This window comes from Magnolia sinica, chromosome 6 (assembly GCF_029962835.1).
Source record: "Magnolia sinica isolate HGM2019 chromosome 6, MsV1, whole genome shotgun sequence".
NCBI lineage: Eukaryota > Viridiplantae > Streptophyta > Magnoliopsida > Magnoliales > Magnoliaceae > Magnolia > Magnolia sinica.
In genome coordinates this window covers 57,973,271-58,045,359 of record NC_080578.1, presented here as the reverse complement: position 1 = coordinate 58,045,359, position 72,089 = coordinate 57,973,271, and the positions used below count along the sequence as shown (strand labels likewise).

General features: G+C 39.3%; 1 long non-coding RNA gene across 1 annotated transcript; it reads right to left on the bottom strand.

Annotated features, from left to right (window-relative positions):
• Window positions 1-33,483: 33,483 nt before the first annotated feature.
• Window positions 33,484-35,575, bottom strand: LOC131250050 (uncharacterized). Its single transcript, XR_009173016.1, has 4 exons — window positions 35,333-35,575; window positions 35,093-35,150; window positions 34,061-34,091; window positions 33,484-33,970 (listed from the first exon to the last, which is right to left on the bottom strand). It is a non-coding gene; the product is annotated as an uncharacterized LOC131250050 (long non-coding RNA).
• Window positions 35,576-72,089: the final 36,514 nt, after the last annotated feature.

Genomic DNA, 72,089 nt, shown 5'->3' with positions numbered 1-72,089 from the left:
AATTTCATGAAAGAAACTATACATATGTACAAGGCAAGAAAGAATCCTATCTTAAAACTCGTAATACTTACAAATCATCAATAATTTCTCATTCAGACAATTCATCAAACACTTTGACTACACTTCACCAAATACTTAGACTAGGTTAGTTGCAACATGTATTTTAGCCAATCCTTACACATAGAGGTCAGCATGCATATGACAATGATGAATCCTAGTTTAGTAGTCCTAGTAAACACAAATCATATTTACATGTTCATACAAACATTTCAACAAATACATGAGATGCGTATTTTGTACTACATAGTTCACACATGTATATTATATCGACAACGGCATATCTAAGACAATATGGCAGCAATCAATTAAGACATAAATCATTACTGACATTGAAAGCATTGAAAACCATAACCTAAACATTTATAGTCCGCACCTTTCGTCGGAATACTTGATTCGAACGCGGTTCAAATCCTAAGTTCCCGAAAATGGAACATCGAGCACCTAAGCAATGAAATAGGTTAGCTATTTCATCAATTACTCTATTTGGATCTCTAAATCAAGATTAGGGTTAAGTTTTCTTACCCAAATTAAAGCCGAAAATGATTGTGTAGCGAAGTGGAAAGGTGATTCAGTGCGTGGAGTAGTGGGAGAGAATCCCAGCAACGATCTCCCAAACTTTCTCTTCTCTCCTTACTATTTTCTCTTCTTTTCTCTCTTCTCTCTCCTAGGGTTAGTGAAATTCGTATGGAATAGAAATGGGGTGGCTATATATAGGCCCAGAAGTGATGCAAATGGCCCTAGGGCAATGGTATACTTGGTTTCTATCCAAAGGGAGACTGTTTCTAACAAATGGGGCTCATCGAGAGGTCCATTACTCACCTCCATCATAGGGTAAGTTCCCTGACAATGGATCTATGTCAGGATATGATTTCAGTGCGATTGGATAGGCTGATCGACCGTGGAGGACCTGTGTCAAATCAATGGCCGTACTTACTCGATCGGGGCCACAAGTATATGGATATGTGCAGCGAAATTTCCTTTTTCCATGGGTGAAGTTTGGTTAGAAACTAATGGTCCAAAATCCTCAATTTTGTGCATAAGCGAATGGCCCAATTCACATAAGTTTCATTTCGTTTTCTAAAGATATTCGCGTTTCTCACACACTTCATTCAAGGCTCAAGTTGTGCATTTTTGGATACTATCTGGGCTCAATTCCTGTGATGGTTGTCAAGCCTAGTAGGACGGACATAACCTTATAGTTTCAAGGTCATCGGATTCTCGACGTGCAGTCCAGGTCCGATACAGAGTTTGAATGCACTCCTGGGAGCGACAGGCTCGTAGGATTTTCTCCTAAGTCTTTAAGGGACGTTGAGTCAATGGTATTAATGGTTTTAGGTCTTTCCATTTATGAAAATGGTGGTTGGGGTTAAATCCACCAATTATTTAGTTTAGTACTTAACTAAGTTCCGCCTAAATTATACTATAGGATGCGGTCCTCGAGTAGTTCTATGTTTTCTTAGCACTACTAGTGAGTATATTATTTTAATTAATTTTTTAAATAGTTCATCATCAAGTCTACTTTATCTCTACCAAATTTCATTAGATTTTATTTTCTAGAAAAATTTTAAAAATTCTGGAAGTAGTAGCTGTTTGAACTAATAATTTTTGGATAGTTGTCATAGTAACCTAGATTTAACTATATTTAAATTTTTATTTTTATTTTTTACTTATTTTTATATGAAACTAGACTTATCAAGCTTTAATCAAGCTTTTCAATCACCTAAATTAGAGTTATATTGAGGGAGATATGACCTTTTTAAGTCGGCATGAAAACTCAAAAAATTTCAGTGAGGGTCCATCGAAATTCGATGCACCGGCGGTGTGCCGCCAACCGGGCGGTGGCGCCACACCCCTTTGGTGGTCCTGGTGGTGATTCTGATGCTCGATTCTTGAAATAAGCATATCTTGTAAACCTGAATGAGTAATTTGACATGATATAATTTTGGGGTAGGAGAAGCTAAGCTATCCAAATAACCTAGTTATTTCCCAAGATTCCATCAGGTTAATGGTCTAAAGTCCATTTTACTTGTATTTTTATTATTTATAGTAAATTTTAGTTTAATTATTATTCTTCATCATTTAAACTTTAGGATTTATGTCTAATATGAAAGTACCTAGAAATATTTGAAGAATAAGGTAGTGGAATGTGTAATTTTCGAAGGAGATGGGTTGAAAAGTGGATTTGAGACTTTGGGATTGAGTTTTGAGAAGTCGATAAGGTGTTATGATAGACCCATTGCTCAAGGACGTCAAACTCTAAGTTGGCAATAATCTAGAACGTTACAATCTACCCCCCTTAAAAAAACAATTTCGTCCCTAAAGTTGGCTAAGGCTACCATTGGGTTCATATTTAGCGAGCACATTTGTGGATACACTAACCTCGACTATTGTAATTCCGCTCGTACCCATTGTTAGGCCTATTATTCTTTAGTGATCCAATCTACTTACGTAACTTTGTCTAGTTATAGAGTCCTGATTGTTTCCCTTTGATGAGTCTATTACTAACGTTTCAAGGACGAATATGATCTTACTTAGTAATTTAACCATATGTGTTACCTAAATTGACGATCTTGAGCCAGTGAGGCATGGGCCCACCATGCTCTGCTCAGCCTCTTTGGTCAAATGGATGTATAAACCTACCTAACTAGATTGGGCTCATAATGTTCTACCCCCCTTAAAATTATTTCTACTCTCAAAGCTCAAGAATCTATGTCCCGATCCATATGTCAGAACAAGGTGTAATTTAGGACCTATCCTTGACATGAAATGGGAAACGATCTTTCAATACATTGATCTTCCTTCCATCGATGATGTGTACTGTGACATTGGTACCTATGGTCATAGAAAGGAACTAAAATGATGGGTTTTGTGGTTAATTCCAGGGATGGGTATGAGTTTGTGGCAAGATGCCCAATTCTATCAAAGAATGACTTTTGCCATGGTCCCGACTTACCCTCTTTAATCATGTTTAGTTTAATATTGTAAGATAATCTATAAATTATTAGTGCATAAGGAATTTGGACAAAATAGGTTAACGGGCAGACTATCTTTCTAAGTTCATATGCACAATATGTATGCCAGAATGGTCTGTGATTCAGGGCCTAATTCCTAATTGTCTGTTACCCATTTGAGAAATTTCTTAGGCCAAAAACAAAAAAATATCCTTATTGGATATATGTTCTTAACACTTCTCAGAGGTGAGGTAATAAACTTTTGGTTGTAAGTAGTCAGGCCAACACGGAAGGAAGGTTGTGTAGTGGGTCTGAGCCAGATAAATTAACCTTTTGCCAAGCTATGACAGAAAGTTTATCGTATTAGTTCTTAATCCCAGTTGATCCCGATCTTCTGCTTGATCAGAGCATTGAGTTCACTGGTAACTACCAGGATTGAGAATTTAATTCAAACCGTGAATACTTCGCTTATATATAGTTTCTTTACTCCGTGTTCCCGATTATAATAAGTCCTTGGGAAGGCAATTCTAAGGGGTATGTTGACTTGACCTAACATTCAATCTGAGGGATATATAAGTTTTCTCTGAGCGTGACTAGTTTCTAAGTCAAAACAACTTTCTTAAGAGTTATTAAAGAAGCCTATAAGTATCGAGGGGATCCAACAAAGGAATGGGGTCTCAATCCAACCTAATCAAGCCAACTAACTAAGACTATCTTTCAATTATCTTAGCATACTTAATCTTTTACGTTCCTTAGTATAACCAATAGCCTAGTCTCAATTTAGGAGTAGTGGTAATCCAATAGTTGTAATCCAAAGTCTACGCTCACACACTAGATGATTTCATACTATTTCTAATACAAGAAATTGTTTTATCGCTTAGGGTCAAAGGTTGTCTGATTGGAATGAGTTGCCCGAACTTGAATTTAACTGTGCTCGAGCACTTCACACATGACCACACCAGCTAAGGAGGTCATAGGGTTCATGTTATTAATTTATTAGATTTCCTAAGCTACCAGATTTTTCTTGAAATCCAGGAGTACCAATTCTAGGTCCAAAATTCTAAATGTCCCAACATTTAATGGTCATTGTGGTTTGCATAATCCTCATTCCCAAGGTCCTGGTTATCTTCAATCTTGGCCATGCAGGCTTCTAGGGTGGCCCGGTCATGGTGGTCCTCATGTGCAGTAGGAGGTCCCTTATCTGAGTCTTAAGCTTCCTTATCTTCTTCCTGCTCCACTTCCCTACTGTCCACCTCTTCATCACTACCTTCCTCTTCTTCACTGCATTCCTCCTCTTCCGTCTCTTCTTCTATCTCATCTCCGTATTCATCAATCCTTGCTTGGCGTTGCCTAGGACCTATTCCCATATTGTTGAGTGTAGTCTCATTGATGAAGTGGATTAGGGCAAGATTATCCATATGGAGTCTAAATCCAAAATTACAGGCGATCTTGTAAATGAGTCGCCCGAAAGGGAGTGAGGCGTCTCCTCGAGTAGATCGTGCAGTATTGATTATCTGAGTTAAGGTGAGAGTAGACATGCACACTTTTTCTCCCTGTCTAACTCTGTACAGGAAATCCACCATGAATCGAGTACATTCTGTGTGGTTATTCCACCTAGGATACACGTTGTACGTGCATATATGGTGGAGCAGGCGGAAATCTTTTGTCGTCATATGAGTCGATGTGAGGCTATTTTCTCACCTCTAATTTACAAGTTGGCCGTAAAGGAAACATGTGCGGTGATCTTTCTCTCGTCCGCTAACGAGATGAGTTTCACTAGCATGTACCACACCACACTTTATTCCCATAATACAGGCCATAACATCCACATCTATTATGGCTTCCTCCCTCCCCAGTGGAATAGTAAACTGGAGGGGCTCTAGAGTTGGGTTCTGTATGTGGGCATAGAAGGCTTGTACAGTGCCCTCACATGCAGGAGCCTTCCCTTCGAATATGAGACCCCACCCGGTCTCCAACAGAAGGTCAATAACTGGATACAACCCAAATAAATTCTCATCAACATGAGCTTCAAATACAACTTTGTGATCACGAAACTTACCAAGTTTAGCACCTGCCAGTAGAGACCTTTCCAACGGGATTCGATGATTGAGGTCCCGTTTCGATCTTCGTCTCGCTCGGCACTTACATTAGTCTCAGTGCCCGCCTTCTTCCTCGAGCGGCTTAGACAGCCAAGCCCAGCTTCATCCGAGGCTGCTCTTTTCTTTCCCATAAGAGAAAGGAGCATTGAGATTGAGAAAATGGCGGTGATAAGCTCAAAGAGAGCCATGGAGGTGGAAAATCTTAAGATTGAAATGGATTTGAGGATATGGAAGTTATGAGCCACAAAAGGATGGGTTTTGTGCTCAAATGAGTGGAAACAAGGAAGATGGAGAATAATAAGAATATGAAATGGATAGTCTTAAGAGGATGGTGGTGGATGGGTGTAGAATGTAGAAGATTCAAGAGTTTTGAAGGTATAGAAGAAGAGATTTGAGAGGGAAAAGTGTTTTAGAGGGTTTGTGGTGAAAATAGGGTGAAATGGGTAAAAGGGGAGCAAATGTGGCTTAAGTGGGGGGTACTACACGTGGGACAGGCCCCACATGCGTGGCCAATGGGTGGTGCGCCACCACCCACGTGGTGCCACCATGCCCAGCTGTGGAGGCAGGTGGTGCGCGGTGGCCCTGCCTTGGGGCAGTGGCCACCCCCTCCTGGGGTGCCATATGTGTACGTGGGACCCCCTAGGTCCCACAGTATTTTGTAATTTGGATCTTTAGGCCCATACGGTTCATTTGGATAGCTGTACGTGAATGTATTCATGCTTTTAGGGTCTGTTTTAAATTTAGAATTCGTCGCCTAACGATCTAAACTCGTCGATTGACTGCCTAAGGTGACTAAGATCGATTCACATGATTTCACATGATCTAGGACGCATACGAACTAAGCTACTATAGTTAATCCCACCCATTGGAGAAATTTTACGGTCCTAATGTGGTCTCTAAATTTCATCTCCCCCTTCCTAGGTCAGAGTGCGTCAGAGTGCGTCGTGTTACCTATAACCCAGCTCCAATTTAATCCAAATCATGCTCTGATACCATCTTGTAATGCCCTGAATTTCGAGGGTCGAGCAATGCTCTACTCCTGAGATCCAGAACATCACTTATGCAGTATGGATGATGATGTTCAGATTTTGTCCATATTCAAGAGTTAAGCATGAGTGAGATTACACTAAAACAACATATCATACTCCATATATAACTAAATTAAGCAAGTGGAAGTCTGAACCATATATATTTAAGCATGTGGGAGTTTCACAAACCTCCAGAGTATGATAACGTAACTGGGTTTAATATATACATGTATTGTTTCAAAATAACAAAATGCGAGAAAGTAGATGTGTCTAACTAAGTGAAATATCCATGTAGTCCCTGGGCATCGGCATGGAGTCTACATAGACCCGCTGGAGAGCTGAAAGTAGGAGAACTCTTCCTCCTCATCCATAAAGTCCTGCTTCGTTGCATAGACTTCATCGTCACCTACATCTAAACCATAGTGTGGTTGGTGTTTTAAAACACCGTCCCGTAGAGGGAATGAGTGGCTAACTCAGTGGTACTATAAGGTAAAGGTTAACATGTTATCAAGTCAATCAAGCAGTAATGATAAAGCAATACAACAATCACTTCCTAACTACTCTTGTTAATGCAGGAATGGAGTGCAGTAATGATGCATGCCTTTGCATAAAGCTCCCTCACAAGTGACTTTGACAACCAATCCGCACATGATGAACTCCCTAAGGTGCACATTCCTCACCAAAGCACATGCAATGTGGTGCATGGTCAGGTTAGTCGAGTACTTGATTAAGCTTATTCATACAGCAGGTTCGAGAAGCTAAGGTACCTCCCTTCATATCATTAACCCAAACAAAGGATCCATCTAGGGTCGCTAATCCTAGTTAACCACATACGATAGGCAAGTTATAGGGTATCATCCCTAATGAAAAGTTGTCAATAGGTAAATTTAAAAGTTTATACTCGTGGTTACTATGGGAAGGCTCGTCACCTCAGCGTAAGCCAACGGCTCGAACATGGTGTCCCATACTATCATGCCCATCTCATGAGTTTGGGTTACTCACTGGTCACAACGGGGAGGCTCGTCATCTCAGCGTAGGCTGACAGCTCGACCACGGTGTCCCATACCACCATGTCCGGCTCATAAGTCTTAGTGGATCGTGGTACCATGGTTAAAGTGGGTTTTCACATTAGAAGGGGTACCTTAGATTCAAGCAGTAGTGTCCATACATGGTAAACACACAATAGGCCAATCAGTTTATTAGGCAGGTTCAATTAGTATGAGCACACGCTGACTTAATCGACATGGAGCGCATAAGAACTCCTCATGACCTAACCACTGTCAACAGTCGTCGTGCGACCAGGATTCATCGAATTACCCAATGTGGTGAGATTAATTCACCCACCCGAACAGGAACTGTTATTAATTGCCTGGGCTAGGTTGTAGCCCTAGTCTTACTCAGATGCAGTGATTATATACATATGATAATCAATTCAGCATTTAACAAACAATCCAAGTGAAATCGTCAATTTAGCATTTCATTAAACACCTTGATCATATTACCACATACTAGCATTTTATCAATCATTTGCATAGAGGCAAGAAAGAATCCTATCTTAACACTCATAATACATACAAATCATCAACAATTTCTCATTCAGACAATTCATCAAACACTTAGACTACACTTCACCAAATACATAAATTAGGTTAGTTACAACATGTACTTTAGTAAATCCTTACACAGAGAAGTCAGCATGCATATGACAACGATGAATCCTAGTTAAGTAGTCCTAGCAAACACAAATCATATTTACATGTTCATACAAACATTTCAACAAACACATGAGATGCGTATTTTGTATTAAATAGTTCACACATGTATATTATATTGACAACGGCATATCTATGACAATATGGTAGCAATTAAGTCAGACATAAATCATTACTGACATTGAAAGTATTGAAAACCATAACCTAAATGTTTTTAGTCCGTACCTTTCGTCAGAATACTCAATTCAGACGTGGTTCGAATACTACGTTCCCAAAAATGGAACGTCTGGCCCCTAAACAATGAAATAGGTAAGCTATTTTGTCGATTACTCTATTTGGATCTCTAAATCAATATTAGGGTTAGGTTTTCTTACCCAAATCAAAGATGAAAATGATTGTGTAGAAAAGTGGAGAGGTGATTCATTGTGTGGAGTAGTGGGAGAGAATCCCAGCAATGATCTCCCAAACTTTCTCTTCTCTCCTTACTCTTTTCTCTTCTCTTCTCTCTTCTCTCTCCTACAGCTAGATAAATTCGTATGGAATAGAAATGGGGTGGTTTAAGGGCTATATATATATGCTTAGAAGTGATGCAAATGGCCCCAGGGCCATGGTATACTTGGTTTCTATCCAAAGGGAGATTGTTTCTGACGAACGGGGCTCATTGGGAGGTCCATTACTCACTTACACCATAGGGTAAGTTCCCCGACAATGGATTTATGCTAGGATGTGATTTTGGTGCAATTGGATAGGCTGATCGACTATGGAGGACCTGTGTCAGATCAACGATTATACTTACTCGATCGGGGCCACAAGTATACGGATATGTGCAATGAAATTTTCTTTTCCCATGGGTGAAGTTTGGTCAGAAACTGACTGTTCGAATTCCTCAATTTCGCACGTAAGTGAATGGCCCAATTCACTTAAGTTTCATTTCACTTTCTAAAGATATTCGTATTTCTCACACACTTCATTTAGGGCTCAAGTTGTGCATTTCTGCATACTATCTGGGCTCGATTCCCGCGATGGTTGTCAAGCCCAGTAGGACAGACATAATCCTATAGTTTTGAGGTCATCGGATTCTCGACGTGCAGTCCGGGTCCAATGTGGGGTTTCAATGCACTCTCGAGAGTGACAGGCTTGTGGGATTTTTTCCTAAGTTTTCAAAAGACATTAAGTCAATGGTATTAATGATTTTGGGTCTTGCCAATTGTAGAAATGGTGGTTCAAGTTAAATCCACCAATTATTTAGTTTAGTACTTAACTAAATTTCACCTAAATTATACTACAGGATGTGGTCCTCGGGTAGTTCTATGTTTTCTTGGCACTTTTAATTAATATATTATTTTAATTATTTTTTAAGTAGTTCATCATCAGTCTACTTTATCTTCACCAAATTTCATTATTTTAGAAAAAATAAAAAAATTCTGGAAGTAGCAGTTGTTCGAACTAATAATTTCTAGATAGTTGTTACATCAACCTAGATTTAACTATATTTAAATTTTTAATTTTTTTTCACTTATTTTTATATGAAACTATACTTATTAAGCTTCAATCTGACTTTTGAATCACCTAAATCGGAATTATATTAAGGGAGATATGACTTTTTGAAGTCGGCCTAAAAATGTAACAAATTTCAGCGAGGGTCCACCAAAATTCGGTGCACCGGTGGTGCGCCGCCGACAGGGCGGTGGTGTCGCGCCCCTCTGGTGGTCCTAGTGGTGATTCTAATGCTCAATTCTTATAACAAGCGTATCTTGCAAACCGAAATGAGTTATTCGATGTGCAATATATGATTTTGGGGTAGGAGAATCTAAGCTATCCATATAACTTAGTTATTTCCCAAGATTACATCAGGTTAATGGTATAAACTATATTTTATTTGTATTTTTACTATTTATTATAAATTTTAGTTTAATTATTGTTCTTCATCATTTAAACTTTAGGATTTATTTCTAATATGAAAGTACCTAGAAATATTTGAAGAATAGGGTGGTGGAAGGTGAAATTTTTGAAGGAGATGTGTTGAAAGATGGATTTGAGACTTTGGGATTAAGTTTTAAGAAGTCAATAAGGTGTTATGATAGACCCATTACCCAAGGACGTCTAACTCCAAGTTGGCAAAAATCCTGGACATTACAAGCCTGGAGGACTTAGCTTTTGGATACATTTTGTCTGACCTATATTTTGGCGATGCCTTCTTTTTGTACATTTTGGAAAAACATTGTACTTATATTATGACTAAATCTATAATGAAGACTGTTGCATGTTATTATGATCATGGATCTTTATGCTCAGATATATAGTAATAATAATAAAAAAAACTTCCTTATGGTGCGTCGAACTCAGGACTTGGTGTATGGAATCGAGCATCGGATTCGAGGCATTACAGAAGTTGTCCGTTCCTTGATTTGGGGTGTGATAGAAGGTGGTATCAGAGTATAATATTTGGGATCACTTACGAGAAAAGTCAGCAGCTGGAAAACATAGAAGAACTTAAACTAGGTCTCCCACCTTAGTTGCATGCACATGCCATGATGGGGCCATTCTCCATGGACCCCATCATGATGTATTGCTTGATCTAGAACATTAAAGGGTCATTTAGACCCTTGATTGCATGGTGGAGATGGCATCTCCACCTCAAATTTTCTGATGTAAGGGCCCATGCATCCATGTGACCCATGTGATGTATGGTTTGGATTATGTTAAGGGGCTTATAGTGGCGGAGCCCCTCCCTTTGGCCGATCTTCTATCTCTCCCTCTCTCCCTCCCTCCCTCCCTCTCTCTCTCTCTCTCTCTCTCTCTCCCTCTCCATCTTCCCAAGATGTGTGGCCCACTTGATGTGCTCAGCACATCCAGACCATCCAGCAGGGTGGGACGGTCCTATTGTCCAAAAATCTGGATGTAGGTTGGCCCACTTTGTTGTCCTATGTTACGTGCAAGGTTAGACTCAAACTCAAGCTTGGTTTGGGTGTGTGTGGCCCATCGAGGTAGCCCTATCTTGATCTATGTTCTGAATATTCTCATTGTCCAGTAACTTATGGGCTGCACTATGCAGCAACATGTTGCTGCCCAGATTTTTAGGCCCATGTTGCTGACTGTTTGAGTAGAGTTTAACCTTCTTTTCTTAGCCTGATTTTGGTGGGAGAGGGGTGGACCATTGGCATGTGGACCCCCACCTTGATATAAACCTTCAACATCCAGCCCTTAGTAGGACACCTCTGGGAGGGGCCTAAGGGGCCTAGTGGTCCAACAGTTGGGACCGTCCAGCAGTCCTGTATAAAGGGAAAATGAAAATATCAGCTTGGTTTTGGACTGGTGGGCCAGTCATGTGGACCCCACCTTGATGAACATTTAAGGGCGCATATTATCCACCCATTTCCCCATGATTAGGTAGGCCTAGGCCCATTCCAAAGGTAGGACCAAACAGGGTTAGCAGCATTATATCCAGCGACTTGCTGGCCAGCTATAGTATGTGTTTTATTCCCTTGATGTAGGTGTTTTTGTTTCTCTATTTACCCTCCTATTTGTGGCCCACCTATTGAGACCCACCTCAGGTGCATGTGGACTATCCAGGTTGTCTATCTATGGGATGCTACCTGCCAAGGCCAGCTACCCATCTGTTGGATGCCCAAGCAGGCCTAGCGTCCAGCAGGGGGCTGGTCGTCCATGCCTGTAGGCCCACCTTGTATGCATTTTAGGCCAGCTGTCCAGGCCATTAGACTGTCGAGGCTGGGTTGGGCACTGCTGGAGTTGCAGTCCAGCATCAGGCCCACCTTGATTTATGTGTTGTATCCATGTCCTCCATCTAGTGGGGACCACTATAACATTTATGGGCCACCATGAAGTATTTATTCTACCCAGATAGCCTACTTGCTGGACCCCAGCTGGCTCAAGAAGATAGGTGGGCTGGATGTCCAGCAAGGGCCTGAAATTTACTGCATATAGCTGAATGTTTTGAGGTTGTGAAGCCCACCAGATTGAGGGTGTTGTGTATACACACCATGCATGTATTTTCTGAGATTATGGGCCCCATTTGTACCTTGTAAACCCACCATTCGTCTGGTTGATCGAGGACTAATCTGTCCAGATTATTAGACGCCAGTAGGCCCAGATGGGCTGGACGTCCAGCCTTAGAGCCTTCTTTGATGCATGTATTGCCCATCCACTATGTCGGGCCTTGTGGGGTGTTTGTAAGTCCACTATGATGTATGTGATTGTATCTTCGTTGTCCATCCAATTTGTCAAGTTTTGGGCTGGCCTATAAGGCCCACAACGATACTTGTGATGTACTCCTAGTGCGCCCATGAGGCCCACCATGATGCATGTATTGTATGTTCCCTTGGCCATTGTATTTTTGGGCTATGGGCTATCCCAAGAAGCCCACCTTGATGTATGTGGACCATGGGCCGTTTCTTGAGGCCCAGCATGATGTGTGAAATGTTATGTATGCTGCCCATCCTTTTTTTTTTCCTAAGTAGTATTCGGGCCATGGGCCGGATTATAAGTTAGATTTCATGATGGGCCACACTCTAGGGGACAATGGTGGTTAAATGTCCACATTGTGAACCTCCCTAGGGCCCATTGTTAGGCCCATTCTCATCTATTTGCTGCCCCCCCCCCCCCCCCCCCACATAAGTGTTTTCCATCTAGCCTTAGTTGGCTAACCAAAACCATTGGGCCCCCATTATTGTTGATGCTTTCACCATGCCTTGTTGATTTGTTCAAGTCATTAAGCCCATCTTGTGCTTATTGGGCCCCATAAGAAGTCCAGTTTACTACGTGATGGAGCGGGTGAGGAAGCTCACTCCTAGTTCTTGGGCCCATCCTCGATATGAGGAGAGTACATCATCACCATAGAATATGCTCAGTATAACTTCATGATTCATGCCCATGCACATCATATGTACACTACCAGAAAAAGGGGCAAAGGCTACGGATAAAAATCGTAGCTAAAAACCGTCTGTAGCTATTGGTGGTGTAGCTAAAGGTCAAAAACCTGATGGCTACAGATTACATCCGTAGCAATAGAGATCAGTAGCTACGAATAAAAGCCATAGCTATAATTTCTGTAGCGAAATGTACCTACGCCTACAGATTAAATCCGTAGCAATAGATATCAGTAGCTACGAATAAAGGCCATAACTATAATTTCTGTAGCAAAATATACCTACGACTATAGTTACATCCGTAGCAATAGATATCACTAGCTATGGAAAAAAGTAGTAGCTATAATTTCTATAGCGATATGTATCTACGGTTATGGATAATATCAGCAGCTAAAAGTGGAATGAAATCTGTAGCAATATGTTGAAGTTGGCAATAGCTATGGTTTTTTGAACAATAGTTATGACTAAAATTCATGGCTATTTTTTAAAAATAAAAAAATATTATAATAATGGTGCCTATTTCCATTGCAAGAACCTGCTGTGACTAATAACTCATCTAAGCTTAATGCTGATAGGAATAGTACATAAAATGCAATCAGAAAAAAAAAATGATGCATTTATTACAAATAGTAATCAAATCATACAATGCATCCCACATTCACATTTCTAAATAAACAATACTTCACTTTGCTCAACCTATCATAAGAATTATAAAAAAGGAACCTATTCGAACTTTAGCTTCGACTCCATCTCCAAATACTTCCTATAAAGTTCTTCCATATCCCATTGCACATGAATGAGATGGGAAATAAGAATTATGATAAGAAATTAATAGTAAACCTGTCTTTCATAATTGCTCTGGCTAGTACGCCAGTGTAGATGCTCCTTTTCAAGATCTTCCTTCAAAGAAGAGATCTGAATTTCCAATTCCACTATCTGAGACCTACAACAAGAAGAGTGGTTGCATACAATTAAGGCATGCCGCCATGTGCAAGAAACAAATACACTCCAACACAGTAAACACCCTCCATATAATGCAATAATGCTCACATTTATACAAAATTTTCTTCCTTTAGACGGTCAATTTCAGCAAATACAAAAGATAGAGCTTCTTCATTCCCTGAAACTGCAGAATGAAGATCAAAGATCAAACAATGAGTGAAGGAAAGAGAAAGGATCAAGTCCTTTATTTGACCGTTGCGCGGATTGCATAATAAGAAGTTGTTACGTGGGTTGCGCAACAAGATGTTGTACTTGCGCGGGTGGCGCAAGCAGTTGTTGTCCTTCCACAAGTCGCACAATCAAAAGTGTCGTTACGCAGACCGCGCAACTAACTTTCCTGTTGTGCGGATGGCACAACCGAGAGTAGAGAGTTAACTGTGCAACCCGCACACCATGGCGTGTAGATCAAGGGTTGACACGTGTGGGAGGTCTATAAATACCCCACTTCCCCTCTCATTTAGGACTAGCTGAATTCTGAAAGAAGGCCGAAGGTGAGGAGCAGAAGGATGGGTTAGTTGAGTGAGCTACACAATCAACAACCGGTTATGCGAGTTGCGCAGCTAGGTCGCTCATGTGACCAAGGCAAATAGGGCTGAAATGCTGTTGGAATTGCTGAAGGCTTTCTCCTTTGCCCGAAGGACAAGCTCAAAATAGAGATTGGTTGATCATATCAACATTCCTCCTAAGTACTCGGAGATGACCTAAACAGCTGTCGAAATGCTGCTGAAATCAAGATTTGATATATGAGCTTTGTTAATTACAAGTTGTTTATTTCAAACAATCTATCTTAGAATCAAGGGATATTAAAGGGATGTAAATGAACTCAGCAATAATAATATGATGATGGTTCCATCTCTATTCACTTTGTTATGTTCAAATAAGATAATCTCCTAAATCAAATACATTTGTTTCTTATTAAAAACAAAATGGTGACTTTGCTGGGGATTTTATTTCTTATTTAATATTAACATTGGGATAACTATGGAACTTTCATTATAATTTGGTGTCGTTTCAATGCCAAAATGGCGACTCTCAGTGGGAACATCCTCCCCTTCATCTCTAAGATAGGTTATCTGATCAACCAAATACTAACTATAGTTGTGTTTCATGTCCGAAGGTTTCTGAATCCTATTACAAATTACAACCAATGGAAATTTCTACAAGGAAAGTGAGCTTCCGTTTCACTCCGACTGGCTTCGTGATAGAATACACTCCGAACCAAACCCCAGAGCACATGACTCAATTTCCTACAAGCAAAAACAACTTGACTCGAGTGACAGTTGGGGTTGTATTTGTTTCACCTCAACCGCTAGAAGGCGATAAAGGATGGACTGTTGCAATGTCTCATAGGACGAAAACACGGAATGCAAGAAGCCTTAGAACGAATCTGCCTTCGCCAAGAGTCAGAGGGCCGATAATGCGCAATGCAGCCAAGAAGAATCCTGAGTTTGCCCCTCCTACGATATATCTTGAACAAGTAATTCTACAGTTTACATCATGTAACTTTCTAGCATTGGTTGCCCCACAAGTCAGATGGACAAAAGAGTAGAAAGGTAAAGCGTTAATGGCAAGCTCAACAATACCCGTGTCACCCCAAGCAAGTTCACCGATGTCTGTATCGCCCCAATTGATCAATAGCACCAAAAGTGTACAGAAGTCAAATGAAACTCCATCCTCTCCTCTCTTCGTAAGCCTTATTACATTAACATACTCACGCCCCACTCCAATCAAGGCTTCGTCGAAGAGTGGAGAAGCCACAGTACATATGGTCGGGATAAATCAAGATGATATGCCGACCACAGAAGATCGTGTGAATGCAATGGCAGAAGCACAAAGAACATTAATGGAAGAGTGTAGAAACCTTAGGGTAGCCTTGGCGACCCTTGCACATAATGTAGCCCAGATAGTGGCTCCGTCGATGATAGGCACAATGAATGGGCAAGAAAACCAGCTTGCGGGCTCTCAACCACAAGGGGTGGGATCAAGAGGGTCTATTCTAGCCATGAGAACCGTAACACAAGACGAGGTGAGGCAAGTCGTGGAAGAAGCTGTCAGAATAGAAAGAGAACGTGAAAATACTGGCCGCTTTAGGTACCAAACGCCATATCCAAGGGAGGTAGAAGATATCCCCTTTCCAGCCAACTTCAAGCATCTAGGTTTTCAGAAGTTCAGTGAAGAAGGATCGCCAGAAGAACACTTAATGTACTTCATTACCAGCATGGGGAATTTTTCTACGATACCGCAATATTGCTTACGATTGTTCGGGTCCTCACTAACACATAAGGCATTTCGATGGTACTCTAGTCTGGCTCCAGGGTCCATAAGTCTAGCTCCAGGGTCCATAAGTACTTGGGAGTAAATGTAGGATGCCATTATGTCAAATTTCTTCTCCTCGGAATATGATGTTAGTATTACGGAATTGGCCTCCGTGTGGCAAAGAGAAGGAGACCCAGTAGAAAAGTTTATAGACAAATGGAAGACATTGGGAGCCTTGTGTAGACAACTGGCAGAAGAAAAATAAAGTCAAAATGTGTTTGAATTCTATGGAAACAGGAATCGCGTTTGGACTCACCAACATCGACATCAGAACTTTTCGTGACTTGGCTACCAAGGCTCATGCTTTGGAATTGATGACCAGTAAGATGCCAGCATTCCACCATGAGACAACTAGGAGAATGCCTAGTAGAATGACCATAAATGCTGGCGATCGTGACAAAAGGAGCAAAGATACAAGAGACTCGAGGGAAAAGAGGCCGGAATGAAAAGAAGAATGGAACCAATCAAGAAATAGATATAGTGGGAAGAGGTCCAAGATGCTTAATTCTCATGAGGGGTTCGCATTCGACAAGGAAGATGTCATTCCTATGATGACTCAACTACTAAAAGCCGGCATGATTAAATTACCAGAACCCAAGTGCCCTGAAGATATGATGAGAACCGGAGAGAGATTTTTATCGCTATGATCGCCTGGTGGGACATTCAACAGAAAATTGTTATACATTGAAATGCATAATACAATGAATGATGGACAGAGGAGAAATAGTAATTGGAAAAGAGAAGGAAATGGGTACAGTGGCAATGGTGAACATTTTCACGATCCAAGAAAAGATTCAGGATACGAAAGAGAAAGGGGACAGTGATACAATAAAGAAGGTAGGGGTAATTACGTTAAGATCAGGAAAGAAGATAACAAGTCCGGCAAAGAAAAAGTTGGGTGTTACAAGAAAAGAAACCGTTGAAAAGTAGAGCAATGTTGATAAGGAAGAAAATAAGAGAGAGGCGGTAAAAGTGACCTACGACATAGTGAGTCATTTGAAGGGCATACCAGCTCAATTCAACATTTATGATGCGCTTAAATTGTCAGAGGAATTTCGACAGAGTTTGATTCAGGCATTGTCCAATCACGTTGTCAAGGAAACCTTATTGGCAGAATTGGAACACGAAGAGTGCGACGAGCGAGAAAATTGCCTCCCGGTCATTTCCTTTTCCGATGATGATTTGATCTGTGAGGAAGAGCACAACAGGCCACTGATGATAGAAGGCCACATACGTGGGAAGAAGGTCATGCAGGTTATGATAGATAATGGGTTCGCAGTGAATCTTTTGCCACTCTCGATGTTGAGTAAGTTAGGGTATCGTCGCTCGGATCTACGCCCTAGTGGAATGATGATATAGGGCTTCAATCAAGATGGGCAACGCGGACTTGGTAAGATTACAATGACACTAGAAATAGGGGAACTAACTACTGATGTTGTGTGCCACGTTATAAATGCCATGACAACGTACAATCTTCTATTAGGAAGGCCCTGGATACATCAGTACACCATTGTACCTTCTACCCTACACCAATGTTTTAAATAGTGTAAAGATGGAATGCAGTATAAAGTGATGGCCGATGCGAAGCAATATACAGAATTCGAGTCTTTCTTCACGGATGCCAGCTACTATAAAGGGTTCGCTGAAAGGGAGGGAAAGAATGATGAAAACAGAGTCTTGAAGGACAATCAAGTAAATGAGATTAAAGAAGAAAGGGCAGAATCATCCAGGATCACAGAAATAAAGAAGAATTTCTATTTTGTTCCGAAGCATCTGAGACAACTGGGGCAATCGCCATTAACCCTATTATCACACGACTAGATGAGAATTTTGCAATCTAATTATACAATGCCATTGCCATACGTTGAAAGGAATAAATCATTTCTGACCGCTCCAAGAAGATTTCAGGTTAAGGCTAATGCAAAGCATCAGGAACCAATGGAATTCTATGCTGCAGTGAAAGCAAGGGCCGGAGAAGAAACCGAGAATAATGTGTATCACGGTAGGCTGACACCGTAAGATCTCAAAAAATATAGTCCAGCAAATAAGAAGATCATGAAAAACATGGGTTTTGACTATGAAGAGCCCACCGGTCTGAATCGTGGGAGAGGAATTCAAATCCTATTAGGGTTAGTCAGGAAAAGTGAAAGAAATTTCAAGGACTAGGGGCAGAATCATTGGTGAACACAGTTAGAGCCATGCAGTCATCAGAAATGGATCCCAATATGATTGATTTCCTGAAATGGCCCCAAAACAGATGGAATACAGGGGGGCAATCGACGATAGACAGTTTGTGAGAGGTAAACCTGGGTACAAAAGAAGAACCAAGAAACACATTTATCAGTGCCAGTTTGTCTGAATAGGAATCTGAGGAATATGTTCGACTTCTTAAAGAAAATAAAGACGTCTTCTCTTGGACGTATGCAGAGATGCCAGGTTTGGAACCATCTATGGCAATGTACCAATTAAATATATCTACATAGAAAAGACCGGTTAAGCAAGCGCAAAGGCAATTCCATCCAGACCTTGTTCCCCTAATAGAAGAAGAAGTGAATAAATTGATAAAGGTTGGGTTTATTAGGGAGGTCAAATATCCCAAGTGATATCAAACATCCTCCCTGTGAAGAAGAAAAATGGACAAGTCAGGGTGTGTGTTGACTTCAAAGATCTAAATGAAGCTTGTCCGAAAGATGATTTTCCTCTCCCGATAACTGAGTTATTGATTGATAGTACGACTCGATATGTTATCATGTCCTTCATGGACGGATACGCGGGGTATAATTAGATTAGAATGACGCCTGAAGATGAGGAAGCGACATCATTTAGGATGTCGCTGGGAATTTATTGCTATAAAGTTATGCCATTCGGTCTAAAAAATGCCAGAGTGACATATCAGAGGGCGATGTAGAATATCTTCCAAGACATGATGCACAAACATATTGAATGTTATGCTGATGACTTGGTGGTTAGGTGAGGAAATCATCAGGAGCATCGTGAACATTGAGCGTCGGTTTTCCATCATCTTAGAAAGAAACAGTTAAAGATGAATCCAGCTAAATGCGCGTTTGGAGTATCCTCAGGTAAATTTCTCGATTTTATTGTCTGGCATAGAGGCATTGAGATTGATCCAGGGAAGGTTTGAGCTATTCAAAATATGCTACTGCCGAAAACGTTAAAGGAGTTGAAAAGTTTGCAAGGAAAGTTGGCATACATTTGCCGTTTCATTTCAAATTTAGCAAGGAGATGCCAACCATTCTCCCATCCGATGAAGAAAGATATAAAGTTTATGTGGGACCAAGCTTGCCAGAATGCATTTGACTCAATCAAAGAATTGTTGAAGCAGCCATCGGTACTGACAACTCCAATAAAAGGGAGGCCACTGATCTTATATATATCTGCGGCTGAGAATTCTTTAGGAGCATTATTGGCTCAGGTAAATGAAGCCGGGAAAGAAACTGCTTTTTATTATTTAAGCCGGACTTTGATGGGTGTAGAATGCAACTACTCTCCGATTAAGAAAGAGTGTCTGGCACTAATATTTGTGGTACAAAAGTTAAGACATTATTGTCTTTCTCATGACATAACTCTAATTTCAAGAGCAGATCCGATAAAGTTTTTAATGACTAGGCCAATATTGTCTGGAGGATTGGCCAAATGGATGCTGTTACTTTCGGAATATACTATTACATATGAGCCGACAAAAGCAGTAAAAGGACAAGTAGTGGCAGACTTCCTTGCAGCACATCCTAAAGCAGAATGCGAAACCATTAGTGATGACTTTCCAGATGAACAAGTTATGTTGGCTGAGTCGTAATGCCCATGGCAAATGTATTTTGATGGCGCTGCTCAAACATCAGGAGCGGGGGTAGGAGTAATATTCATTACTCCTCAAGGTGATTTACTACCCTACTCCTTCATGTTGGGTGCTACATGCACAAATAATGAGGCTGAATACAGAGCCCTCATTATTGGAATGGAAATGGCTCAAGAAATGGAAAAAAGAATGCTACATATCTTCAGGGATTCTAAATTAATTATAAATCAATTGACGACTGAATTCGAGGTGAGAAAGCAAAAACTTTTGCCGTACAGCTGGAAAGCACAATAGTTGCTAGAACAATTCTGTCATGTAGAAATCAAGCATGTACCGCGGTCTGAAAATGCAAGAGCAGATGCTTTAGCCATCCTAGCAGTAGCCCTGTCCTGCCCAAATCGAAGCCCTCTCCAAATAATTATACAAGAAAGACGATTTTTATAGTCTTCAGTGGACATTGAAGAACTCATCGAAACACTTCCAGTATCATGTTTAGAGATAACAACAAATGATTGGCGTCAGCCTTTCATCGATTATCTCAAATATAACATCCTGCCAGAAGATCTAGCACAGAGGCAGCTAATCAGGCAATGGTCAAGCAGATTCATCATATGCAGCGAAGTATTGTACAGATAATCTTATAATGGAATGTTGCTACGTTGTTTAAACGAACAAGAGGTAGGACAAACATTGAGAGAGGCACACTCCGGAGAGTGGGGGCACATCAAACCGGCCATAATCTATTCCATAAAATACATTGAATGGGGTATTATTGGTCTTCCATGTTCAAAGACGTGATAGATTATGCGAAGCGATGTCATGAATGCTAGATTCATGGAGATGTTATACATATTCCTCCAGAAGACCTGCATTAGTCGATCGCCTCTTGGCCCTTCTTTATAAGGGGGCTTGACGTCATTGGTCCTATAAATCTGCCTTTGTCTAAAGGAAAGCAGTATATCTTGACAGCGATAGATTATTTCTCCAAATGGATGGAAGCAGTGGCGTTACGTAATGTTAAAGAAATGGATGTGGTTAATTTCATCCGGCAGGACATAATATACTGCTATGGTATTCCGAAGAAGATTGATACAGATAATGACACTCCCTTCAAAAACAGAGGCATGGAAAAGCTCTATTAGAAATTCAGAATTCATCATTCATTTTCAACATTGTACTATCCACCGGCTAACGGATTAGCAGAGGCGTTTAATAAAACGATAGTCAAGATACTAAAGAAAATAGTGACGGGGAATAAACGTGATTGGGATGAAAGATTGCAAGAACCTTTATGGGCATACAGGACTACTCATCGGACAGCAACAAGAGCAACGCTGTATTCTCTAATCTATGGTATCGAAGCAGTGATCCCGATTGAAATACAAGTACCATCACTCAGAATGGCAGTACATCAGTCCATAACAAATGATGAAAATGCAAAGATAAGGCTGAAAGAGGTGGATCTGCTTGATGAAAAATGCCCAGAAGCCCAACAGTGACTGTAATCGTATCAAGCCAGGATATCAGCCACCTTTGACAAATGTGTTAAATATCGCTCTTTTAAGAAAAGGGATATGGTACTGATGCTAAAAAGACCTATAGTGGTCACCCATCGAACAGGGGCCAAATTTGAGCCTAAATGGGATGGACCTTATATAATTAAAGAAGTATACTCCAATGGCGCATACAGAGTTGTGAATCAAGATGGACAAGGAATGAGTATACCAGTCAATGCTCGCTTCATCAAGACATATCGTCCTTGAAGACGCTACTGATTTTTATCCAGAATATTATCAACATAATGATTCTATATCAAAAGGGGGCAAGAATAAATAAGGCCATGTCTATGTATCGTAGATGAATGAATAAAGAAGAAATTCATGAGCATATCAAGGCTATGTATCAACAAGTGTCATGAAAAGAAAGTGAACATCGTTAATCATTAAACGAGCCCTGTAAAATTCTGTCGAAATTGGTATCGTTACCAATCTGATATATTGTAAACAACACAGATGGATCCTCTTAAAGATATTAGCAGAAGTGGTGACGTATCAATCTCAGTCAGAGATTTCTATCATTCTTGTAGCGACGATGATCACACCTATTATTATCTTTTAAGGCATTTTAAGGCAGTCTAGCCAAGCCTTAAAAAGGGCTAAGTCCTAAAAAGGGCTAGCTATGCATAAGACCTATCATTTTCACCATTCGGGTAGCAGCGAGAAGCCAGTGGCCCTAAAATGCCTATGAAGGCCATCGTATACATACTTATGTGGGCAGCTAACAAAGCCAGTGACTAAAAGCCTAAAAGGCCAAAAAGTCCTCAATGGTCAGTTACGCGTGAGACCAATGCTGTCTGTACAACTTTCTGGCAGCGTCACAGGGAACGGAGGAAAATGCCCTCCTGTGAATGGGCCCGACCTTGTAGCAAAGGAAAAGCGGGTCGTAGTGTGAGCTCTTTAGCCATGTCCATAGATAGGCCAACTATGCATAAGACCCCCAAGATCTTTGGCTTGATTTCAATACTAACTCATGAAGAAGGGCTTAAACCTACTCATTGACGGACTGCGGCCCTAGATTTGGTACCCCAAAGGTCGCCTTGTGAGCCCCGTGAACTCTAAAGAGTAACTGCGGCCAACCCTGTGTGTAATTCCAACCAAGTTCATGACCCCGGTAGCTTCACTGGGCCCCTCTGATGGATTGCAGTTTATAAACTCCCTAAGCAGTGAGAAGTCCAATGAACTCCTAAGAGTTATAGAGACCATCATGTGAGACCCGACTCCACTACGCAAGAGTCTAAGAAACTGCGTATGCTCCACTAAAGAGCTTAAACTATGTGTGACTAGCTAAATTAAAATTTAGTACCACCAACTAAGACAAGGATCATCTAGGAAATCCCTTACTAATAAATCATAAAAGGATAAAACAAAAAGCATGATACAGAAAGCACAATACATCAATCATAAAGCATTAATTAAAAAATTACGTAAATAAAACCAGAGCATCATTATCAAAATATCATGATATACTTGCATAACTTGAAACTTTGAAAATATTTACAATAGTAAAGCAAACGGAAGATATCAAAGTTATACATCTTATAGTTCCCCTGTAATGCCTAGCACTGCTAAGTATTGTTGCAAATTTTCTTGAAAATCAATTTGAGCAGCCGCATGTTCTAGTTTGGCGATCAAAATCATTCTTGCAGGATCTGGGATGCCAGCTAACTTTTCCTCCAAAGAGGCAATTAGTTCTTCATTCTTCACCAATTCAGACTTTTCAGAGTCTACAGAATGAAGGCTGCACTCTATCTTTTCATGCACTCTTTCAATGTTCAAATCCACTTCTGAATTTTGCTTCTCCAATTGTGTGATTTCTTGCTTCAGAAGAGTGATGCGATCCTGGATTACTGTCTTGTCATCAGTCAAGGTCTTCAGTTGCTCTCGCAAAGATAATTATTCTTGATCATGGCGGGAGACAATGGGAGCAACCTAAGAAACTTTCTCCTTGGAATATCCAAGTTACTTCTTGTATTCCAAAATTTCAGGAGGGACAGTCACGGTTTTAGCCAATGACATGGCAACTATCGAATTATGGAATCTCAGAAGAGCGTTGTGCCCAGAAGAAACATCAACTTTGGCCATCTGAGCAGCACTATCCAAGACATCTAAAGTGACGGTCAAATCAGACCATTGATCAAGATCCTTGAATATTTCAAGAATAGCCAATATAGAGTTTCTGATCAATGCCAATTTGTACGTAGAAACCTTCTCAAAGGATAGCACGTTTGACGAGGTCCCAATAGAGCCAGAACTCTCTGTGCCACTCTGAAGTACATCCCTATTAAAAATAATAAGAGATGTAAAGTTATAATAAAATTATATGTGCAGGCAATATGAAAGGTGTAAAAACTTAGAAAAGATATACCTTCCACTGGTACCGAAACAGTGAGTAGTTGCGTCTCCCTAGTAAGAGAAGGATTGGGTTCTACTATTTCAGTAAAAGATGAAGCCCAATCCTTAGTGCTTGAAGTGACAGTAGTGGAAGTGGGTAAAATAGTTGGCTCCACCCGAAAAGCCATTGCACGTTCGGTACTTGAAGCAACCGTGGTGGGAGTGGGCAGCTCAATTGACTCCACTAGAAAAGTAATCTCGCATGCTGCCACTCCCAGAGGTATTGAGAATCTTGGTGATGCTACTGGTGCAACAGGGGGAAAATTCAGAGGAGAAGCGCTATCTACCTCCGTATTTGCAACATGATCACCTGAAATAAAATCTGTAAGACAAGAAAGAAGGAAAGAAGAAGAGTAAAAAGAAAAAAAAACTGATAGCAAGACTTTCTTACATGGTGAATATCCATATTCCCCATAGTCTAGAGGTTCTTCTTCTTCCCCTACTACAGGAGAAGTTTTTGCAAAAACAGCCTCAGAAGTTGGAAGGACATGTCCCTCATCAGTGGGAACATCTTTCGTGATTATATCATCTTCACCACTGATATTCACTTCTCCCTTCTCATATTCATTCTCTTGATTCTCTCCTTCTATCTCGCTTTCATCAGAAGTGGATTGCCTAGACGAAGAAGTTGAACTTTCACTAACAGTATCTTCTATGCTTGATTCTTCGATGATAACTTGCTTTCCTTTAGATGAGGGAGACTGATGACTCTTCGGTTGAGTATCTGCAGTAGTCAAAACCAGAGAAGCAGTAGCAGTGGTCTCTCCCTGTGGAGAAGCTTGAGCATGTGTCCGAGACCTTGTCATCGAAGAAGAAGTTGGCTATTGTTGAGGGAGTGTAGTCCTAGATATAGGAGAAGAAACCGGCTGTTGCTGAGGATGAGTAGAAGAAGAAGGCTGATCTTGGGGGTTGACAATATTCTCTGGCTAAGGGAAAGCCTCTTCTGCAACTTCCTCTCTCTGTGGACGTTGGAGAGGAATTTGTTCAAATTTATGAGTATCACCATATGATGTCCATCCTTCAAGAGTATTATTGGGTTTTACCTCACGAATGAGGTCATCCATAGAGATCATGACACAGCGATGACCAGCAGAGGGGCATGACTGGTTTATGCAATGAAACTGACTCCCGCTTCAATGATGCGACCCTTAAGCATAAGAGGTGGAAGCCATACTGGCCTAGTCACTGGCAGACTTTTTCTAACTAAGTAAGATTGGTGTACCCACCATCTCATATGATTGTATGATGCCCTCGGGGTATGATCGCAACTTGAGATAATAAAGGAAGAATTAGCCCGGCCCAGTAATTACTTCCAAATCATGGCCCAATTAAATGGGCCAGTACCGTAGCTTCGCATTCTCTGAATGACTAGCCCATAGTCTTCTGGCACTGCCTGATCAAAGCCGAACTGACGAGCAAAACGGCTAGGATAATACGGTTCTCACTAGAACTCGGTCCCTTCTCTCAGCGGGAGACTGCATGATCTAATCGATATAAAAAATCCCCTTTCTGCTGAAGAGAGTGATTCCGTGTCTGCTTTCTCTGTATCTACAGTGTAACGAGGCAGGTCGAAGTGGAAGTAGTTTATCTTGACAACAGAGGAAATGCCATCTTTCACCTAGTCATAAGATCTCTTTGCCATGGATCTCTTTTGAAAAGGGTATAGAGGGACCTGAGAAGGGTGGACATAAGCCCTTTCCGGTACTTCAAAGGTCCAGGGAAAGTAGACACCAAGCCAACCAAGAAAATAATGCCATGGCATGTAAGTCGAAGCAGAATCGATAGACGGGCTTTTTACATGACATGTAATCTCTCCAAAGCCTCTGTAGATCAAGCAAAGAACGAGAGGAGGAAGAGAAAATTTAAGACCCTCAGCCATGGTACCTGTTACTACAAATAATGAAGGATGAATGGCATTTGCTGATTTAGAACTTGGGACAGCCACTATGCTTAGCCAATACGCGATGAATGCTGCGAGCTCCCCATAGATAGAATACTTGACACAACCTTTTATACCTTTCTGAAGACGTTCAAGATCTCATGAACGGTTGCCATTGAATCTATAAAAAGAGAGAGAGAGAGAGAGAGAGAGAGAGAGAGAGAAGAAAAGAGAGAGGTAAGTAAATGAAGTCAAGGTTACATACATATCCAGCTGCAATAGAAGAGAGAGGAGAGGAAAATTACTTGAAAGCTCTACTAAAGTGGGCCAGCCATTGCATAGGATGAATTTTGTAGATGTTCGAGAATTTTGATATTTCTTTGAAAAGTTCGATGGTTGACTCCGAAATGAAAGCGGTACGATCAGGAGAAGAGATGAAAGCAAATTCCTTGTTGGTAGGGACGAATTCATTAAAGAATTGTCCGGTTATTGGCAAACTGGTAATCCTGTGAATATCCCAAAGCGTGACACTCATTTCGCCTTCAGGAAGATGGAAAGAATTGGTGGAGGAAGACCAATAGTTAAGGAATGCCTTCAGAATAGAAGGTTCCTTGCAGAAGTGATGCGACGTGACTTCAATTGCGTGGAAGATGTCAATCTTCAACAGCGTCTTAGCATGTTTCGCCAAAACTGCGGTAGCCCATTCAGAATAATAAATATGGGGAGTTAGAAGACCTCTCGTTCTGAATTCTTCCGGGCTCCAGATGAGGTGACGGTGGCTAAAACGTTGCCTGAGTGTCTCATACAAACAAGTCGGGTATAGACTATGAACGTCGTAAGAGGAGACAAGGAAAATCATGGAATGAATTTCGCCTATTTGTTGTCTTGGTCTCAGTGGTTGCAGGATGCCTTCTAATAGTCTTGGTTCCTTAAATGACCAAGACTCTATGTAGGCCAGTCTTTCTGCGGTCGGGTGATCCCTAGGTTCACAGACCAGCATGGAGTGATGCCGATGAATACTGATCAGAATCGTGATGACGCCCTATTTATAGGGGTTGTCAAATTGAATGGTGCCTTGACCAACACGGATCGACTCCCAAGAGTTGCGGAGTTTCTTCCTATTGTGTTCTTTAATCTTCTCTTGAAACTCCTGGGCTTTGTCTCAACGAAGTTTCTTGGGTCTAGAAGGAGGAGGGGTATCTTCTCTAGCAGGCGGCCTTTGACTGATCGTCTGATAATGCGGTGTTGTCTTCAACCATTCATCCCAATCGTATTCGCGATCGTGCCTTGGAGGCATTTTCAGATTGCCCATGGCGATGGCCCTGTGGTTGGGAGATGATAATGACTTAATATGTGAGGTGAAGTCGAATGTAGGGAGTACTGACTCTTTTAGGTAAGAAGGACATCTAGCAGTCGTCTTGAATCACTTACCTGGGGGTTCAGCTAGCGAGGATGGTGATTCTGCTGCTTGAGGGGTTGCCGTTTGATAAGCTCCGGTGTTTTGCAACTCTCGGTGGGAGGGTTGATCAGAAGGAGGATCGACAACAATGAAAGTTCTTTTGGTTCAAGCCATGTTGAAAATGAAGAAATTTGGTTAAGTTCAAGAAAATTGTTGAAGTGGCAGTTACGCAGATCACGCAATGGACTGGGTGTTGTGCAGGCAACATAACGATTTGAAGCCTTGTGCGACGAAGAGATCGTTGCGTAGGTCGCGCAACAGATTAGGTGTTGCATGGGCAGCATAACGGTTTGAAACCTTGCGCGACGATGGAGTCATTGCACGGGTCGTGCAACAAGTGTCAATTGATCGAGAAGAATTTTTTTTGCATGAGCTCCACTGTAGGAATTGATAACTGAAGAAAATGAACTAAGTCTGAATATTTATAGAGACAAGGGTGAGTGCAGTACTCAGGTGTACACTGCGCAGGTCACGCAACAAGTTCAGAAAGTGTAGAAGTTTATGAAGATTGATCCTGATTCTTTGATTCAAGGGAACAAAGAATGGTCAACGGGGCATCTGTTGAAGTAAAAAAATCATCATCACCAAGAAAGAATGAAGATCAAAGATCAAACAATGAGTGAAGGAAAGAGAAAGGATCAAGTCCTTTGTTTGACCATTATGCAGATCGTGTAACAAGAAGTTATTGTGTGGGTCACGCAACAAGTTGTTGTAGTTGCGTGGGTGGCGCAAGCAGGTGTTGTCCTTCCGCAGGTTGTGCAACGAAAAGTGTCGTTGAGTGGATCGCGCAACCAGCTTTCCTGTTGCGCGAATGGCGCAACCGAGAGCAGAGAGTTAACCGCGCAACCCACACAACATGGCATTAAGATAAAGGGTTGACATGTGTGGGAGATTTATAAATACCCCACTTCCCCTCTCATTTAGGGCTAGCTGAATTCTGAAAGAAGGCCGAAGGTGAGGAGCAGAAGGATGGGTCAGTTGCACGAGCCATGCAACCTTAGCAACAGTTATGCAAGACGCATAACCTTCACATTAGTTGCGCTGACCGAGCAACCAACAAACGGGTTACGGGGGTCGCGCAACCAGGTCTCTCACATGAGATTATGAGATGAATGGATTGGATGACAGATAACATAGTAGACACTTGACACATCAAATTCCAGCTGTTTCCTAGCGTGATCATTTCAATCTTTTGGAGACATGATAAATACAAAGTGGATTGCCAAATGGACAAACCGGATCAAGATATGAAAGAATGCATCATGTCATTTCCCTATTGCTTTATTTTCTCCTTACAGATGAAAAACATTTGGGATGTCTGGCTGATGGTTCACATTCAACGTGAAAAGTTAGCCCCTATTTAGCAGCTGCTTAAAATTAGTTCATCTCAAATTAACGTGTTTGTTTTTTTAATTACATATGTAATTTGAACGGTGTATGTTTAAGAGGAAAATATACATGTAATTAGACCTCTAAAAGACTATCCAGGTGCATGAAATCCAACACGAATGGGGTATCGTTAAAATCTGTGGGTCTCAAAGTGATGTATGTCTATGATCCACACTGTCTATCTATTTTACCATCTAATTTCCATAGGAAACAAGGTGGTTAATGAAAATTTAAACCTTTTTAAGGCCCACATGTTGTGTATCTATCATCCAACCAGTTCTTAAGATCACACTAACATGTATCTATTCTCCAAAATGCCTCCTCACCAACATTAACGTTGTTTGTACTTTGTACTATTTTCTATTGCTAGTAGAAAATACCCAATTAGTTAGCCTCTTCCTACTTAGGCTAAACACATGAATTATCTTCCCTATAATGAATGAACCTGAATACATCACCTTGCTGCATGATTATATGCATTTAGATTATTTCATTGTTTAGCCAATCTAGGAATATGAACTGACTCGGTCTCTTCAAAGATTGGTCAAATTCCAAGATTGAGGGCAACTTTGGAGCCTTCAAGTAGTGGCCAATTCAAACATCGATGGGCCCACCTTCTGCCCCCTATTCCCAAAAGCCGAGATTAACAGATTTGGGTCTTGGAATTAAGCAATTTTAAGATTGATGAGCCCACCTACTGCTCAATTCCCAAGAGTATAGATTGACAACTTTGAGCTCTTCACTAATTTTTAGATTAACGGGACCCACTTGTTGCACCCAATTCTCAAAAATTGGCATGGACAACTCTTATAAAAAAAAGTTCATATCTCACCCGAACGAACGTGAAAGAATCCATGAAATGTTGGTATTGCAGTGTAAAAGCTAAAAATAGCTTAAAACTAGGGAATAAGAAAAAATTACCTTAGTAGTGGCAATCATGTAATTGTTTGTTTCCCAAGATCAATCTACACAAAGATACTGGCTTATGACAGATCTATACTTGAGCCCTCCAATGCCTTGCTAAAATAGTCAATAACTTGCTCCAAATCATGTAATTGGACTGTAAGTTTGAAGTTCAAATAAGATATCAAAGAAAGGCTCAAAAAGTGCCACTGGTAAAAGAAAATTCAGAAACCAAATCATCCAAATGGTCACATTTTGACATAGAGCAAGATGATTAGATGGCAACATTCGCCAATAAACTAGGGACAACTTGAAATAAATGCATACATACACAAAGGCCACGAAATAGGTAGTAAATCTTGATAAAACAATCCCAGCTTCTAATCCGTGGACACTTGTTTATGGCAATAGGACCATTGGTCATGAAAACATTTTTAATCATCCAATAAATGTTCACTATTTCAATAGTCAGACAATGAAATAGTGTAATTTTTGGTTCATGATATATCTAAACTGAGAACCATTATTTAAACAGCTTAATTTGACTTATATGGCTTGCATGCAATTTATGTAATTTGTAAGTGCCTGCATATCATCTATTACACTTTGTTACAGCATCAAAAATGGGGTGCCCACAAGAAAATCTAAAGAGATGTAGTTTAGGAATAGTTAAACAAATAGCTCATCATGCCCAATGGTTGTAGAACACAAAAGCAATGTCAGGAGAAAAAAATTAAATAAATTCTGTCCACTATGAATTCATACATACATATGCATGTATGAAATTATGAAGTACAAAATATTAGAGTTCTTTTTTCCTTAACGAAATCTCCTTTTTTCAATTAAAATAAAAATAAAAAATTTGTCCATTTTGGTGTTTCACTGTAGTGGATTTCCCAATCCTAAGTGGAATAACAAAACTTTAGTGTTTTTGGATGCTCAATCCAAATGAATTGCAATTCATTGAATGTGAACTAATCCAAGTTTCATGAAATATTATGATCGAACATTATAGAAGTCATATTGAAGTATAGAAGATTGGTAGTAAAAGTTGTAGACATCGAAATGCTATAATTTGAAAATATCATCCAAACATCTACATGGTAGATCCAAACTGATGCACAACTTTGATTTTTTTTTATTTTTTTATTTTTTAATACCTTTCTCACCCTCCATCTAGTAGGATGCAAACAACATCAAAACTAATACACATGAGAGGATTCGAGTTGGGACACAACTCAAATATCCTATAGCTGCATTTAAGAGTGCATGTAGAGAGAGCAATGGTTGGTCTAACAAACAATTATATATGTACACACACACATATAGTTTACCAAATGCTGAGTATTAGATGGTATCATTTTACAACACCAACCAAATGCAAACCTATGGAATTATAATCTAGAAATGGGCCTCCAAAAAAAAACTTTTCCAAAAATAATAACAAGAACATACCAAAAAATGATTATCTGGTCAGGCTTCTTTTTCCCTGAACTCATATAGAAATCTAGTAGAGGTTCCCTAGATACCTACATTTCATTGAAATGTGTTCACATAGAAATTAGGACATCAATTCACATGAAATGGATTCGATAATTAAATGGACTACAAATTGAATTTGAATGGCAAACTTTTACAATCATTCCACATCAAGAAACCTTATAAGCTACTAAGAAATTTCCAACCCATAGTGACAGATGATTGATTTGCAGGATGAAGGAAATCCATATTAAATCAATCAGTATAAGGAAAAAAAATAATTAGGGCCTAGACACAAATTAATAATGGAATGGGACTAACCCCACTTTAGTCCAAATCCACTTTGGACCACATTTGAGAGTTCTAAACTAGCAGCTGGGCAGAACTGATTGCTGTAAAAAGACCACATAAAACTAAATGGCAGCTTGATTTGAGCGGAATCTATATCTCATGCCGGTCTGACAGAAAACAAGCAACCCATTCAATGAGGAATCTTTTTCCATCACTTCCAAACAAGGCCCTTTTCCACTTGTGTGTAACCTCAAAATGTGAAGGGAAAAAAACTAATAACTAAAGACATGTTCTCTAATGCTTGATTTAGTTAACTAATTTACTTATTTTCCATTAGAATGTTTTTGGGATAACCAAGAGATCAAAGCGAGGAGGATTTCACTTAAAAATAAACACCTTCATTGAAACATCAACAATAGAAACAAATCCTGGAAGGATTGATAAAAACATGAATGCAGATTGTATTGCTTATCTGTTGATTACCTAGTCACAGTAGTTCAAAGTAGAAAATACAACATATCTATTGATTATAAATGTTGGTTGGTTAATTATTTTATTTTATTTTTTTAAGTGAAAAAAAAACAGCATGTTCCTCTTTGAGGTGAACTCTCATCAGTTGAAGCATCAACAAGCATTATCCTCTAAAATCTCTAAAAACTTCTTAACCTGAAACAAAGGGTAGAAAGCAAGAAAAAAAAAAGACAAAAAAAGAAACCAGATTCTGATCCAAACCTAATTCAAAGCTCTATCAGATGTCATACATATCAGTTTGAAAATCATTCTTGAAGAACTTAGATTCAAATAAAATGAAAATGCATGGTAGGGTACAATGGATGAATAGTTTGGATCTCATACATATGTGACCTGTTCAAAATGGCAAAAGTACTGGGATAGATAGCAGATAAATGCTCACTTAGGATTAAAATCACCCATAACAGGGGCTTCTTGAAAGTTCAACAAAGCTAGCTACTTTTGAATAGCAGCCACTTTCTGGTTGCCAACTGTTTGGATGTAGAACTTGCCATCTCCAAGTACTTCAACTACCACCACCTGAAAGCAAAGGCTAGTAAGATCCGTAAATTATATGATTTAAGAAAACAAACAAGAAGGATGATAGACAAAGAAAATGTGACAAAGCACCTGAAGTACTTCCTTTTGTTTGCATTTAACAGCAGATGAACCATTTGCAACTTCCTGTCCTTCAACATAGTTCACCCAAATCTGTAGAAAATATTTGTAAGCAGACCCTTCAGAAGAAAAACCAGTCCTGCACCATTTGAATTAACGTTTCTTTCATCAGAACAAATGCAGTTGCAAGTTTTTCATCCATTGGCAATGCAACCATAGTGATATTTGTGTCAGTTTCTTTATGTGCTTGAATGAACCTCTCATAATCCATACGATATAAATGATCTCCAACAAGAACCAGGAACTCCATGACATTGTTTTCCTTAAATTGCCATAAATACTACATCACAACATCAACAATTCCTTGTAAAATACATCACATATATTTATTAAACCAAGTCCATTAGCATATATAAGACAGTTTGCATAGAAGGAAAGGAGCTCAATACCATCACACAATCACACACATGCACCTTAAAGCACCTGAGTACATGATTGTTGAAAATTCTACCAAGAGTAGAAATCCCAAAAATCATGAATATGACTCTCATTGACCTATCCGAATGCACCTTAAAGAAAAGGACCAACTGCATCCACATATCAAACTATCATTGTGCACCTACAAAAAAAATTATGAACAACTAAATAACATATGCATACAAGCTTAATCATAAGTGCATGAGGAATCATAGGTGCTTAGGTTAAAATGTTGAACCTTAACATTCCACTTTTCAGTTTGTACAAGTGAGGCTCATAATTTAGTAGTTGAAACCATTGATGCAATGGTCTTCACATCAATCTCTCATCTAACAAAAACATTTGAAGTCGATTGAATGTGAACCAATGTTGTATCTCATCTAACACCCGTTTATTGTTAGAACTATCGAATACGAAATCATTAGCCACTAAGTTCCTGTACACAGAGCACAATGTCATTATCATGGACAGTGTTGAAAGAGAAGTGCTCTTATGACATGCATGAGAATAACGATGATGGTCTATACATTTTACATAATGTCAGGGAGAAATCCTCATATCTATTAAAAAGTTATTTTGGTTAGCAAATCTTCCCAAGTAAGACAACTTAGAAACAAAGAATTAGAAAAAGACCTAGTTTTCCAAAATTCCACCAAAAGCTAAACAAAGGAATATATCGAACTTATTGAATCTTCAGTTCCTGTCTTTCCTGCCAAGTCAAACACATTAATTTCATAAGGTGAGAATTTAGAGAAATGGTGGTTGAAAAATATAAGCACCTGAAGAAGTACAACAATAATCTGGTCTAGGCTTAAATAAAAAAATAAAGAAAAAAAGGAAAGAGAGATTGATTGGGTATCTGCAAGAATCATGAAAACTGACACAATCTGAGCCCTTTAAACCTTGGTAACTTACATATGTACTTGATCAAGTTCTAGGCAACTCAAACTACGGCCACCTTCAAGTCAAATTGTATCTTCTTTTGATGAGAATTGGTTGATAGACTATAGTGCATGAAGAAATGAAGGGGTCGTGTTGGGTTCAAAATAGGCTGAGGCTTATGGAAGGGAGTGCAGAGTGGAGGGAGTTCCTAAATTCTGCGTGTTGCCTCCACATCTCTCATGATTAAACCTCACACTATCTTTATCTGTTCAAACACAAATTAAAACCCCAAACACCCATTAGAAGCAAACCTCCACTAAAATAAATAAATAAAATTAAAACACAACAACATAACCTTCACTTATTCAATCACATAAACCGAACACCTGCAACCACCCATCACATAAATCACTTTAAAAAGCAAAAAAAAAAAAAAAAAAAACCATTAAACTATCTATTCATTTCCTACCAAACAAATAAAAAAAGCTAAAATTAATACAGTACAAAAATTTAAAAAAAAAAGGCCCAAAAGATAAAATAAAACCCAATCTCTAGCCAAAAAAAATAAAAAAATAAAAAAAAGAAGAAGAAAAAGTTCAAAAAAAGAGAGTAAAAACCAGTTCAAACGAAAACAACCAAACCCAAATACACAAAACCTTCATTTATTCAATCACATAAATCAAACCCCCACAAGAACCAGGATATGGTAGAGCCATCTCTTTATAGTACACTACATTGCCATTTAAAAGATGGTGGTGATTCTCACACCACACCACCATTTAAATGAGTTGGAATCATACCATGTATTTTTTTTCCTTTTTTTTTATTTTTTGGAATTGCTTCTACACAAACTATCTAGAATAACTGAATAAAAGAATACTTATTTCATACACAAACTATAGAATTACTTCTACCTAAATAAGATTTCTCCTGGGCATTTCATCAAATATCTAACAAGCATCATCCAAACAACCAAACTTAAAAAGCCCATTTCATCAAATATCTAACAAGCATCATGTAATCGTTCATGCCTTTCTTAAAATAATAGCTTAATCTAAATCCTTCATTCTTGGTGACACAACCCAAACTACATAAGGCCATAAACAAAAATTAATGCTTTCCTAAAAATCAAAGCCAATAGGGGAAAAAAAACATTTGATGTAATAAAAAATTAAAGGAAAGAAATTTTTTCCTGAAAATCAACCATTCTCCATGAAAAATAAAAAGAAATAAAAAAAATGCATAAAAGGAGCTTTGTAATGGATTGAAAATATCCTCAATTTAAAAATCTTAGCCAGCCAACGACTTTCCTGTAAATGTACAATTTAAATGGAAATATGACCAACAGGCTTAACATGTAATATGCAATAAGAGGATGAATAAAAACTTGTGGCCTTCAGTTCAATGGAGTAGCCCTTCAGTTCATTCCCATTTCATATTGTGGCCTGCACGATGAATCAACCAGATCTATGAAGACCATACCTATACAAATGTTGACTAGTATAAAAACCTTGAGCATGCATTTTTTCTATGAGGTTGGCATTTTAATCTGAAATTAGAACATATTTCCACTCCATTAACATCGATTTCAAGAATCATGTGCTCAAATCAAAACCCTAACCCTAACCTTTATCTCAACCCCGTTCGTTAATGCACTCAATGGATTCAGACCCCCTGTGTGCGGAGATGGGTTACCAAGTTGCTGTAGTTGAGCATAGCTAGCGGTCCGATCGAGAGGAAGAGAGATTGACAGGAGAAGGGAGAGAGAGAGAGAGAGAGAGAGAGAGAGAGAGAGAGAGAGAGATACCTTTTAGGGTTAAGAACTTGTTGCAGCCCATGAGAATGGAAACGAGATTAGGAGAGGGAGAGGGAGAGGTAGAGGGCGAGCGAGAGAGGGAATAGGAGAGGGAGAGTGAAAATGAGGGTGGGCGTGAGAGGGAAGAGGAGAGGGAGAGGGAAAATGAGGGTGGGCCTGAGGGATTTTTGGGGCCCATCAATGTATGGAAGGTCCTGTCATGGGCTTGTGGGGCCCACCGCAATGTATGTAGTTTATCTAATCCATCCATTCATTTTAAATTTCAATAATAATTCATCATCCAAAAAATGGGGAAGATCAAAGGCCCAAGTGGACCACACCAAATAAAAGGATAGGGACTTGATATCCACTCTTTCCTATAATGTGGTCCACTTGAGCCTTGGATATGCCTCATTTTTTGAGATCATGCACTAAAATTATCCTTAAAATGGATGGACATCTTAGATAAAGCACTTACATTTTGGTGGGTCTCATGGAGGGTCTTAGGGGACCGTCCAACTACATGTGCGGATAAACCCTTTAGCTACGAATTAAAGCTGTAGCAAAATTGCTACGGTCTATATCTGTACCAAAATGCTCCTATAGTTTGTATCCTTTGCCCATTTGTTTGGTAGTGGTATGTTTGATATGAGGAGTGATTGATTATAGCATATGTCATTGGGAAAATTGATTATGGGACTTCCTGAGAGACGGAGTTGCCCCACAGGAGTGCACGGTATGCGCTGGATTAATGCATGACTAAATAGTATGACTCATGCATCTTGCATGTGTGATATGATCACTGTATGCCCTAACGACATCAGGGTTGTGGCCTACACAGGTTTGTCGTGAATGACAAGATTGGATACCGAAAATATTTAGTTCTAGCTCTATGGGCACTTAGGATGTCCTTTAGTGAAAGTCCCATAACCCTTATGGTACCATGAGGATGCTCCAACGTCGAGACTGAGTGGATACGAGTGCACAAAGGCCGTATACTAGTAGGCTGCGTCTCCCACTATGTCGTGGTCGGTTGGAAGGGGGTGTGGCCTTCCCTGCCCGAAGGGAGGGGTAATGTTAGGCTGAGTTTGACCAGCTTGAGGAATGGGTTCGCTATCGACGAGTTAGGCCGATATTGGCAGGTGGATAGTGTGGTCTCTTCCACTTGCCCAGTTGTGCACTTAGATCGGGCGGCAAGCTGACATAGAGTGTATTAGACCTCGGTGATATTTCAGAGAGGAACTGTACTGATATGTGGATCCAGCTAAGGACTGATGCACTTGCGTTACATCTTACATATGACATTTGGCCATGTAGGCCTTGCATCGCATAGCCATGGTATGGATGATAGCATTTATGGACTTGCTAGCATTTCTGCATAACATTCATGGACTTGCCAGTATTTTCGTATTAATCTGATATTATATACTTGGCGCGTATATTGCACACACACTTACACCACCCTCTGAGCTTTCTATAAGCTTATGCACGATAGATGCATGTAGGTGATGCTAGGACGTAGTCGAGCTGAGGCAGGAGCGCGTGATTGAGCTTCTGGAGTTTTTGATATCTATCTTATATTTCCCCTTCATGTATTGTACTCAAAGTTTTTTATTTAGTATGTATGTGGTGTTGTGGTTATTGTTGTGGGTTATGCTTGTGGTTATGCTTATTTACGAAATTTTATTATGAAAATCCTCCTTGTAGGATCCCAAGATCAGAATCTAGTATAGGGTGCTGGGAGCCAAGAATGGGGTACTACGGAGGCTATCGGTGCCAGATTCGGTAATCTGGAATTTTGTGAGCCCAGTTTTTGAGTTTGGGGCATGACATGTACAACCCAAGGTTAAATGAAAATCAAGTTATCCAGAGAAAGATGGAGGAGGTATGGAAGGATCAATCTGGTGAAGTCCTTTTGTAATGTGATGAAATTATTTTTGCATATATTTCATAGATGCTTTGTGACTTTCAGCTAGAGTATCTTGGAATACCTTCAACTCAACAACTTTCTCTTCTAATGACTTGAGCCGATCATCAACATGGGAAGGTTGATAGTCAGGATCAGCTTTATCATCCGATTCTATCTCTATAAAGATGTCATCCATGGATGTGTCTTTAAGTAAAGGAGCATCTTCTTCCTCTTCTTCATCCTCATCTCTCTCGCTGGGAAGGAAGTTCAAGTTCATCTTATGGGTATTTGTATTATCAAAAGGGAGGGCTGCCTCTGGAGCCTCGGTCGATGGAATGACAACATTGCAATAAATAGTAAGGCTTGTCAAGAGATAAGCAAAAGGTATCGAACCATGGCCATGATGGTACGAAATTGGATAATTAAATAAAAAATCAATGAGGGAAGACAGATAGGAATGTTAGACACAACAGCGTGAAGAACATGAGTCATGAAGGGAGTAAGTTCAGACTTATTCTCAAACCGTGGATAGACATTAGATGTGAAAATGTAATGAATGACTCTTTATTTAGGAAACATCTTGTTGGCACGGAGGGCATTTTCAGAACTCCAATAAGCATCAAATCGACATAATTTATGAGTAATGACCCGTCGCTCAGATTCAGTCATTTTTGTAGCAAGGGTTCTAATGGGTATGCTTTCATCATTGACGTGAGCATCCATCAAACCTGAAATTAAGTACCGATTAATTGGGATTGTCCCTTCTTTAAAATTAATAGAGAATGTTAGATTATCAAGGGATAATTCATCTATTGAAGCATACATCCCTTGTTCTATTGAGCCGTTTGTTGTTCCGCCCCAACTAAGAATATTTTTCCAACCAATGGCAGTAAGGATAGGTAAGAGATGAAATGGAGGAATGTGATCTATGTTCACAATCCTTTCTATGATAATTTTCCTAGAGCGAAAATGCCTAACATGCTCTGAATCTTCTTCGGGAGATCTTAGTGTTCTCACTCTAACTGGAGTCGACCTGGAGGAGGAGCCATGAGTAGCTTTTCTCTTAGTGCGATGATCCATTTAGAGATTACAATAGAAAGTATTACAAATAATAGATGGGTTTGGCTAGGATTAGAAAAAACCCACTATAGAAAGGATGCAAATCTCAAATAAACCACAAAATGAAGATTAACTAGAAAGGAGGAACCCAATTGTGGAAAGAAATTGGAAATAAAACAACTTACAATGACGATATGGAGATGGGTTCGACAAGTGGAGCCACTACTGGTCAAGGAAGAAGGGCAAAATGAAGTGAAAAAATTGATTTTCCCTCTTTTAAGAAGCAAATCCATGCACTTCGACCGGTCGAGTATGGTCCTTGACCCATCGAAGGTCGACTGGTCGAGGACGTACTCGACTTTTCAAGTAGCCTAAAAAATTTTGCATTTTTAATTTTTGAAATTTTATATGTTTTGTATTTTAAAAATTATAAACATACAATAAATAAAAATGCATAAACAACATGACTTAATTAATTAAAAGTGCATAGACCAATATCATGTTTTAAATTGGAATATTTATTCTTGTCAAGTGGTGTGGTCATAATGTCAGCAACTGCTTTTCAGTCGGAATATACTCTAATAAAATACTATTATCCTCAACTAATTTTCGAATATAACGATATCGAATGTCAATATGCTTCGTATGAGAATGTTGAATAGAATTTTTTGAAATATTAAATGCGCTTAAGTTATCGTAATATAATATCATTGTATCTTGCGCAATCCCATAATCTGCTAATATCCTTTTCATCTAGATTAGCTGGGTACTAGCATTTCCAGCTGCAATATATTCGGCTTCAGTAATTGAAAGTGATACAAAATTTTATTTATTACTGAGCCTAAACAATTCCCTACGTAGAAACATCCACCACTATAGATTTTCTATCATCGATGTTTCCTGCCCAATCTGCATCGGTATATCCGACAAGTTGTACAGCTGTATCATGCGGATACCATAGACCGAAATTAGCAGTACTTGCTACATATCTAATTATTTGTTTAACAATGATTAGTTATGATTCCTTAGGATCAGATTGATATCTAGTACAAATTTCAACACTAAAAGCATTATCAGGTCTACTAGCAGTCAAGTATAGAAGACTACAAATCATGCTTCGATATAAACAGGAATCTATAATTTTACTTGTTTCATCCTTAGAAAGTTTGAGACTTTTACTCATAGGAGTATCAAACTTTTTCCCATTCTCAAACCCAAATTTCTTTACCAAATTCAAGGCATATTTGGTTTGAGAAATGAATATACCATATTCCTGTTGTTTTACTTGTAATTAAAGAAAGTAATTAAGTTCTCCAACCATACTCATTTCAAACTTAGATTTCATCAGATTTGCAAACTCAATGGACAAGTTAGCGCATGTAGATCCGTAAATAATATCATCAATGTAGATGTGTACAATCAATATATGTTCATTATATTTTTTGACAAATAACATTTTATGAACGCTTCCCATGATAAAGTTGTGGCTAAGTAAAAATTTAGTTCACTTTTCATAGCATGCCCTGGGAACTTGTATTAGATAATAAAGTGCATTTTTAAGAGTATACATGATCTGAAAGTTTAGGGTCCTCAAAACCTTTATGTTGTTCAACATATACTTCTTCATGTAAATCACCATTAAGAAATGCACTTTTAACATCCATTTGATATATTTTGAATTTCTTATAGTAAGCAATTGAAATAAACAATCTAATAGATTCAAGGTGTGCAACTGGTGCAAAGGTTTCATCATAGTCAATTCCTTCTATCTGAGTGTAGTATTGTACAACCAGTCATGCCTTATTTCTAATGATATTTCTTATTTCATCAGATTTGTTCTTAAAAATCTATTTAGTTCCGATTATATGTTTATCAGAAGGTTTAGGAACCAAATATCAAACATCATTTCTGACAAATTGATTTAACTCTTCTTGCATAGACAATATCCAATTTTTATCAGCAAGTGCTTCTTTTACATTAGCCGGTTTAATTTAACAGGTGAAGAAAATGTAATTACAGATGTTCTCCAACTGTTTTCTTGTTTGAACACCAGTATAAGGTTTACCCAATATCTGATCAGTCAGATTGTCTTTGACTAATCTTAATTCGGTATTATCTGAGTTAGATGAAGAGTCAGGTTTATCAATAATGTTGACATCATCATCATCTTGACTTGGTGTGGGTGTGATCAGGTGATCATCAATTATAACATTAATCGACTCCTGAATTACTCTAGTTCTTTTGTTAAGAACACGATATGTTTGACTATTCAGAGCATAACCCAAGAATATTCCCTCATCACTCTTAGCTTCAAACTTCTCCAAATTTTTCCACTCACATAAAATAAAACATTTACTTCCAAAAGTTCGAAAGTATTTGACTGTTGGCTTCTTATTGAACCACAACTCATAGGCTAGTTTATCTTTGGCTTTTCTAACATATACACAATGTACAATGTAGCAAGTAGTATTAACAGCTTCAACCCATAAGTTTTTAAGTATGTTCATGCTATTTAACATTACATTGGCCATTTCCTATAATACTCTATTCTTTCTTTCAACAACCCCATTCTACTAAGGTGTTTTATGAGTAGAGAACTCATGTGATATACCATGGTATGTACAATACTTCTCAAAATTGTTATTTTCAAACTCATTACTATGATCACTTCTAATTTTGATCACATGTACTTTTTTTCAGTCTTAATTCATTTTAGAATTCTTTTTACTTCATCGAGAGTCTCTGATTTCTCTCTTAAAAAGGCCATCCAAGTATATCTGGTAAAATCATCAACAATAACCAGAAAATACTTCTTTTCACCTCTGCTCTCTGTTCTCGTTGGTCCTACCAAGTCCATATGGAGCAGTTCAAGAGGTTTGGTTGTGGCTAAGGAGCTCACTTTCTTGTGACTACTCCCGATTTGCTTGCCAATCTGACATGTGCCACAAATCTTTTCTACTATTTTTAATTTGAGTAAGCCACAAATATGATCTCTTTTGCTTAATCTATAAAGATCTCTAAAGTTAATATGTCCAAGACGTTTATGACATAATCAATTTTGTCTGTTTGGACTATGTAACATGAAAAATTAGAAGAGCATGAGTCATTAATAATATAGCAATTCTCAAAAGTCCTACGACCATTTAATATCACACATCCATTCTCATTTGAAATCTCACATCTATGATTTGTAAATTTTACACTGTGTTTGTTATCACGGATTTGAGAAATACTTAGGAGGTTATATTTCAAACTTTCAACATATAATAAACTCTCAAAGGGAGAAAGATTAGAGAGTTGAATAGTACCTTGGCCTGTGATTTTGCAGTTGCTTCCATCACCGAAAGTAACTGAACCATCATTCACTTCTTTAAAGTCAGTGAATATTTCTTTGTCACCTGTCATATGTCTTAAACATCCACTATCCAAGTAACATTTTGAATGGCTAGTGGCTTTGAAGGCTGTGTGGGTAATAAGACATGTAACCTTTAGAACCCATTTCATTATGGTTTTGGGTTTAGGAGTTCCATTAGATTTTCTCTATTTTAGGGAGTTGAAATTTCTCCCCTTTCTATTAATTTTGATTTCATCTGAGTTGGATTTTAGAAGCTCTTTGAGTAAGTCCACTATTTTTTCAGCTAAAGGAGGCTTGTTATATCATTGATTTCTATAGCTGATGGCATTAGAATTAATCTTAGAAACTTGAAAATGTTCTGAATTTTTGAAATCATTTTTATCATAGTTTCTCAAATTCTTACCTTTTGAGTTTGAGGTTTCTCCTTTTACAAATATAGGAGATGCATTCTTGTTTTTGAAATTTTTGTAAAATTTCTTAACAAGTAAAGCCATATCTTCTTTTGTATCTTCAACATCAGAATTAACACAATTTTCTTTTGAAACAGATTTGGATGATTTAAGAGCTATGGACTTACCTTTAGGAGATTTAAAATTTAACTCATAAGTTTGGAGTGAGCCAACTAACTCCTCAACCTTCATATAATCAGTATCTCTTAATTCCTTAATCCCAGTTACTTTAGAGTTGAATCTCTCAGGAAGAGATCGTAGTATTTTTGCGCAGACCTTACTTTCTGGAATTTAATCTCCTAGACCCCACATGGAATTTACTATATCATTTAGTTTCATATAGAAGTCCATGAAAGTTTGATTTTCTTTCATACGAATTTCCTTAAATTTAGTAGTGAGGATTTGGACTTTTGATTTCTTGACTATAGAAGTTCCTTCATGTGTCATTTCAATAATATCCCAAGCTTGTTTGGCTGTATCACATGAAATGATTCTCTTGAACTCATCAAGTGATAGAGCACAAGTTATGACATTTAACGCCTTAGCATTAGCACTGCTTTCGCTTTTCTGAGCTGCAGTGTATAAAAAGAATGTAGTTTCTCTCAAGGATTTAGGCCTAATACTTCAGACATAGGAGGTTTTCATTTGGTTACAGTGGCTTGCCACATGCTTTCATCTAAGGATTTTAGAAAAATCCTCATTCTGGCTTTCCAGAATGCGTAGTTAGAGCCATCAAAAGGTGGTGGCCTGATAATAGACAAGCTATCGAACTTTGACATAATGAAAGCTCTAGATCTTCTAACTCAAGGAAATTAATCCTAATAAAACTGAGCAACTTATCCTACCACTTAAAAAGGGCGAGCTTAATAGTTCAAGAGTCGTAGAGTCCTAGAGGGGGGTAAATAGGACAATGCCAAATACAAATAAAATTACTGAAATAATAAATAGATTAGAAAACTCAATCACACTAGTATTGAAAAATTGATTCAAACTAATTCGTAGGACAACCTACACCCAAAACGAAGTTTAAGCAGGACAACCTTATTTCACGAATAATCATAAGGATCAAGATCTCAAACCAAGCAATAGACAATAAAGATATCTATTACTAACATTCACCACTTTTGCATAAATAAAATTACAAATATTCTCCACAGATGCAAAAAGTAAACATTCACCACAACACCAAGAGATATAGTGGTTTGGTGTGTACAACAACTGTTCTCAAACAAGCACACCAACTCCACTCCTAATAATGATTATCCACATGATATTGGCTTTCACTATAAACAAGGTTTTCACAGGGTCACCTTAAAACCTGATATAGTTGTGATTTTAACGGGTTATCTCAAACAATCGCTAAGATTTTCTGGTTATCTTAGAAAAACTAACAAATGAAATTTTCTAGCTATCTCAATAAAACCAAAATACAAAAGATAGAATATACTTATCTTCACCTTAAAGACGTGTGTCTTGATGTAACCTATAGAACCGCTTCTCTTAAATTAGACTGTTTAATGTCCAGTCATATAAACAAGTCTTCTAGGTTCTAGATTAATTTTAAATCGATTCAAACCAAGGGCTACTTATTTGAATTCCTTAAGATCTCAAACAAGAGTATCTACTCTATTTATAAAATAAGATTCATAAAATAATAGATCTAGGAATTGAAACAAATAGCTATTAATAAAATATTAAAAATACCATGCAATGGCTTGAGGACTTCTCTCTCTCTTGATGAAGGTTTTTACTAGCTTGGATTGGTAATTTTGGATTGAGAGAATGCATCTATTTATAGGCTGAAAATTTGTTGCTTCGACTTGTCTAAGGTCTTCTCGACTCATCTAAGATCTAACAAAATTTTAAATTTTGAGCGCGATTGGATAAAATGGTTCTTCGTCTAGTTGAAGGCCCTGCTCGACTGGTTAAGAGCCCTGTTCGACTCGTCGAGGTTGCCAAAATATAGTTGCTGGACTTCGAGTCGAGCACCCCTCGACTGGTCGAAGGCTCCTCTTCGACTGGTCGAGCAGTCTACTCGACTGGTCGAGGAAGCAATAGAAAAATCCATTTTTCTAAATTCAAACTTAGACTGGTCGAGCCAAAACTTAGATTAGTCAAGCCTAAGCCTAGACTAGTCGAACTTTAGCCTACCAAAAGTATAAAAATCCATACAAGTTTGTCTTTCGAAAAACCTAAGTCTAAGATCTTTCTAGGGTCTGTCATACCTAAAAAGACTGAACATTGAATTTTGAACTTCACGAAACTTATTTTTCTACTTAATTCTTCACTAGAACATGTAGGAGCTTGATCTTCTACATGAAGTGTAGTAGAACTTGTATTTAGTAAAGCTTGAAATTTCCATCTTGATCTACTTCATGACTTGAACTTTAGTAGAGTCTTTAGCTTAGTCGATTTTGAACTATCTTAACTTGAAGTAAGATCTTAAACTTTCCATCTTGATCCACATTAGACGGACCACTTCACAAGCTATTTTTTCCAAGAGAAATTTGACAAACAAAGGTGTGCTTTAAAATATAACAATTACAGAAAATCATCTCAACACACTACAAGCTTCACCTCTTAGCTCTAATTAAGAGGATTAGCCAACTATAGACATGATTGGATCTAAAACCCTTAAAGAAAGCATTAAAAATAGGAAAGAATAGAAGAAAAACTCTTGGGAGATTGCTTCACCCCTTGGCTCTACTCCTCAAAACCTAATTCATGTTTAGAAGTCCTTGGAAAACCCATATTTATAGCCCTGTCCATCTAAATTCGGAAAACTGCCTCAAATATACGCAGTCCACATAACTCTGCGTAAAGCCTTCTATGTCATCGAACGTAACTTGAATATGGAAATCGCTCCTTTTCTTACAATGAAACGCCTTTCACACTGCGTAACTCTTCATGTCATTGAAAAGTCATTCGATGTCATCGAAGGGCCTTTGAGTAATCGAGAATGTGTCCATAGTGTTCAAGCAAGTTGCTCCAAAAATCTATAAAAATATCGATGTCATCGAACAGTCTTCGATGTCATCAAGCATATTTTTTAGCAATCGAATAGGGCTTCGATGTCATCAATAAATACATCCAATTGGTCTAGAGACTAAACTCAATTTTCATGTAATTCTTCAATGTCATCTACCCGTGTTTAATGTCATGGAACGCTAGCTACGATGTCATTGACCGGTGGTCGATGACATAGACAGTGAAGTTCAGATTATGTGAATTTCTACACTTTGCACTTTCGACTTCCTTCCTTCTCCACTTGGTTTCCTTGAATCTCAGGGTCTTGAAATCTTCATTTTTAGTCTCTTAAGACCCATTCCTTGCCCAAGTGATTCTTGAGTATCAAATCCATGCTTTTAACATTCTTTTCAATCAAAGCTTTCAGATTCCCTTTGCAATACAAACATGTATAAAATATACCCATTAAGCATTAACATGTTCATAACACCAAGAAATAAATAGGAGAAACATGCAATATTTGACACTCAACACACCCCTCAACTAGCATTTTGCTAGTCTCGAGTAAAACATGCGTGACATAATCTTCAATTCTCAATGCGCAAATCTCTTTTAGAAAATAATCTTTTGTGCAATCAATTATGAGTGAGTAAAATCCAAGGAAGCGAGAGTGAAAATTTGAAAACCTAGAGCTAAATCACATGGGCAATCAATCAAATAGGTTCTTTATCAATCACTTAGGAGCATAAGTTCATATATTAAGTTTTTTCAATGTGCTTAGTGAATTCCAACTTACTTTCATAAAATTACTATCATTTCATAATGTTAGCCATGCTCATCATCTCAAGATTGATTGAATAATCAAGTGTTAATTCCGAATTTATCCCCTTTTTCTTCTTTTTCCAATTTTTAATTTTATATTAACAATCACTTTTTATTTATTCTTTTCAAACTTTACATTCTTTTCATTCTTTTCACCATACATGACCTCTTTGTCGGTCTCTCTATTTTTTAACTAGTTCTTTTCATCTTTTAAGGTGGATAAAATTCTCCAGACTTTATTCTCAACATCTATCAATGGTTCACATACTAACAATCAGAAATTCTAGCACAATTCACAAAAAATAAACTGTGTCGTGTGATTTAGGTCAACATGATATTCAAACTTCCTCTTAATCATTTAAATGAAAGAACTTAATTAATTCCCTACTCATTTGATCAAACTCCAACAATTCGAAGTTTAATTTCCATCTTATCATCATACTCAAAGCATTCTTAAGTGCACAAATTATCGCTTTCCAAACAAGTTTTTAATTTGAAAAATTAAAAATTTCAAAATTGTTACTCAAGAACTAAGAAAATACTGATTAGTTTACCTAATCAACACCCCCAACCTAAAATCTACATTAACCCCAATGTAAAAGAAATAAGCACGCAATGCACATGAGACAATGGAAAGAAAGGAATAGCGATGGAAAGGTAGTACCTGAAGAAGTAAAATTGAAGCTTTTCAAAAATTCTAAAAATGTAGATGGGTTAACATGAAGACTAAACTTATTAAAAATAAATTATCCTAGTCTTGAATTTTTTGAAAGCAATAAACCTAATTATACCTCCATCAGACTAGCAGGTCAATCCTGATACACAGGATCAGTCAGAGGCATGGACATATCCTCTAAATAAAACTTCTCAAAAAATGTATTTAGACGGTGTTCATTTACTTTAAAAACATCGTCATTCATTGGATTCTTTATCTCAATGGCCCTATGAGGATAGACATTAGTAACAGTCAAAGGACCAGTCCAACGATACTGAAGCTTACCCAGAAAAAGATGTAACTAAGAACTGTACAAAAGGACTTTTTGACCGGGTGTGAATGATTTTTGAAGGATGTTCTGGTCATGAAATACGTTCATCCTGTCCTTGTAAATTCTCGAGTTCTCATAAGCATCGTTCCATATTTCCTCAAGTTCGTTCAATTGAAGTTTGCGTAGTGAGCCAGCATTGTCCAAGTTAAAATTCAGATTTTTAATAGCCCAATAGGCTCTATGTTCCAATTCCACGAGCAAATGATAGGCTTTTCCATAGACGAGCCTAAAGGGGGATATTCCAATAAAGCATCGGTTAAGCAGATTAACTAATCCTTATGGTCAGGGTTAACCATTTTTGTAGAATTTGCTTAATTTCTTGTTGGTAATCTTAGCTTGCCTGCTTGTGAGGGTGGTATGAAGTGCTCACTTTGTGAGAGATGACATATTTCTTCATTAAGTTCTCAAATGGCCTATTATAAGAGTGTAAGCCTCCATCACTAATGATGGCTCAAGGTGTTCCAGATCAGGAAATGATGTTTTCTTTTAAGAATATAATGGCCATTTTATGATCATTAGTCTGTCACGGGATTGCTTCGACCTACTTATTAACATAATCGACTGCCAATCGGATGTAAATATTTCCAAAGGATTGGGAGAATGGCCCCATGAAATCGATGCCCCAACAATCAAATGCTTCAATGACGAGAATTGGGTTTAGGGGCATCAAATTTTGATGGGATAATCCTCCCAATTTCTGACAACGCTCACAAGCTTTACAAAACTCATGAGTATCTCTAAACATAGTGGGCCAGTAAAAGCAGCACTGTAGAATTTTGGCCATGGTGTTTTTAGCAGAAAAGTACCACCACAAGCTTGAGAATGATAAAAGGAGATGACACTTTGATTTTCATTATCTGGCACACATCTCCTTAGAATTTAGTTTGGGCAATATTTAAACAGATAAGGATCATCCCAAAAAAACTTATGTACCTCAGCGAAGAATTTCTTTTTATCTTGTACAGTCTAATGTGTCGGTGTGAAACCTGTGGCAAGATAATTTGCAATATCAACAAGCCAATGTATTTTAGAGAGTTTAAACAATTGTTTGTTAGAGAACATGTTGTTTATCGGTGTCGGCTCAGGGGAATCGGGGAGATCAAGCCTAGAGAGATGGTCAGCCATTACGTTCTCTACTCCCCTTTTATCTCATATTTCTATGTCAAACTCTTAGAGGAGAAGGATCCATCTTATCAAACGGGGATTCGCATCATTCTTAAAAAGAAGGTAGTTCGGCACCGCATGATCAGTGTAAATGATGATCTTGGATCCAATCAAGTAGGACCTAAATTTATCCAAAGTGAACACTATGGATAATAGCTCCTTTTTCGTAGTAGAATAGTTCACTTGGGCAGAATTCAGAGTTCTACTTCCATAGTGTGAGGCCCGTATCTTAGTCCGTACCATTCCGTAGATTCCTGCGATCCTCCCTATCGAATTCTAGTGACTCGCGACCTATAATCAATATTTACGCGCGACCATGTGTCGCACCTGTTAACCTAAGTCAACTCAACCTGAGACTTATACCCTAGTGACCGTGTCATCGCCGCGGTTCCAACGCCATGCACCAAGGCAATACCCAAGCTAGGAGCTGTGGGCCCGTGCATATCTCGAGGAAACGCCATGCATTTTCGAAGTTCAAGAGAGAAATCACTACAAAATATCCCATCAATCCCATCATGGGTCAAGTACAAGTCAAGTACACATATCACTCAACACATCACTCACCCTATCACAACCCATACCTCTCTTACACAACAACCCCAAAAGTCAACATTGCCATCCCATCTCCTCTCTATCTCTCTCTCTCTCTCTCCCATCCATCACTCCATCCCATCTTCTCTCTCTCTCTCTCTCTCTCTCTCTTATTTCTCCCTTCTCTTCTAAGCAACCCAAGGAAAAACCCAATGTCCAAGCATTTCTAAGTTCCAAGAGTTTTGTGTGTGGCCCACTTCTTACCCATCTCATCTCCCATCTCAACCCTTCATACTTCATCATCTTCCATCAAGATCGAAGCCAAGGAGTTTGGCGTTCCATCGGACCAAGAAGATCAACGGTGGGTGATCTTAGATCTACATTTTTTATTTTATTATTTTTTTGTGATTTAAGGGCCCACATATGGTGGGACGCATCTTGATGTACGCTTTATATTAAAGACGGTCCCATAGTGGTAGGGCCCCTCCATCACCGCTGATCTCTCTCTCTCTCTCTCTTTCTCTCTTCCTCTATCTCTCTCTTTTGGTGATAAAATTGGCCGACCTGATCTAGATCGTCCATGTGTTGGGCCCCACCTCGCCACCCATCCATTTGATGGGCTTGGATGAAAGAAAAACACAAATATTGGCTAATACAAGGCTGTGGTGGGCCACCACGTGGACCCACCTTAATATGTATTTTATTCAAGTCGTCCATCCATTTTGATGGTGGGCCACCTTGTGTGTGTATTTCTCAGCCGTCCATTTGGACGGTCTGGGTGGGGCGCACCATGATATATATATATATGTATGTATATTATATTATGGTGGGCCCCACGTGGGATCCACTTGGTGTGGGAAGTGGATTGGCTGGGTGTCTCAAACCAGCAATATAGCTGCTGTATGATGCCAATATGTGGGACCCACACGTGAGGCATGTGTTGGATTCACACTATCCGTTGCCCAGACGTGGGGCCTCACCTTGATAGATGTGTTGGAATCCAACCTTCTTGCTGTTGTGGGACCCCCGTGATATTTGTTATCCCCACACCATTCATCCATGGGGCCCACCTGCAGTACGTGTGGGTCCACCATGATGTATGTGTTGCATATCCACCATCCAGCTTGCGGGACGGTGGGAACCCACCTCATGTATACTTTTATCTATGCTGCCCATTCGTGTACACCACGTGATACCCACCCACACGTGATGCACGTGTGGGGTGAGACCCACCTTGGGGTATGTATTGTATCTGCACTATCCAGCATGGGATGGTGCTGGGCATGCTATGAAGTATGTGTTTTATCCTAGCCGTTCATCGGTGCCGGATGTTGCCCACCATGGTGTAGTGTTTCATCGACGCTCAACATGGCCCACCTCTACTGGATTTGATCCACACCATCCGTCCAGATGGTAGGCCACCACATAGACCCACCTTATTTGATGTAATGTATTCCACACTGTCCGTTTGGATGGTGTGCCGTGGAGCACACCTTGATGTATGTATTTTTAGCCATGATTTCCATTCCGTTGGCTGGACAGGTGTGGCCCACCATAATGCATGCATTGTATTCTCACCATGCAGATGGTGGGACCCACTCTAATGTACTTCATGACCACGTCGTCCATCTGTTTTGGCTGCCACGTGAGGCCCAGATGATAGGTATAGAGCCCACTTAGGACGTGCAGGGCCAACCTTAATGTGGTGTTTATGCGGCCCGTTTGGTGAGCCCAAAAGTGATGTATGAGAGGCCCGATCTGATGTGTATGAGGCCCAGGTACAGGGCCCGCCTGTTGTGTATTTAAAGCCCATGTAATACGGCCCACTTGATATATGAGGCCCATGGGCGCGACACATTGTGATCTATCTGAGACCTATAGGCGAGGCCCCATGTGATGTATTCGAGGCCCATGGGTGAGGCCCATTATGATGTATTCGAGTCCCATAGGATGTGGCCATTGTGTTATATGTGAGGTCCATGAGTGAGGCCCAAATATGATGTACGTGAGGCCCGTTACGTTGTGTATGAACTTCTTGTATGAGGCCATGGGCCCACTGTATGACAGGCTCTATGTGGGCCACTCCTTGGGAGCAATGTTGGTTAAATGTCCACATTGATGGGCAATGATGGTTGAAAGTCCTCATTATGACCTTCCCTTAGGCCTTGTTAGTCCCATTCACAGCATTCTCTAAGTAGGTTGACCCTAATTATTGGGCCCCATTTGCATGATCCATCTATTCTCATTGCGCTATCCCAAGATGTTGGGCCCCCATCGGTTGTAAGTAGGCTTAATTCTTTTATTTTAGAGTCCATTTAGGACTCATTTGGGTCCCCTAGGGTATTTGGCAGGGCTATATAATAGTATGGAGAAGGAAGCCTTTTCAGATCCTTAGGCTTTAGGTAGGCCACTTAAGCCCAACCTTGATATAAGAGGGGGGGTACATCGTAATCATATAACATGCATAGTATAGCCTTATGATTCATTCCCATGTGCATCATATGTATGCTTGATATGAGGAGTGATTGATCATAGCACATGCCATTGGGCAGATTGTTATGGGATTGCCTGATAAGGCGAGTTGTCCACATGAGCGCGCGGTACACGCATGATTGTTGTATGATTGGATAGCATGATTCATGCATCTCAAATTGTGTGACATGAATACTATACGCCCTAGCGATATCAGGGCCATAACCTCCACAGGCATATCGTTGTTGGTAGGATTGGACACTAGAAATCTTATTCTACATGGGGTGCTATAGATGTCCCTGGGTGAAATTTTCTAAACCCTTATGGTACTAAGAGGTTACTCCAATGTCTAGGCCGAGTAAATGCATGAGTGTCGAGTGCTGAATACCAGAAGGCCACGCTTTTCACTGTGTCATGGTCGGTTAGAAGGGGGTGCGTCCTTACCCGCCCGAGAGGAGGGGGCAAAGTTAGGCTGAGTTTAACCAACTCGAGAAATGGGTCCGCTATCAACGAGTCAGGCCCGATATTGGCAGGCGAATAGTGAGGTCTCTTCCACTTACCTTGTTGCGCACGATTGGGCGATAATCTGGTTTGGAGTGTACTAGACCACAGTGATATTTCAGAGTTTAGTTGTGTTAATATATGGACCTAGATGAGGATTGGTATGCTTGAGATGCATCTTGCATCGCATGACCTTTGTATGGACGACATCATTCATTTCTTGCATCACATAGCCTTGATATGACTGATAGTATTCACACCTTACATCGTATAGCCTTGGTAAAGCTAATAATATTCATGGATTCATTAGCATATTCCACATTACTCTGATATTGCATAATTGTATTACTACATTACACACACACTTTCACCACCCTCTAAGCTTTTCGTAAGCTTATGCATGACTGTTGTGTACATGTGACATTAGATCGCAACAGTGCTGAGGCAAGAGTGCATAGCAGATCATCATGGAGCTTTTGTATATCTTTGTATTCCCCTTTCCACATTCTACTTATAAGTTTTTGATCATAGTGGAAATGTGATGGAGTTGTCGGTTGTTGTTTGTGGGTTATGCTTGGTTATGCTTATTACGAATCAAATTCATGTTGAAAATCCTCCTCGTAGGATCCTAGGATCGGAACCTGACTTATGGGCACTGGGAGCAGAAAGTGGGGTACTACGGAGGCTGTTGGTGCCGGATTCGGTGATCGGGAATTTTGAGCCCGGTTTCTGAGTTTGGGGTATGACACATAGTGACTCACATAAGGCTTCTTCTCTTTTCTCTAGCCTAATACCGCCCTAATAGCATAGTCAGACGCATCACACATGATCTCAAAAGGGATGCTCTAATCGAGTCGCTGCATGATAGGAGCAGTTATCAACATAGACTTGAGCTCAATGAAAGCTTCCTGACATTGCTTGGTCCACTCGTATGGTGCATCCTTTTGAAGTAGATTGCATAAAGATGAGAGAGATGACTAAAGTCTTTTATAAATCGTTTATAAAATCCAACATGTCCTAAGAAGGATTGCATGTCACGTATGCTCTTGGGTGGAGGTAGGTTAGAGATAAGATCAATTTTCACCTTTTGTACCTCAATTCCTTTAAACAAAATTATGTCCATGCATTATTCCCTTAAGAACCATGAAATAGAATTTCTCCCAATTCAAAACCAAATTCTTTTCCTCAAATTACTTTTACACATTTTTAAGATTTTTCAAACATTCGCTGAAGGATGAACTAAAGACAGAGAAGTCATCCATAAAGACTTCTAAATATTGCCCCACCATGCCAAAAAATATGCTCAACATGCATCTCTGAAAAGTGACGAGGGCATTACATAGTCCGAATTACATCCTTTAGTAAGCAAAGGTGCCGAAGGCACAAGTGAATGTTGTCTTTTCTTAATCTTTAAGGGATATCTCTATCTGATTGTAGCCCGAATACCTATAAAGGAAATAGTGGTAAGAGTGACCAGTTAGCCTTTCCAAAATTCGATCAATGAAGGGTAAAGGAAAGTGGTCCTTCCTTATGACAGTATTCAACTTTCTATAGTTAATGCATATTCTCCAACTAATAGTGACTTTAGTTGGCATGAGTTCATTATCGACATTCTCTATGATGATATATGATACCCACATTCAACAACTTAAGTACCTCGGCCTTAACCACTTCTTTCATATTTGGAATTAATCGACGTTGTGGTTTTCGGAAGGTTTTCGCATAATCTTCAAGATGAATGTGGTGAGTACAAATCAAAAGGTCAATTCCCTTGAGGTCCACAATCGACCATCCAAGGGCTCCTTTATGCTCAATGAGAGTGAAAATATGCATACTTTCCTTTTCTTTCTCAAGGTGGGAAGAGATCACCACGGGGTATGTCTCTTATTAACCTAAGTAGACATATTTAAGATCAATGAGTAAAGGTTTTAGGTTAAGCTTCAGTTCTTTGAAGCTAGACGGTAGAGGCACTACATCAGTTTGGGGCAATTTCTCAATTGTGACCTCCATCGGTTAACTTCAAGTATCAGCACAGCATCAAGCATGGAATCCATCTCCCAAATCATATCATCATCTAAATCAAGGGAGTGGGCCAAGCACATCTTTAGAGTGTCAGAGTATAGAGTCAGGAGTGCTCTATCTTTCATGAAAGAATCGTTCATAATAATGTCATGGGTATCATCCTAATCCTCTAGTTGTTTTCTCGTGTTGAAAAAGATATCGAGCTCCAATGTCATATTTTTGAAAGATAAATTCATAATTCTATTTCTACAATTAATGTTGGCATTTGATGTCACAAAGAATGGGCAACCAAGGATGATAGGTATTTAAGTGCTCATATCTATGATGGGTTGAGTATCCAGGACGATAAAATCTACTGGGTAGTAGAATTTTTCATACTGAATCAATATGTCCTCAATCATCCCTCTTAGTACATGGATCGAATGATCAATAGGTTATAATGTATTTTGGGTGGATTTTAATTCACCTAGACCTAATCATTCATATACCGAGAAAGGAATCAAATTAATGCTTGCTCCTAAGTCAAGAAGTTCATGCTGAATCTGGTGATTCCTGATTATACAGGTGATAATTGGGCTTTCAGGATCTTTATATTTTTGTGTCACATCTTTCTTGAGGATGGCACTCACCTTTTCTGTCAAATTTTTTTTCTTTTAAATACTTTGTCGTCTCTTGGCTGTACATAAATCTTTCAAAAATTTAGCGTAAGAGGGGATTTGTTTCACAACATCTAGTAGAGGAATGTTGACTTTCACTTATTTCAACACCCCTAAAATATCATGTAAGTTAGCTAGAGGTTTGGTGCAATTAACCGTTAAGAGAATGGTGCAATCAGCTTACTTTAAGGTTTCGGTTCTAACCCATGTGGAGTAATGCTAGGTCTATTATTCCAATATTCTTCTGGGTCCTTAGGCATTTCAACCCTCACCGGAATAGATTTGTCAATTGTCTTCACACTCCTAAGAGCGGTGATAGACTTAGTCTACTCCATCTTATTTGAAGAGCTTGAGTCATTTATTTCATATTGCAGTTTTGGATTGGGAAGAGGCTGGGTCGAAAGGATCCCTTTCTCCCCAATTGAATTTTTTGTCTCAAGCCCTTGTATGGCCTTTGTAAGATCTTGAAAGGCTTGTAGCATACCCTGGTTAAAAAGTTCTTGATTTTGTATATGTTTTAAGACCAGATCCTCTTGAGCTTTCCTTTGATTTATAAATTGGTTAAGGATCCCTTGAGGACTAGTAGTTTGTCCATTCCTCCAATTAAAGTTTGGATGGTTCCTCTAGCTTGAGTTATATGTATTTATGGTCGGTCCACTGAAAGGTCTTTGGTAGTTGTTCATGGTATTCAATTGCTCATTCAATATCTCTTGAAAAGCAGGAATTGTTGGACAAATTTCAGTTGTATGTATGTTACAAGCACGAATACCACAAAAACCTTCTGCAGCCTTTTCGGGTTCTGCCTTCTTAAGTTCTATGGTCTCTACCTTTCTTTTGAGTTTGGCTAATCTTGCATTTATATCATCTTCCTCTTTTAAAACATAAATTCCTCCATGTTCCTTTGATTGAGTAGGCTTAGAAGTGGTGTTTCTTGAGGAGGTATCCTATGATTGAGCATTTTCAGCAAGTTTATCAAAATAATCTCACGCATCATCGGCTTTCTTATTCATGAAGTCCCCATTACACATCATCTCCACAAATTGGCGCATGGATGAGGTCAAAACTAATTAATCTCAGAAAAACATTGTCATAGTCCCCGCAACGGCGCCAAAAACTTGTTCACAACCCCAAGTGTAGGGTCGCGATTTAATAATAATCTCGGTGAGACCGAGGTTGAATCTACAGGGACTGATCTTGTACGTATTCTGAAAATAACTAGAACTAGAACTAGAAGAAGATCTAAATCTAAATCTGGAATATAAGGGAGTAATTGTGAATAATCTTGATTTGAAACTATCAATTGAAATGTGCGAACTAGGGTGCCAAGGATCCACTTGTAGTTATCAAGATGTTACCTTACTTGATTTAAGAAATACAATTGGAATTTGAGTCGTATCATATCCATTTGGAAGATAAGATATTCAAATCTCTAAACTTTTCATTGACCTAATTTTCAATGGAGGAGAATTATGATGATAGGAAGGGATTCCATCACCCTACCATGCCTAGGAGACGATGGTGAACAACGGGATTTACGAATCTTACAATCTCAAAATAGGAAAAGAAGATATCCAAAGTTATCGCAGCATCTATTATAATTTGAGTCATAATAAATCATAGAAAACTGAAATATTCATTTAATTTCAAACTAGAAATCAATGGGGTTCATCAAGTACAAGAATCAAAGCAAGAAAATCATCCCAATACGCTATAAGCTTCACCTCTTAGCCCTAGCTAAGAGGATTGCCAACCATGGACATGATTGGATTTAAAACCCTAAAATAAAGAATTAAAAATAGGAAAGAATGGAGGAAAAACTCTTGGGAGGCTACTCCACCCTGTAGCTCTGCTCCTTAAAACCTAATTCATGTTTAGAAGTCCTTAGAAAATCCATAATTATAGCCTTGTCTATCTAAATTCAGAAAACTACCTCAAATCTACGCAGTCCGCATAACTCTATGTAACGCCTTCGATGTCATCGAACAACCTTCAATGTCATCAAACGTAACTTGAATTCGGAAGTCGTGCCTTTTCGCATTGCATAACGCCTTTCGCATTGTGTAACTCTACATGTCATTGAACATACCTTCGAGTAATCAAGAATGTGTCTAGAGTGTTCCAGCGAGTTACTCCAAAAATTCACAAAACTATTGATGTCATCAAATGGCCTTCGATGTCATCGAGCATGTCTTCGAGCAATCAAATAGGGCTTCAATGTCATCAATAAATACATCCAATTAGTCCAGCGATCAAACTCGATTTTCATGTAATTCTTTGATGTCATCTACCCGTGTTTGATGTCATTGAACATTGGCATCGATGTCATCGACCGGTGGTCAATGACATAATGAAGTTCAGATTTTGTGAATTTCTACACTTTGTACTTTTGACTTCCTTCTCCACTTGGTTTCCTTGAATCTTGGGGTCTTGAAATCTTCAATCTTGGTCTCCTAAGATCCATCCACTGCCTTGGTGATGCTTGAGTATCAAATCCATGCTTTTAACATTCTTTTTAATCCAAGCACTCAGATTCACCTCGCAATACAAACATGTATAAAATATACCCATTAAGCATTATCATGTTCATAAAACCAAGACATAAATAAGGGGAAATATGCAGTATTTGACACTCAACAAGCCTCTTGAGGATTGGCCATTTGTTTGTTCCTCAAATTGAAGTTTGGATGATTCCTCTAGTTAGAATTATAAGTATTTAAGGTGGGTCCGCTAAATGGGCGTTGGTAGTTGTTTACGGCATTTGATTGCTCGCTCAACAACTCTTGAAACGAATGAATTGTAGGACAATCTCATGTTAAGTGTATGTTGTTGGCACAAATACCACAAGAAACTTCCACAATGTCATCAGGTTTGACTGTTTCCTCCTTTATAAGTTCCATGACATCAACTTTTCTTGTGAGATTAGCCACCCTTCACTTATGTCGTCTTCTTCCTTTAAGACGTATATCCCTTTGTTATCTCTTAATTGAGTAGGCTTCGAAGTGATGGGCATTAGGGAGATATCCCATGATTACGTGTTCTATGGGAGTGAATCAAGATAATCCCATGCATTATCGACCTCCTTAGTGATGAATTCATCGTTACACATCATCTACACAAACTGGCGCATGGATGAAGTCAATCCATTATAGAAAAAGTTTATTACTCTCCATATTTCGTAGCCATGATGTGGACACAAATTCATGAGGTCCTTGAACCTTTCCTAGCATTGGAAGAAGGTTTCTTCCTCTTTTTGGGTGAAGTTCATGATTGCCTTCCTCAAATTGTTTATTTTATGAAATGGGAAGAATTTTTTAAGAAATTCCTGAGTCATCTCATCTCGTGTGTCGATAGATTGCGTCTTTAAGGAGTGCAGCCATGACTTAAGTTTCCTTTTCAATGAGAAGAGAAATAACTTCAGTCTTACTGTATGTTCAGACACGTTTGGAAAGTACAATGTGGCGACTATCTCACTGAATTCTTTAATGTGAAAGTATGGACTTTCATAGCCTAGTCCATAAAATTTAAGGAGTTGTATTACTCTCGGTTTAAAATCCACATTTCCTTTATTAAGGAGAAACACCATGCAGGAAGGTGTAGTCATTCCCGCCAGTTGTAAGTAATCTCGTAAACTACGAGGAGGGGGAGCATGATGCACCTCATTCTCATCTTGAACCTCCTTGACCAAATGTTAAGGTTAATTTGCAGCCATTACTTCAATTAACTCAGAGGATCTCAAGTAGTGTCTAATCCAGCGATGGATAGGTAACCCTTCACCTAATCCTCTTTCTCTTAGGAGATATTGAGTGTTGTCATGAACTCACTTGGGTATGAAACACTCATAGCCCTCAAGTTCTAAACAACTAAAACCCAAGAAAAAAACTACAGAAATAAGAATTTGAAAAGAAAAGAAAGTTGGAAAGAAGTTACAGGATTGGAGTTGGTATGTTACATTTCTACAAAATAAAAAATAAGGTTAGTTTCTAAAAATAAATTCAGAAAATCCTAACCTAAAAACACAAAAAAAGTTAACCCTAATCTTATCTTAATCATAATACTAATCAATCTGTAAAAAAAATGTAGCTGAAGTCCCCGGCAACGGTGCCAAAAAATTGTTCACAACCCCAGGTGCAGGGCTGTGATGTAGTAATAACTTGGTGAGACTAAGGTCGAATTAAGAGGGACATAACTTGTAAGTATTCTGAAAATAATTAGAACTAAGACAAGAATAAGATCTAAACTAAAATTTGGAATAAGAGAGGCCAATTGTTAATAAACTATCAATAAGAAAATGGACACTAGAGAGCTAAATATCCACTTGTATTTATTGAGATGCTACCCTACTTGATTCAATAAACACAACCTGGAACTGGAGTCATATCCTATCCAGTTGGATGATAGAGTAGTTAAACCATAATCTAAACTTGTTGGTCACAACCCCAAGTGTAGGGTCGCAATGTAGTAATAATCTCGGTAAGACCGAGGTTGAATCCACAGGGACTGAACTTATGTGTCTTCTGAAAACAACTAGTACTTAGAACTAAAAGAAGATGCAAACCTAAATTTGGAATATTTGAGAGAGTAATTGTGATTAAAGTAATTAAAACTAATGAAATTAAAGGTGGTAACTAGGTGTCAAGGATCCACTTGTAGCAATTGGGAAGCTACTTTGCATGATTCAAGGACACAACTGGAATCAGAGTCCTATCCTATCCAATGGTAAGAACTGATTTGTTAGATCTTTGAATTTCTCATGGATCTAATCATCAATGGATGAGAGCGGTGAAGATTTGGAAGTGATTCCGTCACCTAACCATGCCCAGGAGACAAGGTAAACAGTAGGATTTACCAATCCCATAACCAATTATAAGAGAATTGTGAATGTTAGGAAGGATTCTGTCACCCTACCATGCCCAAGGGATGATGGTGAATAATGGGACTTACTAATTTCACAATCTTAATACAGGAAAAGAAGATATCTCAAGCTATCATAGATCTATTCTAATTTGTCAGAACAAACCATTAAGAATAAAAAATATTCCTTCATAATCAAACTAGAATCCTAGAGAGTTCAACAAAATATGAAGCAAAACAAAGCAAACATCCCAATCACGCTACAAGCTTCACCTCTTAGCCCTAGCTAAGAGGTGTAACCAACTATAGATATGATTGAACTAAATACTATTAAACAAAACAAAAAGAGCAACTAAAGAAGAAGAAGAATAACTCCCAGACGGTGCCTCCACCCTTTTGCTCCACTTCTCAAACACTAAAAGATGCCTAGGGGTGCCATAGGGAACCCTATTTATAGTTTTAGGCCTTAGACTTTCGCACCGAGTGAAAATTTTTGGAAACCGTCTCAAACTTACACAATCAGTGCAAAAATTATGTCACGCTTGACTGGTTGTGGGCCACCCTCGACCAGTCGTGGACCACCCTCAACTGGTCGAGCAGGATGGAGATTTTGAGGTTTTACTTACTTGAGTTCAAGTCGAACCACCTTCTACTAGTCGACCTTTGATTGGTCGAGCAGAGTCTAGGACTAGTCATGCGTAGCTAGGACTAGTCGAGCTAGAGCCAGGACTAGTCAAGGATCACCGAATTTCACTTCAAAACTCCAATTTTCTTCATTCTGGACTTGGTTTTCTTGGATCTTCAATATATGCAATCTTCATTTTTGGTTTCATCAAATCCGAGCGTTAAATCCATTCTTTTAACATCTTTTTTAATCTAAGCTCTTCAATTCACCTTGCAACACAAACATGATTTAAATAGAACATTAAGTATTATCATGTTCATAAAACTAAGTAATAGATGGGATCGAATATGCAATATTTGACCCTCAACACTTGTCATTGAATTAGTTCCCACATGAAGCACCAATGTGATGATCGTAGGGAATTCAACCATCCACCATGCCTAGGAGATAATGGTGAATCACAAATTTTACAGATTACACAATTATAAAATAAGAAGATATCAAAAGCCTTACAAGCATCTACTATAATTTGAGTCATAATAAACCACATAAAAATTGAAAATATTCCTTATTTCAAACTAAGAAGTAATAGAAGTTCAACATAAACGTGAATCAAAGTAAGATAAATATTTAAATAAATTACAAGCTTCACCTCTTAGCTCTAACAAAGAGATTATCCAACCAAAGATATGAGTGAAACTAAAACTCTTAAAAAAAACATAAAAAGTAACTAGAAGAAGAAGATTGGGGAAGGACTCCTTGAAATTCTCTAACACCTTACTCCACGCTTCCAACCGTAGTTCGTACTTAGAATCAAATAAGAGACTCATATTTAAAAGCTTTTCTCTCACCAACTTTGAAACCACCTAAAATTTACGCAACAGATCGCGTTTCAGTTGCACTGAAGTTGAGTCCGAATTGTAACTGGATTCTATTTTTTGTAGTTGCCCGATTTCGATCGCATTGAATTATCATTTGGTCAAACTAAATTAACTCCTTTCAACACTGGAACTTTTTGTCCACTGTCGGTCGCACATAAGCCTTCCTTCGGTCGCACCGAACTGGGTTTCGGTCAGACCAAATTAACTTTCAGTCGAGCTGAATTAGTTCTGAATTTCATTATTCCTTGCTGGACTATTTTGTGTGATTTCGGTCGCACCAACTCAAGTTCGATCGGACCAAACTGGACTGTTTTTACTACTAACTTTGTAATCTTCCAGTCATTTCTTCTTCCTTTGCACATGGTTTTCTTAGATCTTTGGTATGTAAATTCTTCATTCTTGACCTCCAAATCTCCAAGCCTTACTTTAGTAATCCTTTGATCATTAATTCACTGCTTTTAGCGTCCTTTTCTCTAAAGCTCTCAAAATCACCTCATAAGAGAAAACAAGAAAAAATAGACCGATTAGGCAATGTCATGTTTAGAAAACCAATGAATAAATAGGGCGAAATATGTAATATTTCACACTCAACACCAGCACATTCCAATCAATCATAGTAAATTCAATTCCAACAACCTTCCCCCAATGAGAATTTATTTCAAATTCATCCCGGTTAACCACAACAAGTACCTACTGTTCATGGATAGCCATCCGACCAAATTTGCCCTCTCGGCGAGATCGCATTCCAATTCCCTCACCCCACCATGCACTCAATCCCTCTAAACAAGGAACACAAGAACATCAATAATTTAGACCATTATGAAGAAGAGGGTCATCGAATGCTGGAAGGGGCATGACCTCTTTTAGCCCAACCAAATGAATTCGATCGACTTCGAGAACACTTTGAGGGCCAATTAAGGGCCATACGAAATAAGTTCCAAAAATAACATGGAGGTGAAACTCCTGTCCACAAGATTCAGAGATCTTTGCCCATTCCCCGATGCTAGGGTAGCTGCAAACTTCGACGTACTGAAATTTTAATGATACGATGGTACAAGATGCCCAACTGTGCATTTAAAGGTTTTTGGTGGTGAACTTGATGACATGGTAGAAGATGATAGGGCATTGATTCATTTGTTTCAAAAATCTTGATGCATTAGATTGGTACATGTCTCTTGACTATCATAAGATTGGAACCCGGAAACAATTGTCCCAAGCATTTATATATGATTTTACATGCAATCAAAATGCAATACCCCAAAGGTCAGACTTGGCAGCCCTTAGGCAAAGAAGCGATAAAACATTGTTTGCATATGCGGGGTGACAGAGAGCCATGGCCGCATGAAAGAAACCACCCATCGACGAAGAAGAACAAATCTCTATGACTGTCTCCGTGCAGGGGAACAGGTGGAAGCTGAAATAAGAGCAAACACATTGCACCATGGCCCCACCAGTCTACCTTAGCACAAAAAACAAAACTTGAAGGAAAGATAGAAAAATACAATGTTAGAAACATAGACATGGCCACTCCTCGCCTAGTAGAAACTAGCAATATCGTTGCCTCTGCACAAGGGGTGTCGAGTGCTCCTCTACAAGAACAACAACCCCAACTTCAGCAGCAGCAATCCAAGTGGAATCCACGATACACAAACCAGAATAGGAAAATGAGTGCAGCAAGGTGCTTAGGTAATTTATCCCTTGGCCCGGTTATACATGCATGTTTTGGCTAAACTCATCCAAAGGCAACTCTTGACACCTCTCCAATTTAGACCACCACCAAACCCATTGTGTAACACCCCGAACTTTTTAATACCCGAGTATTGAAAATTCTCGAGTGTTACCATAGAATTTAACCTAGTATGAACATGTGTATAGTGCCAATCTAGCTAACCTAACCTTACATCCATTCCTCAATGCAAATCTGACCGTTGGAAATAGTCTCCATTATAGATCAAGCCATTTAACCGTTGATTTTAAGAAAAGACCACCCATCATGTGATTTGACATATGTACCTTCCCTTCAATAAACTGGAGAATAACTCTTTATCTGTAATGATTTAGATGTAATTTCTTTTGTAAGAATTGTTTAGAAAGGTGCATATAACCATGTAGAACCATTAGGTTTCATAAAACTCTTAGATCATCAATAATTACGATATGCCATTAACTTATATCCTTGAATTCCAAATCACATGGTTCTCATGATCCGTTTCACATAAAATTTTATACCAGGCCTAATTATCATAAATTAACCATACACGTCGAATTTTAGCCCTTAGATCATTGTAGAAGTTTCCCAATTCATAAATCAGCCATTAATCATTGATTTTGGTGTCCATCGAGTGAGGAAAGCTCATAGGTAGTTGTAGTAAGATGTTTCCCTCCACATGATTGACTTGGATTGGCCATCATATGAACCAAGTGTAAAATATAAAGACCCCCACTTTGGTAGGCTTTTACTTGGCCGTGAAGTTATCCTTTTAGGGCTTACCAACTCCACATAAACCTAGATCTTCGGATCTAACCACTTCTTGCCATCCATCGCAACTCAAACTTAGACCACACCTTGGCCTCACATTACTACGAGATCATACAAACTTTGGACCCTGATTTATGATCCTATGCCATTGAACGCTGAAGCTGGTTCCTTCATTTTGATGCAAAAAGGTGATATTTTAGATTTAGGCTTTTCCCACGATTCATCAACCACCAAACTTTGTCCAAGTATTTGCCTATCTTGACTACGCACTCTTCCCAAATTTTGGCTCCAATCATTAAGTATGGACCGTTAATTAAAATCGGGTCCATTTTAATACCCGCTATGGGATTTTTCAAGATAAGCCAATATAAGGCTCAAATCTGGCATAAAATAACCCTGCAGCGCTGATGAACGGAGTGGATTGCTTAAAAAAACACCATAGTGGACCCCACTTAACCCGTATACATATTATGTCCAGATAAAGGAAATTGGAATTGGTTACGTAAGTAACTTCTTATGATAACTCTCACTCACACGTTGTTGCAATGTGTGGCCCACTCAAAGCTCGGACCTACCTCATATTTTGATTCCTAGACCAATACATCATGGAAAACCTAATCAAAGGACTAGATTTCTTGGAAAACTATGATAGTGGAACCCACCGAATGGTGCCAAACCAACTTAAGTTTAAAAAATTCAGCCGCTACAGCAGCAAACACCAAAACTAGGTCGCGTGGAGGAAAGAGAACTCCACCTCAAACCGTCCTTGAATTTGAACCGTCCGATCTATGCTAGAGGGAGATCCGACCACAATCAAGATGCTGGAAACATTTGGAAAATCTCCGTGATTCAGGGAATCCCTTTGCAAAATGGTTTCCAAAGAGAAACCAACTATTTTCAAGACACCAGTACGACCGAAGATGAAGACCAGATTCCAATCTAGACCGTCCATAATAAAGGAGAGGGGATTCTGATCCTCTTAGAGGTGTCGGAAATATCAAAAAAGGGCCCTACCTCGTTGGGAACTTCCAGGTTTTTTCGGACACTTGTGCAAGGTGTAAAAAATCCATCCGAAACCTAGCTTGGAGAAGACGCTGATCCTCATGTCCGAGCATCTGATCATAGGAGCCCACAAAGTTCATAAGACCATCCTCTAAGACTGACGTTACTGCACTATGCAGTGGAGCAATTTGATCAAACGTGGGCCATCCAGAATCGATCCAACTTTGGCTTGCGTAGCCAAATGCGCACACCTTCCCCAGCTTACGCAAGAACCTCCTAAAAGCCAGAAACGACTATAAAAGCTCCATCTCATCTGCTGGAAAAAACATCGAGTGAAATAGGGAGAGAAAGAAGAAGCCAAGCACTGGAAAATGATGGATCTCCCAGAGAGATTTCAGGCAGCCACCAGCCACCAGCAGCAAGGGATTGGTGTCGCAAATAGTCACTCCATGAACAAATCATGTCACATAATTCATCCGACTTATGTGTTGTCCCACCTCTAGGTGTTCACGTAAATCCATGGTAGCATTGGACATGCCAGTGTATATCCGTAGCTATGGGATGCGGGTTGAGTCGGGTTTCCCATAAATTATATTCCACATTCTATTGATCACTATGTATGATGAGTCGCACACACTTTGCTAGTCATGCATTCATATACACATGGGTTGAACATGTTAATACCTCTCGTAGTAGTGGAGTACATGACGTATCATAACCCTTACATTGCTCTTATGAATCTCTGGAATTATTGTTAATCTTAAAGGATAGCCATCACTATGAGTAGGGCGTTGACCCTCTCCAACCGTACATATGATGCAAGTGATGTACATATTGAAGACCTAGAGGACCAATGGAAGATTATACTAAAAGAATAAGAAGATAGTTTTATGATTTAGTTTTATACTTCTACTGCAAACTCGATAAATGTAATAAGCTCCCATTGAGAGGGCATTTGATTATTTACAGAATTTTTTTACTCTGATGAAATAATTAATACAGTCGATTTTATTCTCGTGAATGTTACCTTCAAGAATATATCTGGATGTGATCCAAATGAAAAAAAGGGTACAATTTTTAAAGCATCCAATTTATACATTATTAACACCCAATTTTCTCGGGCATGAGTATAAACTCTGGCCGTGAAAATTCAGGATGTTACATGTTGCCTCCAAATTAAAAGGAGAATGAGTATTACACATTCCACTAGGGGCGAGGTCATGCCACAAAGTGTTGTTTCTCCTTGAAACATGTAATCCAAAATTTGATCGATCAGAACATGATTACGATAACGCTCCCCGAAACTGTTGATGCTCACAACAACAACATACTCCAAAATCTTTTGCCGTAGCACCAAGCAGGCCCTAATACTTCTAGCACTCCCACAAACAATGCCACCTAAGGACATTATTCCCCCATGTCTTTCAAGCATTCTTGACCAAAAGCTACGACAGGGAGTTCCCCCACAATTCTGCAAGGGGCGCTGCCCCCTCCTTCATTGGTCCATTAAGGGAAGGACCTTGAATCGCAACTCAGTCTTGCTCATCACATGTAACATACATGGGATTTTTCACGACCCAAACTTAAAAATTAGGCTCATAAAATTTTCGATTGCCGAATCCGGCACCGACAGCCTCCGTAGTGCCCCATTCTCGGCTCCCAGCACCCATATGCCAGATTTTGATCCTGGGATCCGAGAAGGAGGATTTTCAATATGATTTTTTTTTGTAATGGAGCATAACCACAATCATAACCAAGTCACAAAACAACATCACCACATATCCACTTAATGAAACATTTGAGTACAATGCGGAAAGGGAAATACAAGATGATCAAAAGGCTCCGAAATAATCTGCCACGCGCTCCTGCATCCAACACCACTTGCACGTAACAGTCATGCTTAAGCTTATGAAAATCTTAGAGGGTGGTGTAACTGTGTGCATAAGGCAAGTGCCAAGTATGCAATATCAGAGTAATGCAGAAATATGCTGGTAAGTCTATGAATACTATCAGCCGTACTAAAGCTATGTTATGCAAAGCATGAATGCTATCAACCATACCAAGGCCATGTGATGTGAGGCCTATGTAGCCAAATGTCATATGCGAGATGTAATGGAAGCATGTCAGTTCTCATCAAGTACATATATCAGTACAGTTCCTCTCTAGGATATCACCGGGGTCTAATACACTCCACACTGATTGCCACCTCCCTAGCCACACAACCCAGCGAGTTGAAGAGACCACGCTATTCGCTTGACTAGTAGTCTGCTAATACCTACCTGGCTCATCGATAACGGACCCATTTGTGAGCTGGTCAAACTCACCCTAGCTTACAATCCCCTCACTTGGGCAGATAAGGCCATAACCCTTCCAACCGACCATGCCACAATGGGAGATGTGGCCTACTAGTATTCAATACTCGTATGCTCATGTATCCACTCGGTCTAGACATTGGATCATCTCTTAGTACCAAAAAGGTTCTAGGACTTTCACCTAAGGACATCCTATGTGCCTATAGTGATAGAACCAAGTATTTTCAGTACCCAATCTAGCCATCCACGATGTGCCCGTGGAGTCCACGACCTTAATGTCATTAGGGTGTACAGTGAATCATGTCACACAGAATGCAAAATGCATGAGTCACACCATCTAGTCATACATCACTCATGAGTGTACTGCGCAATCATAAATGTCTCATCCTAATGGCGTATGCTATAATCAAACACTCCTCATGACAAGCATACAAATGACGCGTATGAGCATGCATCATGATGCTATACTAAGCATATTCTCAGTATATTCTACTAGGCTAAGTATACTAGCATGATTATCAGATATAGCAGGCAATGATCGGCCTTAACTAGTGTGCTATTTACAAGAGTAAGGGCTGAACAATACGCCCCGCTAGGCATATAGAAGTCTATATAGAATGGTCCATGTTAGACTATCATAACCTATTCAGGGTACTAGCATATCGTATATCGTAAGGTAGGGTCCCCTGCAAGGATGGTGGAAAGTATCATCATCAATGGGGACTCAACGTTTTGGGTTAGCCCAATGGGTATTACTGATATAAGTGGGGACCTAATAATTTGGGTTAGCCCACTAGGTTAAGGGTGGACACGGGCTTAACAATGGGCCCTAGGAAGCTTACAACAGTGGGCATTTAACCATTGTTGTGCTAAGGTGCGGTCCGTTTGGAAATCAGAATCATAACGGGGCCCTCGGCCCTTCGAATATGTGGAAAATGGATGGACAATGCGTGCCCATTACTCATACATGGTGGGCCTGCATAAGGGGGTGGGCCCACAACCTAAAGGAAATGGATAGACGACGTGCATACATCATGGAGGGCCTCACACATTTCCAATGGGCCTCGTAAATAATCACAAAGAGCCTCGTCACATGGGCCTAATATACATCATAATGGACCTCTCACACGGGCCTAATATACATCACAATAGGCCTCTCACATGAGCCTAATATACATCACAATGGGCCTCATATATATTGTAATGAGCCACAACAATGGGCCTCATATACATCAAATGGGCCGCATCACATGGGCCTCATATACATCAAGTGGGCTGCATCACATGGGCCTTAGATACATCAAGTGGGCCGCACCAATAAGCCTCATATACATTGAGTGGGACCCACCGTTCTAACTGGACTATCTGCACCATTCATCTATTTTTAGAGAACATTTTAGAGCGTTACCCAAAAAATGAATCATATCGAAAGATCATTTGGACCATACCACAAATAGCAGTGGAGATAATGATCAAAAGATCATCTAGACCATACCACAAATAGCAATGAAGATAATCATTTTCACCATTTTAAAGTCCCAGGGCCCACCATAACATTTATTTTCCAATCTATTCATAAGGTCACAGCGACCTGAATTAAGAGGAAAACAAATTCCATATTGATCCAGAACTTCTGGAACCCCAAACAGGTTTCAATGGTAGGCATTTAATCCTCCACTGGGTTTTGCATTCTGGTCCATCTGATAGATAGATCTGTCTTATTTTTCTTCTTAACCCTTAAGACGAGCTCGCGCAGAGGATGGATGGTTTGGATCTAACACATAACTCATGATCAGGACCACATTTGTTGATGTCACCACTGCAGCTATATAGCTGGTGTGACCTAGCAGATGAACGGTTTGGATGTAACACATACCTCATGCGTGACCCACAGAACTTGCTGACATCAAAGCAGCAGTTACATGCTACGTGGGAGGTATTCCAGCCAATCTTCTTCCCACCATCCAGAGATTGGACTGTGAGGATACAACACATCCATCATGGTAGGACCCACACATATACGGTTCGGATAAACGTATAAGGGAAGGTGGGTCCCACGTCCATCAACTAGACGACACTAATGAAACACGTGTATCATGACATCTCCCACCGTCCAAATGGACGGTGAGGAGAAACACATACATCAGTGGCCCCACCGTCCATTCTTGGACGATGGTGAGAAAGCCATACAAAAATCATGTGGGTCCATGTGGTGTGGCCCACCCACTATATACATATATATATATATATATTTTATATTTTATATATCACCATCCTACTCCAACGTTTAGGTGCGTTGGACGAACGACCTGGATGCTGGATACATACATACATGTGGGGTCCACGCGGGTGATCTTATCCATCCATCAGTTGGCCACCTCACGGTGGGCCCCCAAGAAGCTTCGAAATAATCTAATATTTATAATTTTCCTTCGTCCAGCCCTACTCGAAAATGGGCAGAAAGGTGGACCCATATGGACAGCGGGTTGGCCCGCTTAAATGGATAGTGTGGATGAAACTCATACACTCATCAAGTGGGCCATCAATCATGGAAAAAAGAGAGAGGGAGAGAGAGAATCGAGTGACGAAGGGAGCTCCGCCACTATGAGTTCCCTTGAGCTATATTACATGCATCAAATGGGTCCCAAAACATGTGGGACCTTCAAAAATGGAAATCAAGGTGGGGATACCATCCCCACCACAAACTTAAGGTCTAGATGACCTCTTACAATGAAAATCAAGATAAACATCATGATGGGGTCCATGGAGAATGGCCCCATCATGGGATGAAGATATGAATCATGGTGGGTCATCGGCCACACCTAGGGTCCAAAGTGAGATCCGTACCATCAATCGGTAAGCCCCACTTGGCCCATCATCAAAACACAAATCTAAGCCTATAAAACACCCACCATTGTATCTTCTTGGTTCTATAGAATTCCAAACTCCTTGGCTCTCTCTTTGATGGAGGTTGATGAAGGTTGGATAGTTCGGATGGGAGATTTGGAGGGTAGGAAGTAGGCCACACCTAGGTTCTCCTTAGCTTTTCTCTCCTTAGACAGTCACCTCTCAGTTTGCTTGGGAAAATGTGTAGAGAAAGAGAAAGAGAGGGTGGTTGTAAGAGAGAGGTGATGGGTGATGGGTAGAGTGATGGGTGTGAGTGACATGAGAGTTGACTTAGTTGTGTTACTTGTCTTAGGAGAAAGAAAGTATGGTTAGAGATGGGATGTGTACTTAACTTGACTTGATTGATTGATTAATGTGATGGGTTGTAGAGATTTTCTCAGGATTTACAACACATGTGGTTTCCTCGAATTAAATGCGGGCCCACAACTCCTAGCCTAGGTATCACATCAGTGCTCAAGACACGATGTTAGAACCATGGGGATGGCGTGGTCAGTGGTGTACAAGTTTCAAGTCGAGCCAACTTAGATCTACAGGATGCGACTTGGGGTCGCGCGCAAACGCTGTTTATAGATCACAGGTTGTAGGAATTTGACGGGGAGGATCGTGAGAGTCTACGGAACGGTACGGTATAGGATACGAGCATTGCAACTCTCCCCTCCTAATAAAAAATTTCATCCTCAAAATTTACGTTATCATCACAACTAAGCATAACTCATAGAAGGAGAGAAATGAAGACATCATATATAATTAGAGACAATACAAAATTCAATCAATCATCAAAGAGATGGGGATAACGCTTGTGAATCTCAGCCTCGCACTCCCAAGATGCCTCATCCACATTATGATGACCCCACTGTATCTTCACCAAAGGGATGACCTTCGTCCGGAGGACCTACTCCTTTCGATCAAGGATACGAACTGGCTGCTCAATGTAAGAAGCATCCTCACAAACGTCTAACTACTGCCAATCAATAATAAGAATGATGTCTGACCCATACTCTAACAACATAGATACATGGAAAACATTGTGAATGCCAGACAACTGAGATGATGGCGCATATAAATAATGAAGACAGATTGAAGGGGCGAAAGATCAGAAATTAAATAAGAATTTAAGAAATGAGAAAGAAAGAAAAATATCAATTATCTTATGCAGTGGTTGTACGACACGCAACCAATGATTGGTTGTGAGGATCGCGCAACTGATTTCCTCCATTGCGCGGGTGCGCAATTAAGATCAAAGTTAGTTTATTTTGAATAGTCAGATCTAATGTAAGGTGGGTCCCATGGCACAAAGATAAAGGGTTCGCACGTGTGGAGACCTATAAATATCCCACTCCCGCTCTCATTTAAGAGAGAAGAATTTCAGAAGAGGAGCAGAGCTCTAAAGGAAGACTGAAGAAGAGAAGGGAGAGCAGTAATTGGTTGCGCGGGCTGCAAACCAACAACTTATTGCGCAGGTCGGGCAACTAGGCTATTATATAACTAGTTACAAAAAGGGCCAAGGTGTTGTCAAAATCATCTAGCTTGATTTTGGTCGCTCCAAGTTTTCCTTTTGCACAAGGGACAAGCTCAAAAGGGAAAAAGATCAAATGATCAAATCAACACAACATTCCTCCTAAGGAGATGACCGAAGCACAAGTCAAAATGCCGTTGAATTCGAGATTCGACACTCGAACTTTGTCAATTTATGTATTTCAAGTAATCTATCTTAGAATCAAGGGATATTAGAGGATGTAAATGAACTCAGTATTAATAAAACAATGATTGTTCTTCATATACTTTCTTTGTTATGCTCAAATAAGATAATTCCCCAAATCAAATGCTTTTGTTTCTTATTCGAAATAAAATGGCGACTCTGCTGGGGAATATGTATCTTATTTGATATTAACATTGAGAGTATTATAAAACTTTCATTGTAGTTTGGCATCTTTCGACGCCAAAATGGCGACTCTTAGTGGGAACGTCCTCCCCTTTATCTCTAAGATAGATTATTTAATTCTTTAAATACTAATTATAACTTAATTTTATATTTTATGAGTGAAGGAATCAAACTGTAAATTACAACTAATGGCTACTTCAGTAAGGAAGGTGAACTTCTATTTCACTACGACCGGATTCATGGTGGAATATGTGCCGAACTAGCCTCCTAAACACAGGGTTCAGTTCCCTGCAAGTAAAAATGACTTAGCCCGAGCAATAACTAGAGTTGTGTTTGCTTCACCTCAAACATCGGAAGGTGACAAAGACTGGACCTGTAATGCCTCGAAAAAATCTGTACAAAGACCCGAGTATCACCTTAGGCAGAAATTACTAAGGATCGAATTCTGTAGAAATTAGACAAAAATTAAGTACTAAAGTGAATTAATTGGTGAATTAGCTCGAACCACTTTCTATATGAACTATAAAACCCAAAACTATTAGAATCACTAACTTAACATTTCCTAAAAAATTAGGATCAGTCTCCAAACCCATTTGTTCCCGGGAACACATTGAAACTCCGTATCGGACCTGGACCGCGTGTCGAAAGTCCAATGACTGCGAAACTATAAGGCTATGACCACCTTACCAGGCTTGAC